The sequence below is a fragment of the Caloenas nicobarica genome, chromosome 2 (genome assembly GCF_036013445.1).
Source record: "Caloenas nicobarica isolate bCalNic1 chromosome 2, bCalNic1.hap1, whole genome shotgun sequence".
NCBI classification, from domain to species: domain Eukaryota; kingdom Metazoa; phylum Chordata; class Aves; order Columbiformes; family Columbidae; genus Caloenas; species Caloenas nicobarica.
In genome coordinates this window covers 144,521,194-144,580,631 of record NC_088246.1, presented here as the reverse complement: position 1 = coordinate 144,580,631, position 59,438 = coordinate 144,521,194, and the positions used below count along the sequence as shown (strand labels likewise).

The following is a 59,438-nucleotide window of genomic DNA, read 5'->3' as shown; positions in this document are numbered from 1 at the left end:
CTAACAAATAACAATGGTTTCTTAGGCAAATATAAGGACAAAAGAATAACCTTGTTTGAAGGAATAAGAAAAAGATCCCTGAAATAAGGACACGTAGATAACACCAGGGACAGATATCTGAGTCAAGAGGTGGTGTTACAGAGGTAAGGCAGAATAATTAGCAGAATTACATTCGTACCTTTGCAACCAAAAAGTTGTGCATCTAAAGGTATGCCAGAAGAAATGCAGAAATAATTTTTAGTTGCATCTCCAGGTCTAGAAAATGAAGCAAGAATGGCTGGGAAAATTTATTGATTTAAACCTGTTGTCTTTCCTATGGTCAGTTAAGAAGCACCTTCGGCAACTACAGTTAGAGGAGGTGGTTCTGGAGCATCAGATGAGAAACAATAGCAAGAGCAATATACAGGATAGTGAGGAAGGTCATAGACAGATACCTTAATTCTGCAGTGGTATGGCAAGGGATAGAGGTGTTTGGTTTTGCTTTCTGTTGCCTGGTATATTGGGCAGCAGTTATAACTCTGACTTCACACTCCTTCAAAAGAGAAATGTTGAGTTTGAGAATCAGCCAAAAGAACATAAATAATATTATGCAGTGGTGTTGGTTGGTTGGTTGGGGGTTTGGTTTGGTTTGGTTTTGGTTTTTTTGGTTGTTGTTTTTGTGGTTTTGTTTGTTTGTTTTTTCCAGATAATGCATTAGTAAAAATACCAGTTTCCAAAAGAAGCTAATTTCTGTGCTTTTGTGGTTATGTTTCTTGGAATTTAAAAAATCCTGCCTATGAACTAGCTTTCTTTGGCTGAGATTATCCACCAGGAAGCAACAGACACATCTGATCAGCCTCTTTCCCAGAATGTCCTAACACCTAGAACTTCAATGCCTGAGCTGAGCTGCCTTTGTGGTCTCATGGATTTTTAGAAGGTGGCTGTTTTGTTGGATGCTTAGTAAGAGAAGTGAATACTGAAAAGAGCATGATATTACAGTTCCTTAGACGCTGCTTTGCTGGGTTCCTGATCTTTTCTCTTCCTTGGTTGTGCTGCCTGTGATCCGTTTGTGTTGACCAAGTTCAAGGAGCAAGAAGCACTTAGTCTTATGAAAATGAGGCAGAACAGTCACTACCTGTTGTTGCTTTTAGAAAGTAGTATGGTCTTCAGCACATACAACAGTTTTGGCTGCTTTTCTTCATGTCACAGATGTGGAGTCCACAGCTGGATGCTAATGAGCTGCAGCATCACTTCCAATATATCTGGGGAAAGATTGGCACCTGGAGCTTCGATGTGACCCAGTACTTACACTAAGAGAGTGTATTTATCATTGTACAGATGATGTGGAACTACAGGAATCAACTCAATTCACAATCTTTTTTTTAGTCTGGTTTTATTATAGAAAACCAATAGGATGTACTTGCTTGGAAAGCATTTGCAACTGAAGAAGCCTTTCGAGATTAGATTTTAAAACATCGCCACCTGTTTGTGTCTGCAAATCTGTCTCATGAAAGTAGTCAGCACCAGATTGTTCAGAAAACTATTATAATTATGAAGTTTTGATGAGGGGCACCTGTCTCTCAATTGTGAGGTAGAATTCCATGTAGACCATCTGATTTTATTGAATGAGTGTTAAATTCCCACTGCAGAAATGAGGGGTGTGAAAGTAAATGCCAGGTAAACTGATGTTATGGGTTCTATATAAGAATTGCAGAGAAATGCCTACTGAGTATTCCAAGCCCTTCTGACTTTCTGAATATGAGAAAAGATAATCACTCATTCCCTTCTGCAAATCCAGAGTTCACCTCAAACTGACACATCTTTACACTGAGTGTCTAAATGAAAGTGCTTTCTCCAGCATTACTGAAAGTCAGTGTCACCCTTTCTGTTCATTTTCTTGAGTTGAAAATCCAGTTCATGATCCAGTCTTTCTTCCTTGGAGGAAAGTTATCAAAACTGGAAAATACGATTAATAACACATCTTCATTAGCTGAGCTTTCTCCCCACTGCTCATCATCAGCCTCTAGTTTCCTTCACAAAACATCCTTTATTGTTTGTCCAAAAGCCTGTTTGTCTGCATCTCCTGCATTTTGAGATATTTATCTGCTTCACCAACTTTTATTTGAAACTTAATGTCAGTAAGAATCTTTGGATTAAGAAAAAGCTGAAGACTGATGATAGAAGGGCTTTTCAGAAATAGGATATGGTAGGAAGGATGTTAAAATGGAAGAAAAGGCAGCATAAGACTAAGATGGGATAATTACAGGATAACATTTTATGCTGGGAGGTAGCAGTTAAAGGTTCCAGGGGGAGGTGGGTGAGCATGTACGTGTCTCAGAAGATTTAAACTGATTGTGTCTTCATTATAATGACTTTTAGAAGGTGTCTTCAACATTTTCTGAGTGTTCCAAACTTCATTCATCCATTTCTTGAAAATCCATTCATTAATTTGCTGAATTATTTTATTTGGGTAAGAAATAGATGTGGATTGGGTTTTATTCAGGGTTCTTCATCTTAAAATTAAATCCATTAAGTTAATCATTAGATTACTGACAGTTCTCTTTGGTCATACCTCTGTGATACCTACACTAAACAAGACATTCCAAAGTTTAGATTTCCAGGATTACTTGCTTTGCTGCAGACCACAAAAGCAGCGTAAGATTCAAGTTGCAACTGATGACTTTCTCCAATGTCTCTCAAATCATGGAACTACTATGTAATATTTTAGTATGATTACATATTTCTTAACAGGAAACTTCTCTGCACAGAAGTTATTTAACCCCAGCCGGGAGCTAAACTGAAACTGGTACAGGGTCTCCCTTTGGTCAGTTGGAGTCAGCTGTCCTGGCTGTGTCCCCTCCCAACTTCTTGTGCACCCCCAGCCTACTTGCTGGTGGGGTGGTGTGAGAAGCAGAAAAGGCCTTGATGCCGTATAAGTGCTGCTAAGCAATAGCTAAAACATCCATGTGTTATGAATACTGTTTCCAGCACAAATCCAAAACATGGCCTCATGCAAGCTGCTATAAATAAACTCTATCCCAGCCCAAACTGGTACAACAGTGCAGAGTCAGCCACTGATCACAGAGCAAAGATTTGTTTTAAACTATGCAAAAAGTATAAAAGAGGATAAAAAAGGAGGATAAAAAGAGTAAAAAGTTTTGTGTGTAAATGAAGTTTACAAAGCCAATTAGGAGCCAAGTTCTTGTTGCAAGAGCAACACACATATTCAGTTATTACCCAGAATATGAGACCTGTTGTCTTCTCACAATATTATAAGGATTATTTCTGTCCCACATGTGGTGTTTCAGGCCATTCTTTCCAGGGACAGCTGAGCTGTTGAAATATCAAATGTTTGCCAAATGCATGTAAGTGCAGCTGATGTGAGATTATCTTCTTTGTTCAAATGGACTGAATAAAAGGACTGCTTGGATAGAATGTCATTATCTGCCAATAAACTTCTTAATGTGTTCAAAAGCACCTGTGGGATAGATTCAGTTATCCTAGGCACAGCATTATAAGGTCAGACACCTCCAAGTACCTCCACTTACCTTGTTGGTTTGTGGGACCTACAGCTCTGAGTTGGGCATGAAGTTCCAGGTAGGAATGTTTGTAGACACTTAAGGATAGGATCCACAAAGTCTAGATTAGCCAGGAGGAAATCAGAGGAGGAGAAGCAGAGCTCAAGCCCAATGCTATTCAGAAACAGAGGTAAAAGGGATTTTGAGCTGTGTTACTCTTCATCCATTCAGCTGTCAAAGTCATGTCAGCTCTTTCCCATGCAAGAAGCAAACAAAGGAACGGGATCCCCTGGTGTTTACCACAGCCTGCTGTGCTGCAGCAGACCAGCCTTCAAATCACCCTCTGCCCGGTTTGGGGGAAGGATTTGAGCAGGACTAGTTTACCACTGCTACTAGCCTAACAGCATACTTGGAGACTGTCATGGAGAAACTCATAGAAATTACTAAATATTCATTGGCCAGGAAGAAATAGAATAAAGTTACTATTTTAGGTTGGTAGTTTCAGCAGTCAGCTGGGAGATTCAGGGTGAAGCCTCTTTGCCAATGAATACTGAATAATTTGTTGATGCTGTTCTACATGAAGTCATTAAATACCCATTGGGACAGCTATATGAACTTGACTGCTGCACCCCACGTGAATTCACATGATCGAATGAACCTCTGTCTTTGCTACTCCTCCTCTCCTCACTTAACAAAGGTTCTTTCATTTATACCGAGTGAAACTTTTTGCACCTGAGGCACACTCATTTCAGACCCCCCGCAGTCCAGCCATTCAGGTGCCCATCTGCCTGGTGGAAGAAATGGGCTCACTGCCTCAGCAGCAACAGAAATTCAAAGTTACCCCATTTCAGTGCCCACTTGGACCTTTTCTGTCCTCACTCTAATGTTCACAACTCATCTTAGAGTACCATAGTTTGTTTTCCCTCCTGCATTTTTATTCCCCAGCTCTTCATCTGAATAATGATATTGCAGAAACTCAACTGTTCCTGGCTTATCAATACCATTTTAATTAGAGAGCCAGAGTTCCTGCCTGAATTCCCATCACAGTACCTTGACCCTTGTCTTTTTCCAGCTTTAAATGCAGCAGATGTGGTAGGTGCAGGTTCAGCACCACACAGCTGCCCTGGGAGCCCTGGGGCATTTCACTTTGCTGTTCTCATTCTCTGTCCTGCTTTTCCAAATGAAGTTTTCACCTTTTCTGTCACTGTGTGGTGTGATGAATCCCGGTGAGTGTCTGTCCCACTGCACAAAGGTGGGGCATAAGACGAGCCAATTTGGGATCAGCAGATACAAAAGCAAACGCCTGGTACTGCTCTCCTACCCACTGGGACAGAAGGAACAAAGGTGCCATGCTAATGGGAAGGCAAGTGTTTTCCAAATCCAGAGTGATTTGCCCAAGTGTCTTTTTGGGAGCATAAACATGCACCTTTTCACAGCCCTCAGAGACAATACTCTGTCTTCTGAAGCTTTTTTTGCTGATCTGGAAGAGGTCAATGGCATGAAGATGCTGGTGCTCAGCAGATTCTGGGACACACTTGAGCAGCATCACTGCTGAGTATGCAAACCCTGGGTTACCAGAGGAGAGAAGTGGGGAATGTCCATATAGTAGGTGTCTCTGGGATGGTCTTTCCTCTTCTTCTGCTCCAAGCTTTTACCTCATTTTCTAGCCATCTTAATTTTAACTTTCCCTCCTCTTCTTCCAGGTCTATATTCTGAAACTCGCAAGCCGCCACCTCTCCCCGTACGAAACCTGCCGTGGAAGTCCCGACCTTCCCTTCCCCCCCGGGCCTCCCTGGCCGGCGGGGGGCTCGGGGAAGGGGCCGCTCTGGGGCGGGGTGCGGCGGGGACGGCGTTTGCTGCGGGCCGGGCCGGGAGGCGGTGGCACGGACATGGCGGGGGGTGTGGGGATAGTGGGGGACAGCTGAGCGCAGCACGGCCACTGCTGCCAAAAGGTGGTTTTCACCTGGTCCTTCAGCAGCAGCTGCAGCAGCAGCAGCCTGCTGGAGCCTTCTGCAGACAGGAGAGGAGAGGCCTTGGCAGCCCCCAGAGATGTTTGAGGGGATTCTCCACCTAGGCCAGCGTGTCCAAGTAGTGGCATTGGGGGGTGGAGAGCTGTGTTTGGGTCTTCAGGGTTGTGTGTCCCAAATCATCTTCTGAGAAACAGTTCGGGAGCAGTTCCTGGTCACTGGTGTCCTCTGGCGGTGGCTCAGTCCCATGGTGACAAAGTGGACCCCACCATATCAGCCTGCAGAGGCTTTGCTGGGATGAGTGTGACGCTTGGACCACCACTGCCCTGCTTCCTCCTGGCCCCTCTACACAGGCCCTCACTTGTAAATGCCCTCATGGGCCCCTCGGACACTGCTGCAGGGAGCACGGGCCACCCTTGGGCTCCCCGGCCACCTCTGTGGGGAGCTCATGTCACCCTTGGTTTCCGCAAACCCTGTTGCAAAGCACTCGGGTCACCTTTGGGTGTCATAAGCCGGTGAATGACCACATTTTCAAAATAGCCCAGCATATTTCAAACCGTGAGATGTACAGGGCAGACTGGAGTGAGCACCATGAGAACCCAGCGAGACCCTCCTCAAAGCCTGGCCTGCGTTCTCCAGGCAAAGAGCCCGGAGCAGGACAGGCCTGAGGCGAGCTCTGCCGCCAGCTCTGCCGCCAGCCCCGGCACCGGACAGGCCTGAGGCCAGCTCTGCCGCCAGCTCTGCCGCCAGCTCTGCCGCCAGCCCCGGCACCGGACAGGCCTGAGGCCAGCTCTGCCTCCAGCTCTGCCGCCAGCTCTGCTGCCAGCTCTGCCGCCAGCCCCGGCACCGGACGGGCCTGAGGCCAGCTCTGCCGCCAGCTCTGCCGCCAGCTCTGCCGCCAGCTCTGCCGCCAGCCCCGGCACCGGACAGGCCTGAGGCCAGCTCTGCCGCCAGCTCTGCTGCCAGCTCTGCCGCCAGCCCCGGGGCCGGCCCGCTGTGCTCGCTGCGCACTGGTGCTGCTCTGGATGTGGCAGGTGGAGCTGCCAAGGGCAGAGGGGGCAGTTCCTCTGGGTCTGTTTAAAGAGCACTGTGCGGTGTGTTTAGAGCCATTCGGAGATAGCTGCTGCTCTGAGAGAAGGGTGGGCAGTGAAACACTCAGCAAGAGCAACGTTCTGGGCTGAGGCCTCGCTCTCACCCCATGCTGCCCCAAAACCTGGCTCGGCAGAGACTTTTGATCAAGGGGGGAAAGGTCGTGAACGACGACCACTCTGTGGTGGCGGATGTGTATGTGGAAGATGGAGTGGTGAGGCAGATGGGACCGAACCTAAACCCTCAGCCAACAACTGGCCTCGTTGTGCTGGATGCGACCGACAAACTGGTGGTCCCTGGAGGCATCGATACTCATACACACATGCAGTTCCCTTTTATGGGTAGCAGGTCAAAAGACGACTTCTATACAGGAACAAAGGTGAGTGCACATATGCATGTCTGTGCGTCCATCTGAGGTTTCTTGGAGAGAGATGTCTGCTGGTTATTCAATATTACTTCTAAAAGAGAGAAAAGAGTGTGAAACAAGCACCAGCAATTGTTACTGTCCCTTGGCTGGGACACTGTAACAAGCAGTTAGGGTATTCAGAGGTCCACCTTCAACCAGCACGTTATCTGGGTTCCTTCAGAGACTTCTGGCTGAGGGTGGGAAGTGCTAGTGCAGTTATTTGCCTTGGCTGTCCTCATGCTGATTACAAACTTGCCTTGGTAAATGCAACAAGCTTCCTACATTTCTGAGCAAAGGTTAACTAAAGCAACAGTGTAACTCCCCAGTGTGTTGGGAGCACTTCTGTGGTCATCTGATCTTTTGCCTCTGTTAGCATGTGGGGAAGCAAGCTTTTATTTCGTCATTCACTTCCGTACTTACTGTGTCTCTCCGTGAAAGTCCAGTTCAAATACACTTTCTAAAAGTATCTAATTTCTCCCCCAGATCAGGATGTCCAGATAGTCACTTTGGTGAGCCTAAAGGAAGACTCTAGATCCAGCCCAGTGATCAGACACCCAAGAGTTAGATATTGTGGACCTGTTTAACCCCAGTCAAAGTGTGAAAAGTGTTTGGAGATATTTACTCAAGGTCGTCATCCTGCAAATATTTTGGCAAGAGAATCAAGGACACAAAGTTGTGTTCCAACTATTGCAAAATATGCTTCAATGATTAGCTAAGATTTACCCATTCAGTTTAACAAATAAAGGCACTGAAATACCTCTCTAGACAAAGAGGGGTGAAAAAAGATATTAGAGGAAGAAAGAGACTTTGTGTGGAGTTGTGGAACTCATGACATTTTTTTTTTCCTGAGGTTTATAAATTTTCTTTAACTCTAAAGCCTATTTAACAAATAAGAAGTCCATCCATCTTGTTGAAAAAAATATTGAGAGTTTGAACAACTTCTCTTGCAGTAAATGTTTTGCTGAATTCGTCACAGATTCACAAATGTTTACATCACTCTCCAGACTTCTTCATTTTGCAAAATATACTGACATATTTACAATTTTGCTTCTGATTGCTAAGTGAAGAGAAGAATGAGACTGATCTAGAAACAGAAAGAGTAATATAGCATGAACTTGAACTGTGTATATTTTGATCTGAATTAGTTGTAACTGTTGTGCAAAGGGTTCTCATTCAGAGCAATAGAGAGGATTCCTCTGGTGAATTTGGGAGACTGCAACAATTACAGTAAAAGAATGTCTGTATTGGATCAATTTCTGTTAGTTGACGGTATGTTTTCTGGGAGTGACTAACAAAGATCCTTCAAAGGAAAAAAATAAAGTAGTAATTCAATTGTCCATAAAGGAAAATGAAAATTATTGAATAAAAACTCAATTTTTGATCTCCATAACATACATAAAATAAGATTAGTTTTTATTTCTTTACTTGCAAATATTTATATAGAGGCTGTAAATACCTCATTCTATTTAAAGACCTGCTATGCAGTTTTACTAAATGATACTCTGCCAGTAACAAAAATAATTTTTAAACACTTTAAAAATCCTTTTGGCATTAGACAAGAATTTGGGGATTTTCACATTGGATTTTCAAAATGAGTCTGTTTCTTTCATCGTGTGTCTGCACCTTGATACGTTCCTGTCACACAGGATTGTTTTTTCAACTACGTAGACTCAGGGGAAGCATTTCTCAAGATGACTATGATCTTCTGGTGCTCTTCTTTCTGGGTGATCCTACCTGCTTAAGGAAACTCACTGGTGCATGAATGGTGCAGATTCAGCTCCAAATCTTTGATAAGATTTTGTATACGTGTGCAAACTTCTCCTGAGAATTTCCCTGTGATTCTTCTGCATACCTGTTTGAGAATATCCTTCTCAAAGGAGGTGAAATTAATTTCTGCAATCATTTTGCAAGTTCATACTTTACTCAGGGAAACCCTTCAGTGGCTTTTGGCTTTTCAGTGTATCTAGATTAATTGTTGCACTGGGAATCAGAGACGGTGGGAGGAAACGTGCATTCTCTCTGATTGCTAAATATTAACTTTCTTGCTTTCAGGCTGCTATAGCAGGAGGAACCACTATGATCATCGACTTTGCCATTCCTCAGAAAGGCTGCTCTCTTATTGAAGCCTTTGATACATGGAAAAGCTGGGCAGACCCTAAGGTCTGCTGTGATTATGCACTGCACGTGGCAGTTACATGGTGGAGCAACCAGGTAGACACAACAGCTGATTTTCCATTCCATGAATTGGTACCACACCTGCTTTGAATTAGTTCTCACTTGTTAAATATATCTTGCTGGCAGTGTTATAGTTGATATATTTTTGTGTGTAAAAACTACTTTTCAAATAATCCACGCACTTCTAAAAGTACATGTATTTCACAAAATAATAAAAGCCTGGAGATAACCTACATCTTTGGATAATATTGCACAAATTTAGAGGAAAAAAAGCAGTTTTGCAAGACTGAGACCAGGCAGAACAGAGGGGACAAGATGTGTTTGCATACATTTTGCCTTTTGCTACTTCACCAGTTCTTAATCTATGCTCTTGTTGAATTTTGTGGGGATTTTGGGGGGTTTGGTTTGATTTTTGTGTGTGTATGTATGGTTTTGGTTAGTTGGTTGTTTGTTTGGTTTGGTTTGGTTTGTTTTTTTGATTTGGGGGTTGGTTTTTTTCGGTTTTGTTTGTTGGTTTGGGGTTTTTTTGGTATTGTTTGTTTGTTTGTTTCTTTTTAATAAGGGTATATATGAAAAATGTGGGATTTAACTTCATTTGTAAAGGAAGAATTTTATTCCTAAGTGACTGCAGTAACATCTCCCTAAAGAAAACCAGGACTGGAGTCAATAATTACTTGAATGTGAGATTATCTAAAGATCCTTTTTGGAATTTACAAATGGGACAATCATCCTTATTGCGTGAATGTTTGCTGATAACCTGAAGGCTTTACTGAATAATTTAACCTTTCAGATGCTTGACATTTATCTGAACCTAACCTTACAATACCACTTTGGATCCTCTGAGAACTTGCATCAGTGCAAAGATATAATAAGTAAATTCAATGTTTAAATATGAAATATGAGTACTTCCTCTAATTTTTAGCTTTCAAGATATATAAACCAAAGCATTCACTCTGCAAACACCTAATCTTTGGTATTCTGTGCACTGAACACTAAATAGACTGAGCCCAACTTCTAGCTCAAAGCAAAGACATGCAATAAATTCTCCAGTAAAGTTTGAGAAATGTGCACTTGAAACAGCCTTAGTAGAGAGCAGTGGAATTGTACTGAAAAATCGAATAAAACTAGGGAGGCATAAATCAATGGAATGTTCTGGTTTATGTTAAGAAGTTAACTGTTTTTAAAGGCCAAGTCTGAAAGAAATAGAAAGGTCTGATATTTGTATCTGTAAAAGACTTGGGTAAAGAATACTTTGATATTTCATGCCTTTCTACTTCGCTATAATCTCCTCAGGATTTAAAGTATGGATTAAAAACATGCATTCTTTCCAATGCCTTCCCTTGGTCACAGTAATTAGTGAACAAGTAAATAAGACATGCCTCTTTATTTGTGCCAGCGCAGGGCCTTAGGTCAGGTTTTTATTTGTTTAGTAATTGTAAGAGCATCACAGACAAACATCAATTACTGTCACCATTTTACTGGGAAGTGAGAGCCAAGGTTAGGGAATGGATAGTCCTAGCTAACAAGCTGTGCAAGAAACCTTTGTGCTAAAATCTGCATCTTTCTTTCTTTCTTTGGGACTTACTGTTTTGCTGGGCTTCACAGGCTTTAGCAGAAACAGGGAATTCTATCAAGGAGCGCATAAAGGAAAAAAAAAAGCCACACAAGCTTGGGCTTGCATCTAGAGTCTTAGAGTCATTTTGTTTGACCACAAAATATTTCAAAAACCTCTGTGTTGTTTGGAGACAGGACAAAGCTCTAGGAGATCTTTTCTGTCACTCTGTTTTTTGCCCAAAGATGAAACCTATTATGATCTAATTTTGAAAATAAATTTTGCAAAAATCTCTATATAAGTTGGGTACATTGATTGTAATATTTAACAGGGTGTTTTCAACATCAGGAGGTTTATTTGGAATAAAATTCTACTTCACTATCTCTTGCAAAAAGCATTCCCTTCCTGCAATTATCTTGTGCTTCCAATATCTGCACTACAGTGGTACTGGTCTATATACTTTGAGAATCAATTTGATACAAGAAGATTAGCATAAGTCAGTCTTTAAATATGTGACTTGGCCTCTTTGGACTGAAAATATGTTTGATGAGTGAGGAAGGGATCACCCTTCATGCTACTAATTTTTTTATACAAAATTATTAACAGGTAAAATATGAATTGCTGGTTTTTGAAAATTGTTGACTGTGTTTCAGGTGAAGGAAGAAATGAAAAGTCTTGTTGAAAACAAAGGCGTCAACTCCTTCAAGATGTTTATGGCCTATAAAGGTCTATACATGGTCAATGACGAGGAGTTATATGAAGCCTTTTCCTGCTGTAAGGAACTTGGAGCAGTTGCTCAAGTCCATGCAGAGAACGGGGATCTAATTGCACTGGTAGGCATTTGACATTTTGTCCATCAAAGTCGGGAATATAAATGATCCTGTTATCTAAGCACTTCAATAGATGTATTAGTGCCACCATTGTATTATTGTGAAAGGCTTTTCTACCCTATTTTATTTGCAGGGAACTGAAGACAAACATCTTGTCCAAGATCCTAAAGGGTGCTGGCAGTGGGCTAAGAAATTGTAACCTGGAGTCCTGGGTTCAGAGTAGACAGGAGGCAAATGATCCTGTTATAATGAGAGCTATACTTGCAGTGTAATACACTTACTTGCAGTGGAACACACTTGCAGTGTAATATGTATCCTTGGCACAGAAACCATCAATCAGAACCTGACAGTCAACCAAGTCAAAGGGGGAACTCTTGGCCAGGTATTTAGATGTCAGGTGTGTGATGCCTAACCCTAGATCTCCAAACATAGCCAGCTCATGTAACAGGAATAAATCCAGAAATACGGAGAAAGCTTCACTGACCGGGCACAAAAGTCTCAGTGTCCATCTGTGCATAGTTCGCCTCACTTCACACTTGCCTCGGCCATCTTAGCGCTGTGTGGAGGCACTGGGAGTGTAACTGCACTGATGTCTTTGAGTTTCTTCAGCTATTTTAGTCAATAGTCCTTTGAGTCTGTCTCAGGTCTCATAACAGAAATGAATTTATTGCTAAATAACCTCAAATCGGCAACACATAAGTTCCCCAAATTTAGTAGGGACAAAATGTTATGCTTCTTAAAACCCTGGAGTCTCACTCAAGGCTCTGGATGTGTATCTTTGTTCCTAGTAAGGATCTTTCAGTTCTTTTTTCCAATGAGGGGTTAGTATTGTCATCTCAGTTACTGACAGCAATCATTTCAGAGTATGTGTTGAGAGAGCAGCAGGGTTTTCAAAAGTGGTGATTTATCCCTGCAAGCCAGTGGAGCGTGTTCTCTGAAGTCACTTAAGTATTCTGAGACCTGTGTTTATTGAGAGACTGAATTTCAGACAACACAACAATAACTTCTCTTGAAAAAAAAACATAACTGCCTTTTTCTTTTTTTTTTTCTCAAAGTAGCTGCAGTGTCTGGTTTAGGATCTGTTTGGCTGGCAGCATGTTCGTGACACCATGGTTGCACTTTAACTCACTCTTATGTGTTTTTGTGTGGCATTCAGGGTGAAAAGAAGATGCTGGCAATGGGAATAACTGGCCCTGAGGGGCATGAGATGTGTCGTCCTGAAGAAGTGGAAGCTGAAGCTACGCAGAGAGCAATCACCATAGCAAATGCTGTAAACTGCCCCCTTTTTGTAGTCCATGTAATGAGTAAATCTGCAGCAAGGGTGATAAGTAATGCACGAAGAGAAGGTAAAATCCTAATTCTTTTATGCTTCTACAATGGCATTGGAGGAAGGGTCATGGAAAACCAATCATAGCATCAATATCCTACTTCTCATGAGTGCCATAACCCCCAGAACATGGGTGAATTTCTTGGAGTGGGATGTCTGAACTGTGTGTGTGTATTGTGGAGCGCAAGGGGAGCTAAGCACTGTGGAAGAACAGCAACTGGGATTGAGACTTTCCCTTCTCCCCAGAGCAAACTTTTTTCTCCTTCATACTGTACCTCCAAGGTCGAAGTGGTGGCCAGGACAGTATTATTGCATTAAAAATTATGAGACCAGTAAGAAAATACATTCTCTGCTATTCCTTTCCATTGAGTTATAGTCTGCAAGCCTCTACCAGCTATTTAGATGAGAAATTCTACAACAGTGACCACAGCATGTTTTTACAGACAGTGCCATGACATGTTGAAGACTCCTATTCACTGAACACCTAGAAATCATGGTGATGATGACAGTGTCTGAAAGCCTTGATTCCCTCCAGGGAAACCTTTCTCAGGTCATGCACTGTAGGGTTCATAAATAGTTCTGGTCAGCCAAGGAAACCTGACCCTCCTGACCATCTTTTGAGCAGGCTAGAAGTAGCCTGGAGGCTGCAGATGTCTGTAAGTTTGTCCAGACCAGTCTGTGGAATCACAGTGCTGTGAGAAGACATTATATGGGTGGAAGGAGCAGGACAGAGGCCTGTGATTTGGAGGGCCTAAAACTCTATGGAATATCATCTCAGCTTGTGTTCATCTGACCTAACATGAATCACGGAATGGTAGAATGTCCTGGGTTGGAAGGGACCCACAAGGATCATCGAGTCCAACTCCTGTCCCTGCATGTCACAACCCCACAGTTCACACCATGTGTCTGAGGGCCTTGTCCAGTCTCTTCTTGAACACTGTCAGGCTTGGGGCTGTGACACCTCCCTGGGGAGCCTGTTCCAGTGTCCAGCACCCTCTGGGGGAAGAACCTTTTCCTAATGTCCAACCTGAACCTCCCCTGGCACATCTTCCTGCCATTCCCTTGGGTTCTGTCACTGGTCACCAGAGAGAAGAGATCCCTTCTCCTCCCCTTGTGAGGAAGCTGTAGCTGTGACGAGGTCTCCTCTTAGTCTCCTCTTCTCCAGGCTGAACAAACCAAGTGACTTTAGCCATTCCTCATATGGCTTCCCCTCCAAACCCTTCACCAGCTTCATGACCCTCCTCTGGGCATTCTCCAGTAGCTTTATATCCTTTTTATCCTGTGGCATCCAGAACTGCACCCAGTGCTCCGGGTGAGGCCGCCCCAGCGCAGAGCAGAGCGGGACAATCCCCTCCCTGCCCGGCTGGCCGTGCTGTGCTGGATGCACCCAGGACACGGTTGGGCCTTCTTGGCTGCCAGGACACACTGTTGGCTCATGTTCAACTTGCTGTCAGCCAGAACCCCCGGATCGCTCTCCGTGGAGCTGCTTTCCAGGATCTCGTCCCCCAGTTTGTATGTACAGCCAGGGTTGCTCTGTCCCAGGTGCAAAATCCAGCACTTGCTTTATTTCTTGACTTTAGATAATTCTTACACAGAGGGCGTAGATTATTAATATCAAAATGCAGAGTATGAGAGCTTGATGAAATTGCATGATATCATTGTAATAATATAGATGGATGTGTTCATGTGGAATAAATATTGATAATGAATTCTAGTAAGATTTAGCAATAATTCAAGTTTATAAAAGAATCTACCAGAATATTTTCCACTAGCACATCTTTTGGTACTGTGCTATGTTAGATTCCTCCACTAGATGACAGTGCTGCTGATAATATGGATTATTTCCATCAGTGTATTGTTATTTGTACATTCACAGGTGTGGTGTCAACATTAAATACAAGAAGCTGTAACAACAGTTAAAATACCCAGATTAAAGATAAAAAACTGTCTCTGAACATAAAAGAGCTAAAATAGGAGATGGTGTTTTATAACACACTGTTCAAGTGCAGAGTTCTATGCTGACAGTAAATACTGTAAAATATTGTTAGGCATATGGTGTTGTAAAAATAGTCTGCAGTGCCAGTATTATAACTGATTTGATAACACTATGTTTCTTTGATGTGTAAAAAAGAAGAAATTGTTACAACTTATGCTTATTGTGGTGCAAACTGGATTGTGTAGCTTCCTGAGTTCGTGCAGTCAGAATCAATACTTGCTTTTGTGCACAGCAACGTATAACATCTCTCCATAATTAACTTATATTTGCATGGAAGCATGCTGTTTAGGAAACAGAAATCTAGCTTTGATTAAGAAGTTTTGAAAGATAGCTAGAATACCACTAAGACAGGTACAGCAATTCCAGTTTTCAATGAGACAGATCTGTATAAATTCTGGCAATTAGAAATTCATTGTTGTTAGTTTCAGTAAAAGTTTCTTTCTGTTCTTCAATTAAAAGTGGTAATACAAAACAAGGAGTTCCAGACAAAAGGACCAAATTCTCAAAGTATTGTATGAATGACATAACTAAAGCCCAAGTATGTTGCTGAAAGGTATTCAACTTGGAGAGGTTAAAACCACTCTAACGTGAAAGCTGTGTAAACTCTTTAATAGTGGCTCTCAAGCATTTGAGATATTCACTGTAATGCGGTTTATTCATCTCTTCAAGATTATTTCTCCATCTTGTGATGATAGCTTCCTTCTATTTATAATTCTGTATTTTTTCATGTTCCTTTCCAAGCACTTAGCATGAAGTAAAGTGTGTGAGTGCATATTCCTCCCTGCCCGTGTCAGAGGAAGATTAATATCCCTTCCTATTCCATCACTGACCTCAAAAGGGGTGTGACTGATCTTCGTCGAGTGTAATCCATTTTATGGGTGACATTGTGATGCCAGAGTTGAAGCACTGCATGAGAATCTATGGGATAGTGTTTTACCTGATAAAAAATATGTCAGAGCTCAGTTCTTCTTTGTCCCTCATACAAAGTGAACAATAATATTAGAGCTAGAGACCAAAGGCCTGATCCAGTTTGCTGAAGACAGTAGGTGTAATTCTGCTATCTTCAGTGAGCTATGGCTCAAACCTTGATGACCGAAATCAGTCATACAGGCTGTAAAGGGATACTTCGAGGGGAATCACATGAGTGACAGTCTTCCCTTCTCCCCTCCATGCCAAAGGCCACCATCTATGTCTGCTCTGATCTCCAGCAACTCCAGTCGCCACAGGAAATCTCCAGATAGTAGCAGGGTGTTTTTCATGTACATCAGCAACAGCTACAGTGCTGCAGAATATTCAACAGAAAATCCAAGATTTCCACATTGTGACTGTGCTGGAGGGAGGGAGAGGTCAACTCATGCCACTCTCCTGTTCTTTTTGGGCCCTACCAGCCTGTTTGCCAAAAGCAAAAGTTCACCATTTCGCCATTTGAGAGGGACAAAGACAGCACCTCTCTGTGAGAGCTGTTCTTGTTCATCTCAGTGGGTTCTTTCTTCATCCCTGTGCAGAACAGGGTCTTGAATCTTGCTAGAATAGGAAGAAGGGCAGAGGAACTCTCTGCTTCCACAGAAGAGCAGTCTGATATCTCTGTGTGCTCAGTCTCATTCCCCTGAGGATCCTCTTTCTGCTATTGTGTAAAGTTTTCCCTGCGATGAAAGGACAAAGCTGTGGAGCACTGGTGGCAGGCAGTGCAGCTCCCTCTCCTTGTCAGGATTACCTGATGTGAACTTCCTGGGGAAAACAAATGTGACCCTGTCACCCATTCCTCCGGACATTAACACCTACGGGAAAGCAAGGCTCATAAAATAGAATGTAGGGATATATGACTAATTCTGCCTTCCGCTTAGAAATGTTTTCTTTCTAAGTGTACAAAAGACTAGAGATCACATTCCTTTGCCCATTTAACTGTGCTGTTACAGCTGAGGAAATAGGACTTTCTAGTGCAGATCAGAACTATAGAGCACCATCTTACTAAAAAGTCAGTTTTTAAAAGGTTTCTCCCTTTAAAAAAATGCATACAAAAGATATGTGTTTGGTCAGATTACAAGCAGCTTACTTAGACTTATAAAGTCGGTACCTCCCACCATCAGTCACAGGGTAGGTCTGCTCTTAGTGAGAGGAAGGACATGTACATAGCTGTGGACACACAGACTCAAACCAATTCTGAGTACAAAAGTGCAACTAAAAATGCCAACTTTTTAGCTGGCTGATGCAGGACAGATCAAGTCCTGACTATAGATAACATAACTGATGCAATGTTGGGCCTGAGCCAATAAACCCTGCCTTGCAGTTCTGCTTCCTTCAGATCACAGCTGGTCAGTATCTTTGCCCCTATGACCTCAAGTTCTTCTAAAACTTTTACTAGAATAAGCACACAGGTACCAGTTTTTCAAGCCTGTAAATGTCAGTTCATGTTTCTCAAGATTGTAATTCTTTTTGAGTTCTGATAGGTGGTAAAATAAATTGCAATTGTGTATTGTTCTTTGTTATAAAGCAATTTATGTGAAAATAGCTGTAGCCAGCCAGTTTGGGCATCTGGTGAAGAAGTCACCAAATCCACAGCTTTTTCCCGGCAGCTCAAAGATGTCAAAAAGACAAAGCAGCAGAACGCTTTCTGCTTACTATTTTTATTGAATGCAGGAAAACATAACCAATAAAAAGACTTGATTTATTACCGTATTACTCCACTTTTATGCGTATAGGCAGAAGCAAATCAAGCTAGAAGAACCTTAAAGCAGAATTTCCTTGTTGCCAATTGAGCTAAAAGAGCCTCAATGCAGAATTTCCTTGTTATTTAGATTAAAGCAGAATCTTGATGTTATTGCACCCTTCAGTCTGGGTAGTCACAAACCAAATGAAATGCAAGAAATTGCACAGCCAGCAGAAGTGTCCAGATGTAGTCCATTGAAGCTGCAGTGTTCAGATTCAAAATCACTTGAAGAAATGGCTTGTACTCTTTACCACTTGTGGGAACAAGGGGAGCTGCTCAGGTCGAATTCTGATTGTGGAAATACTGTCATCAGCTATGGTACATGAGTTAGAATCAACTCAGCATATACAGCTGTGAGCTTGGAAGCTTCTTTTCATTTTTATGTTGTGAAACTGAGAGAAGAAAATTATGGAAACTAAACATTTACTCCTTTCCTACCATTTTAACTTTTATTGTTTATAGTTATGTCCTAATGATCTATAGTTCAGGTTTCCTTTGGATGGAAGTTTCTTTAGCTTGTTTAGATGCAGCAGGAAAGACACGCAACACACCATACTTCCCCCGGCTCCCGCTTTCTACTGATTTTAGTTGTGAAAAGTCTGTCAAAAGCCTAATAAGTAAATATAGGAGACAGCTTATATATGCAGGACTTTTTCTCTATATATCTAGGTTTGTGGCAGCCTACCCTCAAATACTGTGTTTGGAGGTTCCCAGGGAAGACCAAGATCCCCCCTGCCTCCTGCAGCAGCTCTGAATTAGGAAAAGACTAATCTGACTCAAATCTCCTCATTCACTGAGTGTTCATATCACTTCCATGGATAGCATCATATTCAGTGCTTTAAATTTTGAAAATAAGATGCAAAAAACAGGAAACAACTGATTAAGTCATAATTTCAAGTCCAAAAAATGGTGATGGTCTCCCTCAGAGCCTAAGTGTAAATCTATACAGATAAGTTGGACTGAAAGCTTAGAATGCTCCAAGCCAAAGCATCAATATGAGACAAGCATGTTCAGCAAGTCAGAGCATGCCCAGGTGGTTATGGCAGATTGATAGTGCTAAAAGGGAGTTTTTAGTTTGTGGAAGAAGTTACACTATGTAGTACTTCGAGTAAATGTACAGTACAGTAATGTCAGAGCAGGTCTAGAAACCTTGCAGAAATAACTGTAGGACTATGGGTTTTAAACGATATGAGGCATTTTTGCAAGTGTAACACGTAATATTTAAGGAATGGCACCATGCGGTGGGAAACATAGTTTGAAAAATTGAGCTCCTGAGTAGCTACTTATGGTAGTGTAGCAGTTATAATACAGTAGCTCATGGAAGTGCTAGAATCTAATGTACAGAAATATCTACAAAAGTTTGCCTTGCTGTTTCCTGACAGTACAGTGAATGCATGATTTACACACAGAAAGCCAGAAAAACGTAACTGTCTTTTATCACCGAGCAATTACCAACTGAGCCTTTGCTGGAGTAATGCAGTGGTAGTTCTAATAAAAATTGTGCCTGGAGTGAGATCTGGGATCCATAGCAAGATACCCACAGTGTGTAGGGAGAGGGGAGGGAGAAAGCCGTTGCTGGGAGGCAGCAGAGGCTGCCTTTAGCCAGCACCGAGCAGCCTGTGAGTGGGTGTGTGAGATCCCAGCTTGCTCTTGTTCTGTGGTGACCATCACATTCAGGGGCATTACCACCTGTCACCTACAGAACTGCAAAGTGGCTGGGCCACCGTCTTGTTCTGATGAGTTTCAAACCTGTGTTTCCTAGGAGGAAAAATAGTTTAAATGTGTAAGGTATGCCCAAGGCTAACAGCCGGGCTGGGTTGTTGTCCTTTTCTGAAGAATCTAGAATACTGTGCAGCAGAGAATTAAAGATTAAAATTTGGAAGATAATTTTTAAAATTAAATTATTTATAGTTTCTGATTTGTGGAATGTTTTTACACTCTTTAAAATTATGTCTGGTGCCATATTGTTCTTCCTGGAACAATTATAGTCTGACAATTAAAAGTACCACCTTGTAAACTCTATATGCTGTATGTATTAACTTACATTGTTACATAGTTAGTAATTTCAGAGCACCAAACAGGTGCTACCAAGAAATATATGGATCTTGAACATGATTAATGCAACAGAGGACTGTGTTCCTTTTGAAATCTCAATCACATGCCTGGTAAACAATGTGTAAAACCCATTATAATATATCTGTCAAAAATTTAATTAAAAACTTGCCCAAGTTATGTTCTTAGGAGGAAATATATTGGGAGATCGCCAGCAGAATATTCAGAACAGATATGTTGTGTTACAGCTTAGTTTATGATGTCCTTGCATACCTGGTGTTTAATTTGAAACACTCATTCAAATTTGAATCCATTGCCAGCAAAAGGATCTGGAACAGAGAAAATACAAGATATGCATTTTTATGTTGTTTGATGATGATACTATTGCCTTACATTTTTCAGGAAAGGTGGTTTATGGGGAGCCTATTGCTGCTGGTCTTGGCACTGATGGCACCAACTACTGGAATAAGGACTGGGGTCATGCTGCAGCATATGTCATGGGACCTCCACTGAGACCAGATCCATCTACTCCTGGTTTCCTCATGAACTTACTGGCTAAGTAAGCAGATGAACAAAGAGCGACAGCTGATGCCCAGATACACAACAAATTCTGTCTGGAGTATATAATAACAGGTTGATGCCCTGGAGATTTTCTAAGTACAGAATGTTACATTATCAGGACAGAGAAACAGAAGGTGAAACCTTAGATGAAGAACGTTTTTTGTAATAGAAATTAGAAAGCGTTCAGATTTTGTGTCTCTGAACTCTTGTGGCCTTCTGTTCCCATTTTATTTTAATCAATAAGCCTTGCCTTGCTAATACTGCAGCAAAAACTGAAATATAAGCAGAGGGGACAGTAAGGCTGTAAGTGAATAGGAAATGTGGAAAAAGTGGGGTCACAGCTAGAGGTTCTGGGTTTTCTTGTCAACTGCCTTTTTCACTTAAAATTTGGATGCTGCATAAAAACTGAGCTTGCTGAGCTCTGAAGGCAGATGTATAACATCTCCTTGAGAAGGAAATAGGAATAAAAGTATCCTTCAGATACTTGCAGTTAAAAAAAAAATGTGTGGTTTGCTGGTATTTTGTTACCAATAAAGCTTAACTCCATAAAAGGGTTGAATTTGACTGAAGAGTCTGCGAAGGTATGCCTGAACACTGGCTGATGGTTGTGCAGATCCATAGTAATTTCACAAAGTATATGAAGTCACACAGTCTAAAATTGATCTAAGTGAGGATAGAACCAAGCCCCTTGCTCTGGAGAAAGTGGGACATTCCTCCATTTGTGGGACATCTTTGACACATCCAAAGTAAAAGTGTTATTTTTGGTGCTTGGTTTCTTCTGAGGGGTTTCTGAAGAGGAAACTGCTTCACAGGGAAACTGACTGTTACTGTGGAGCTACTCCTGGAGGATGGGACTGAAGACAGGTTGGCAGGGCATATCAGTTTTTCCTTGCAGGAGGGATGGCTGGATACACCCAGTCTTCCAACAGATTTTTGTATGTGGCATTGCCTGGTACGTGCTTTGATTCATAATGAACTTTGTTTCCCCATAGTGATGACTTATCTGTGACAGGGACTGACAATTGCACCTTTGACATATGCCAGAAAGCTCTGGGGAAGGATGATTTCACAAAAATCCCTAATGGAGTGAATGGTGTGGAAGACAGGATGTCAGTCATATGGGAAAAAGGAGTTGTAAGTATGTCAAGGTGTCTGAACATGAAGGTAGTTGATTTCTCCAACAAAATCTAACCTCTGAGCAGTATCAACTCTCCACTTTTATCAAGTGTATTTATCACAGGTTAACTCTTTGATCGAATACCATAACAGAGTCCTTACTTCATGGTCCTGGGAGATAGAAAAGATTCTTAGTGTTTAAAAAATAGCACTAGAGAATAATTTCCATTATTTAGAAGCAAAGGACTGCTATTATTTCAGCAGTATTGCATAGTACATTTAGTTGAAGCATTTTTTTCAAACGTTGAAAGGAATATAGAAGGAAAGAGGTGCCCACAGTTTCAACTTGGTCAGTTCTGTATTTTTTCCTCTTTGCTCTGTCAAACTTAGCTGTTGGAGGATCTTCCACACTGGGTGTGTGCCTGTTGACTTCTGGTTTGTGTTTTCAGCCAGAGGAAACAAGCTAGAGATAAGAAATGCTTCTCTAATGTACGGCTCAGTCCTGTGATGTGATGAGATGAGCACCTTTAAGTCCTATTGACTTCAGATTCTCAATGCCACCACAAGAATGCTCAGTGCTTCTTGGGACAACATCCTTCAGCCTCTAAACAAATAAATATGATAACTAGTGGCCAGGCTTCTTGGATATTATAGACCAGAAGAATAGAATAGATTGGGTTAGAAGGGACCTTCAAAGGTCATCTAGTCCAACTCCCCTGCAATGAGCAGGGACATCTGCAACCAGATCAGGTTGGTCAAAGCCCCATCCAGCCTGGCCTTGAATGTCTCCAGGGATGGGGCATCTACCACCTCTCTGGGCAACCTGGGCCAGTGTTTCACCACCCTCATGGTAAAAAATGTCTTCCTCATGAGGCAGTTTGATGAGGCGCTGGTGAGGCAATCTGGTGAAGAATCTGCTGCTAATACAGTTAAGTTCCAAAGGCTCCAGGTCAACTTTCTAGTTAATATTAAGTTCTCTTACAGTAGTGAAGTCTTGTTGATAATGCGCTCTGAAGCATATTTATTTGTCACCGTAGAATTATCTACTTCACACACTTAGTAAGGATGTGGTTCAGAATCTGTCTTCTTTATTTGTATTTGGGATTCAGCTCCAGCTAGTCTGTACAAAGCAGACTTCTGCCTATATTCACCTGTGACATACCCTATTTCCCTGAAAATAAGACCTACCCCAAAAATAAAAGTCCTAGCATGATTTTTCAGGATTTTTGAAGATGCTTGGAATATAAGCTCTACTCTGAAAATAAGCCCTAGTTACAGTTCATAAAAAAGTCAATTTAAATAGTGTCCAGGCAGCTATATATATAAAAAAATAATAAGTTTTGGAGCAAAAACTAATATAAGAGCCTGTCTTGTTTTCGGGGAAACAGGGTAACTCTAGTGTGATTATTTGGAGTCTAAGCTGTAATATAATGTAGCTTGTGGTTAGTATGACAGTGAAACATGAATATGTACATCAGTGTTGCTTTTGAACGTTATATTGGGCAAGATATTTTTTCAAAAAGTTCTTCATTCCTCCCTTTTATTATTTGTAAAATATTACAGAGCTGTGAGTGTTTGTCTGGAAAACTTCTCTCCCTTCCCACGCACCATTATTTAGAATTCACCACTTTCGTTATGCTTTTCTTCTCAGATGATTGCTCACAGACTACCATATAAACATGTTTTTTAAGACATTCTGATTCCTAGAATGACCAATGCACAATGTTACTGCCAGTGTAGCTGGCTTTCTGAGCAAACAGTCACGGAGGCTGGATTAGGTTAGTTATGTGGCAGTTGACAGGCCCAAGACACATGTATCCATTATTGTTTGTGATTTTGCTGATGTGTCACATCAGCAAATCTGTTTTTTATAATACTTGTCCTCAAATATTTATTGAAAGTACTATCCTCTGTGCTATTGCTGAAGAGATTTGCAAATCACCTTTCCTTTATTACACATTGTGCCTTGCCTCTCCTTTGTCATATTCTAGGCTTTTGTGTCCACTACAACAGTCTGATGTCCACGTCTCCTTAATACTGTCTCTCACCATTTTCCAAAACCTAGATACTTGAGAGATGCTATGTCTACTGAGGAAACTGTTGAGCAGGAATGCAGATTCAAAGCCAGCTAAAAAATTCAATTTCAGTTGACTTGGGAATAGGTCCACAGAGCATTTGGTTTTAAAGTTGTCTTTTTTTTCCTTTTGCTGTGGGATAAAGTAAGATAAAGTTATTGTGTTCAGTGAATGAACATTGCAGTATGTGCATCTGAGACAGCTATTTTTATTTCTTTGAAACTCTTCAGTATGACTTTTCAAAAAAATATTGATGGGATTTTGGCAGAGAGCTGTTGCTCATCCTAGCCTTTCAAAAACAGGAACATTTTTTTCATTCCTTGTTTAAAAAAGTAATGAGTTTTCTTTTGTGTACTCTTCTGCAGTACAGTGGAAAAATGGATGAAAACAGATTTGTAGCTGTTACCAGCACAAATGCAGCAAAAATCTTTAATCTTTACCCGAAGAAGGGGAGAATTGCTGTGGGTTCTGATGCTGACATCGTAATTTGGGATCCCAGTGCTACAAGGTACGTGTGGGCAGTTATTTCCTCCCAGCCAGCCTCTCTGCAAGAAAAAATCTCACAAAGCCTCTGTGCAGTTATAAGCCTTTGGGGTGAGGTTATGGCATTTTTCAGCAGCACTTCACATGTATTATTTACAGGTTATGTATCTCCTACAGCAGTGTATATAAAGAGATCTTTGATCTCTAGATGGACTTGAAAAAATTCTCCTAGATTGCTGACCAAATGCAAAAATAGAAAGGTCTGTACATTATGCTACCAGGGCTTTGTATCCTAAGAGTAAAAATAACCACTTTGGGGTCTTAGAGTAACTTTCTTAAGTGCTAGAGTATGTTTAGCTTTCCTCCTACTGCAAAGAGCAGGGACAGGAGCCTGTGTTCCTGCAGGATGACCCATTGCAAGCTTGTGTTTTGACCATCTTCAAGGGTGGTCAGGATGGATAGTGAAAGTGTGGGGTCTTACTCTCCTAATGTCTTCTCCACAGTTGATAGAGCAAATATAGTGGTAGCATCAGGAGTGAACATAGTTCCGAAGCTCAGGCTGTTCATGCTTATGCTTTTATTTAAGGAATTTTCTAATTTTGTGTGCAGTAAGTCTGCTAGAATAGAACTTGTTGCACCAACAACAGATGCCCAAAAGGTGTGCTGATATCTCACCCTTCATGACTTGATGTCCTGCTGCATTTTTGCTACAAAGGGCATTCAGTGCCTTTCTGTGAGCCTCAACTCACACAGCATTCTGTGCGTTACAGCTGATTCCTGTCTTCAGGTATATTCACACCACCAGCCAGCTCCATATTCAATTCACTATCAACATCCCAAGAATTATACAACTTGCTCTGGCTCTTGTGGCCCACCTAGTCTTGTCTAATGTGCTTGGCAATGGTCTGGCAGCAGGCTGCCACAGAGCCAGCCCACCAGGGAGGTGTCTCTCCCAACTGAGATGCCCATGGGCTGTGTGAGTGTATCTCTGCTGTCAGCTGCTGAGCAGGTTAGCTTAAATCTTCAGGCACTTTAACAGTCAAGTCTTGCATCTGAGCACAACCAGCCCTGCACATAGCAGCAGCAGCAGGTCAGGTGTGCTGAGATGGTGCTTTTGTCTTGGGCTCAGCTCCTGTGAGCAGTGTTAGCATATGACTGCCCTGAAGGCACACACTGACCTCTTGAAATCAATGTCACCCAAATAGTCAGTAAATCCATAGAAGATAGCAATCACTAACCCTTGATGAGCTTTGTGGGTTGTTGTGTGTGATGACAGTATGGTTAGCATTTGGTGTTCCTAAAGCCTGAGCTGTTGTAACTCATAGATGGCATTAGATTTTCAGCCTTCACTTAAAAAAAAACCCCAAACAAACAGAGTTGAAGACTCCCCTGATGGTAGAGGAAGGTTTTGAAACTTAACTGAGCAAGTCTGATTTTGAAAACCAAATTGAGGAAAAATGCCCTAATACTACATTTACCTTACACAAACAACTTTTTTTGAACAATCTTCGGGTTTTTGAATTTTTGTTAATGCAGTTCTCACACTCATTTCAGTATATTAATGAGTACCAAAAACATGTGAGAGAGGAAAAGCATTCTGCGTTTTAGGCTGCAAAACTCGAGGACATGAGGTTGCTATTCAGAAGTCCCAAAAAAACTGGCAGCACCAGCAAAAGAAGTTTCAGGAGTGTCAACCCCAATAAACATAGAGGCCTGCCCAGTGCTGGGTCAGAGAGATTTTCATGTGCATTATGCCTTCTGGCATGTTGAGCAAGCATATTCTGAGATACTTAGCAATGAGCTATTTCAGGACAGTGGAGCTATGAACTCTGATTAAAAAAAAAACATGAAGGATTCTTTTCTGAGCTCACTTCTGCTCTGCCTGGGGACAAATGAATCTAGAAGGACAACAGAGTTCTGACATTGTTCTCAAGGTACCTTGTCAGCTCCTGAAATTATTTATCTTTTTGCCTCCCAAACATTCTTTCCCCCTCCCTTCCCTCTCTCCTGAGAGTTCTAATTGCCTTTTTGCTCACTGCCGCTGTGAAGGTGCAGTTTTTCTTCAAATATTTTTTTCAAATGTTAAACTGTATTTTCTTACGGAGCAAGCTGATTTTAAGTTGAGTTGGTACTTTTTTTTTTTTTCCCTGATCTGGTCCTGTTCCCATTGTTTATCCCCTTGGCTTTGCTTGGAACAAATCTCTCTGCAGGTACAATTGTGTGAACTACATGAATAAGGATAAAAAAATCGCCCTAGTGCTTGTCTATTCATTTCACTATAAATCCTGAAGAGGGCACAAAGAGCCCGGCAGAAAAAAGGGATCTAGCTGATGGACTTCAGCCATTTAAGATATTACACAAGGTGCAGCCTCATTTGCTTTGTTGACTCTGGGGAATGATTTCACAATAGGCTTGTTCCTCTTTCTTGCTAAGTCCTTCCTCTTTTGAGCATGACTTCTTTCTTGTTTGTAAATCTTAATCTTGTAAGAGAGGAAAACACAGTTTTCCAGTTCTGATTTGATGCTGCATTGCTGTAGTCTTAAAATACTGGCTGATATTAGCCTAAAGAGTTAGACAGTTGCTGAAGTATTGCTGTGAGGAACTGATTATCACAACCTGTCAGAGGAATTCTATAGTGAAGACTGTGAAGTCATGCTGAAAGGTAGTGAAGCTCTTCAAAATACAAAAACTTATGTCCCGACAAAATCAACTGTATTTCCTCTCCCATATCATTGCACAATAGCAAAACGTTGGGTGGTATCTGGGTATTTGGGATTTTCTCTTTCTAGGTTGCAAAAACCTAGTGAATTCAACATGACATGTCTGCAGGCTGGAAGCAATCGCAATTCAAGGTCCCACTTGCAGCATTCTGTCACTTAAGCTCAAGCTTTCTTTCTACAGGTCAACTTCATTGACTGGCGTATTTTTGTAGCATTTTCTGGTAATTTCTGCACAAAATATTATATGAACAGTAATCAGATTTTCTACTGTATTTAAAGGCTTCCAAATATTGGTTTTAGCGGGCCTGCATGAAAGCAAGCAGTATTGGGAAGAAACACATTAACTGTGTAAATGTAGAAACTGCATCAGAAAAGATGAGTTGTGAGTTCTGCCAGATTAGGTCTATTTCTTAGCTTCCTTACACTCATCGCATATTCATAAAAGAGCACACAACTACCAAAGGGAGCTGTTGGTTCATTGCAGCCACATGCTACCAAACATCATCTTGCAAACCTTGACACCCTCAGCATCCCAAGTACAGCCTGTGCACACAGGACTGTTTTGTGAGAACTCCTTGGAAAAACATAGGTAGGCAGCAAATGTGTGCTCACCGTACCATCTCATTTTAACCTGTGCTTTGACAAAGAATGTTCACTGACTTCTTTCAGCTGCACACAAATAATATAACAGCCCCAAGTTTGTGAAACAAAAGCAACTGTAAAGACTGTTCCAGAAGGAGAGGGCAGAGTAAACAAGGAAAAGGGAATGTCACTTGTCAGCAAGCCAGTGTCCTCTATAGCTGATGCCTTTAGCTATTTTAAAGCAAGCAAAATACTAAATCTCCAGGGCTTGTTTCAGAAATGCTCAGCAAGGAATCTAAATACTTCACTATGCAGTTCAGGCCTGGAAAGAGCTGAGCATTTCTTTTAAAATAGGGGCAGAAGGTGCTAAAGGTCTCGTAAGAGACATTCAGCTCATGGGAGATATTAGGGCTCAATAAACTCACTGTAGCCTGTCGGAGTCTTGCAAACGAGTACTGGATCAGGCCCCAAAGGCAAGATCAAACACCTGTAGGGATAAAAAACCCATTTCAAATGGAATTTAACTTTCTAAGTCCAGCCACGTCATTATAACAGCATGCAGTCTGATAAGCTTCACTCATGAGTATTTTCCACTCACCAAATATAGCCTAAAAGTTAGCTACTACTGAATGCAGAGGCAGAGCTGGCTGTGCAGGTGGCAATCTCTCACCCCAGCCTCCTTGGGCTCCGCTTTGGCAGGCCCAGCCTGTGCCTCATGCGTGCCAATGGAGCTGGGCTCAGCCCTGCGCACAGCAGGGATGGCTGCACCCCCAGCTGCACAGCTGCTACAGCAGCATCCCGGATTAGCGGGGAATGCAGGACTCCTGAGGTGGTGAGGAGGACATGTTTCTTTGTAATCTACCTGCTATGACGTGACTAGGAAAGATGTGGTTTCTGGTCCCTGTTTATGGTGTTTATGCATGTTAGAGGAGACTGTCACTGGAAGTGAATCAGTAAGAAGTCAGAGTGCCCCAGTCTGCTGGTGTATGTTCCCTCAATGACTTTGCTTGCATGTAGATACGTACATGGATAAATCTTTTGCATTTGTTAGAAACAAAATCTGAAGCCTATGTCCTTCTCATTTGTAGTCAAGTCTTAAGCCTCAGAGGCTCAAGTGGGGACAAGTTACAACATTTAAGCACTCTTTGCCAAGCAATCGCCTGTAATTTTTCATGACATGAAAGAGGAAGAAACCAAGATGTTAGCAGATGATTAGAATAAATAATGCTGCAACTGTCTTACTCTTTTGATGAATGAGGATAATTTTGAATACTGAGTATATGGATAACTGCATCGAGACACAATGAGGCAAAATGAAATAATGTGGCATACAGATATATGTGCATAGGACAAGTGTGTTCTGGCATTTTCAATAGCCTCATAGTCTTTTGCACAAGTGCAAACGTGTGCATGCATGAATGTGCACTAATTCACTAGAATCAGACTTCCTGTCGAAGGCCTGTTATCTCAGATTAAGGGAACACAGAGAAAGAAACCATAGGCACAAATTAAAATACAGGAAATTCCATTTAAACATAAGAAATAACTTTTTTTGCTGTGAGGGTGATCAAACACTGGCACAGGTTGCCCAAAGAAATTGTGGAGCCTCTTTGGAGGTGCTTAAAACCCAACTGGACATGGCTCTGAGAAACCTACTTTGATCAGAGCAGAGGGCTTAGAATAGATGATGTCCAGAGATGCTTTCCAACCTCCATGACTCTGTGGTTCTGTGAACTGTAACAAAATAAGCTTCTCTGAGAAAGCATGATGTACGTTTCCCTAGTAACTTGTTCTCACAAAATGTCAGCTGCTCACTTCTGAGACCTGAATCTTAGAAACCTTAAAAAACATCTTCCTTATTTTCTTCTTTCATATCGTTACCTTTTTCTCCCTGGTAATCACTTCCAGATATTCTTTGGTCATTGAATAGACTAATTATATTTTCCTCTCTTTTTGTACTTTTCTGCAAGCTTAATTTCTCATTAGCGTTTCCCTCATGCCCATTATGCCGTTAGACAATTTTCACTTCCATCCTGTATCATCTTGGAGTGACTGATAGGACCAGACTGATGGTATTGATGAAAAATGAGTTGCCATAATTAGAAAAATAATTTTGTTGTCCTTCTCTACCTATCTTAAAATTATGAATTTTGGGAGATATGATTGCATGAAATAAACATACCATCCCTCACATAAGTCTCTTTGACTTGGAGATCCCAAACATTAACTTCCTACCACTTCTTACATCTGTTATTTTATCCACAAATCTCCTCATGTCATATGGCTATTCAAATGCAATGTTTATTTAAAGATTTTTTTCAGAGGCTAGGAATACAACTTTATAAATAGTTGCCTGCATATATTTTCATGTGCAGTTATTGCAATTCTTTAATATAAAATAGGCAATGGGATTTTTAATCTACATTATAGTCATATAGCTACCATTTTTGTACATAGATTTTAAGACTTTATCTTCTTCTTTTTCCTCCCTTTTTTCTCCTCCTTTGTTTTTCTTTTTTGATAAAACTGACTCTTTAACATTAACGAAGTTCAACTTAATTATCATTATAAATAGTGGTGGCTCAGGACAACACAGAAAAGTGAATGATCTTGTGATATTTTTCTAGATTTCAGAAAAGCAGGTTAACAATATGGAGAGTTCAAAGGCATCTGAAAATGATGTGAAGAGGCAACCAACAAAGACAAACCTGGCATTTCTTACCTACCCCCAGCTCTAAAAAGCTTAGAGATACTGCTCTATAAGCACTGGGAGAAGTTGCTTACAGCAGAGATACTCACTTTTACATAAGTTGGTTTTCTATGGCAGCTGTTAACAACATTCTTTTATCTTCAAGAATGGACTTGGGTCATTTTAGCTGCCTTTATTACAATGTTTTAAATTAATTAAGTAATTTTAAAATTGATGTCCCCCCTTTACTGAGATGTTGAGCAGCTATTCTCGCCTAAGGGCTGTGGATTACAGAATTCCTTCATATTCCTGTACCTGTTTTTTTTTTTTTAAACTGTGTGAGGTATGCATTAAATTTCCATTGAAAGTAATTAAATTCTCCATTTCTTATGCCTGCCTTGAAAATTAATGTGATAATCCTCACAGCAATCAAAGTTTAGGTTCTAGAGCTCACTTTAGTCTGACAGATCCGCCTTCACTGTGCTGATGTATCTTCATGTCCTACACGTTATGGGGGGTAGAAGATTAAGGTCTAATGTTTTCCCTTCATCCAGTCCCCCCTCCTGCCTGACTGTAACTCACTATTTAGTATTTCAGGCTCTGACTGAGGCATAGACATGTTCATGATGCTCCTGGGCTGTGTTTCACTTTAAATGAAAATTGGTATCTGTAACTTCTTAACAAAACTTGAGGGCATAACTTTTGAACTGGACACCTGCACAGTTTTGAATTTCACCCTGCAGCTTGTTGTGTTAGTCTGATCCGATGCTTTTTTCTAAATTTCAAGCTTCAGTTTGTAGTTTATTTAGATATAATATTCTAGGACTGGCAGTAAAGCCCTTTCTCACATAAAGCATAAATAAATACAGATTATTAGTCACTGAATCCTCACAGAGTCAGAGAAAATCTGGTAGTTTTTCTTGAACTAATATAATTGCTGTTTGCCTGTAAATTAGTTGGACAGGTGCACTGAATTGAAAAAAAGACAATTTCAGAAGCATGCCTTCCTTTTTGGTACTAGAGAAATATCGATTTTTATATTGATAGCCTAAAATCTCTTTGCAAGACAGGTGTATCAAAAGCAACTGAAGTGAATTACATAGAAACACTGATAAAGTAGGAATAAAACAGGGCCTGATGTCTTTGCAGTATGCTCTTTGTAGAGGACAATATTCTTTTAAATGCTGAAGTAATCATTCTGATCTCAGTCTCCATTTGAGAAAGAGTTGCCTGAAAAAAAAAGCCACTAATTTATAAACAGAATTAGAGGATTTTACAAATTCCATTAAAAAATTCCAATTCAGGTTTTTGAAGCCTGGAGTCAGAGTCTGTTTTGTCATGTTGGATAATCTTATGTCTGACATCCCTTAGGATGCTGGAGACATCTGTTACATTATACTTCATTTTGGTGGCAGTCTTGCTTTCTTGGATTACAAGTAGTTTACAGCTGTTTTTGCCATTAATTGACCGGTCAGTAGTGTTCAGTCATTCGAAGTGAACATTGGAGTTTCACTAAGATTCCCAGCAAACTGCCTGCTACTGAAATGGCTGGTACAGCAGCAAACAGTCTGTTGCATAAGGTTGCTAAGTTGTGAGCTTCAGACCCGAGCATACTGTCTAGTTCTGTTTTACTTGGTTGCTCACTTACTACCTGAAACTTTCACTGCCATTGGTAATGTCAAAGAGTTAAATCACAGACAAATTTTGGTCATCTCCATCAAGGAGAATGTGCTTTACCTTCAGAAAGGGCAGCGTGATTTAAAGCTTGTTTCAAAAAAGAATTATAAATGAGTTCTATTCAGTTTGTTGTTGAGACAAGGTCCGGGAGAAGTGTTTTGTCAGACTTTAAGGTTTATGTGTATAAGTGGATATTTCTTTTAAATGTGTGAACTCCCAATCATTTTGTATCTTTTTATGAAAGACGTGCTTACCTTTGAGGCGTGTTGACTCTAGTGATCCTGCTCTAGCACATTTAAACAGCTCACATGTTGAGTTGAAGGACCATGCTCATTTTTCTGTTCATTTGCTCAGATTACCTTTTTCATTTTTCTTTTGGTCTCCCAGTGCTATTGCGCAAATAGATATAATGTATACCCAGAGAATGCTAAAGATAATTATATCACAATTGTTTTTACTTAATGTTCTAGAAATTGGACCCATAAGGGTAATGCAATAAGCTAGAGGAGTATTTTCACGAAATCTTTGTAGGGCTATTAGAACACTCATGGATTAAGTTGTTCGACAGTATTCACAGGACCAGTGAATTTAAGAGAGGTCTGACTTCTATTGCTCGCTCTTTCCACTGTGAATCTAAAGATGATGCTGATACTGGTGAGCAGGCATGCGTAAGCTTTCTGTCCAAGATGTGCTGAATAAGGAAAAGTTTTTATTCCTATGGGCAGATTGGCCATAGACAGTACTTCTACATATGCAGCCTTTGAAAGCTCAGTTGCCACCAAGATTTAAATGTAGCCCTTAGAAGAACCAATTACTCCTAGTTCAACAGAACAATATGAAAGGAAAACTAAATATCCTTCCACAAATTGCTTTTTCCTCTGTATCAGTAATAATTTGAAATATTTTACATGTCATTATTTTTGAAAATGGCTACACTTCATGAAAGATAGAGATTTTGTTGTTGTTTTCTCATTTTGACAAGGATGTTAACTAAAATTTTAGAAAATTCTTCTCCAAATAGATCGATATTTTAATCTATGAATATCTCTTAGTAGTTTTTACTTTGATAATTCTTTTGCAAAAGATGTAGTCTCTGGAATAATGTTCATGATATATATGCATGATAGGTTTTTGATTGTGTGAGCATCCATTCTGGAAAACGATGACTGCTAGCCAAAAGCATGAAGCATCCTTCTTTAAGAAATTACAGATTATAATAAAAATATAAACTCTCCAAATTGTTAAAAAAAATCTGTAGATTGGAAACAGGAAGTTAATAAAACCATTAACTAAAATTCAAAATCTTGTGACCCATTGTAGACACAGTAAAGAATAAGTAGCTCAAAAGGGAAAACAGATAATAACATATACACAGCCCGCACTTCCAGATACTAATGTCAGTTCTAGCATGAGCTCTGCCTTTACTGTAGCCAGATAGGGCTGGAGACATTGGCTAGAACAATGGTGATCATAAAGCATGAGGTTTGTGCATAAGCAAAGCAATGATACCATAGCTCAAATGAGTACTGTTGATGTCTTAATTAAAATTTGTGTAATACCCTTGGAGGAAAGGTATGTAGAAGTGTGATGTTGTCATTATTATTTAGCAGCATCAAGACATTTGGGCTGTCAGTCACTGGATCAATCCAACTCACATGAAGAGTTACCAAAATCCATTACCATCTACTGACTTTCCAGTGAAATAGTCTTTGCGTTATTCACGGGCCTCAGTCTTTGAAACATTACAGCCATGCTTTTCAAACCTGAAATTGCAAGTCATTTTAGCTAAAAGGTCAGAGCTTTTTCTGATCTTATTGTGCACAGATATTTGCTTGACAAGGCAGAATGAAATCATGTTATCCAAATAAAATATTACAACCTGATTTTTTCCCACTAATCTCTTTCTAGTGGAAAATTTTGTTTCAAGGCTGCAAAGTTCTGTCCTTTTGACTCCCCCTTCATTCTTTCGAAATGCAATTACTGTTCAATGAAATGTTAATGTTCTATCCTATTTTTACAGCTGTTCCATGATGTACTGTACAATGTCATAGTTTAATAATGCTGCTAAACTTTCTTCCTTTATAAATTTCTCAAAATATTATAATGAAGAAAAATGCAAGGATCATTGTAATTTTGGGTGTTATTTTGTTTCGTAAACACAGGACAATATCTGCAAAGACACATCACCAGGCCAACGACTTCAATATATTTGAAGGAATGGTCTGCCATGGAGTCTCAGTTGCGACAGTTTCAAGAGGCAAAGTTGTTTATGAAGGTGGAGCTTTCAATGTCACAGCAGGAGAAGGCAAATATGTCTCCCGTCCACCATTCCCTCCATATGTCTACAAACGAGTCAGGCAGCGGGAGCAGGTTAATTAAACTAATAAATCTCTGTAATGCTTTGTACAACATGAGGATAACTAGCTCTTGGGAAGAGAGGTTTGGGGATTCAGCGGTAATTTCACTTACTAATCAAAATCTGCCAAGGTGGGAGGAAATGAAACTAAGGACTCAATTTTTATTGTTCTTTGTCTTATAGAAAAATGTCATACACTGATTCCTGCTCTTAGAGTAGTCTGTACAGCTCTTAGGCTAAGTCTGGGTACTTTTTTAAAAAAACATGTCCCACCTGCAATAAAAGTGGACAGAGTTTTGTTCATGGGTAATCTGACTAACTGATTTCGCTGAAAATTGGAAGTGCTTAACATCATATGCAGGAAGAAAGCTTGCACTGTGGAAGAGATCAATAATTTTGTAACTCTTTAGTGGATCAGATATTTGCAGCTAAACCCTGCAGAGTGGTGAACACTTGGCTCTCTTCCAGTAAGAACGTGTTAAAAGCTGACCATGTTCAAAGTGCACTCCTGGACCACACAAGATAGCTCTGTTCAAGCTCTTGTATATTTTTTTTAAGAACAAATATTGCAAAATATATGAAGATTGAATTTTCAGTGCCTATTTACCATGCAAGCATTTATGAAGAATGATTTTGAGTCCTTAGTGTTACTTGTTGTGGGTAGGATTTTCAAAAGCACTCAGACTCTATATATTTGACAATCACAACCTGAATCAGTGGGATTCACTGCATGATCTAAAAAGTGAATCAAACTGGCATCCACATGAGATATAGCCCATTGAAATGTTTCCAAGATAATTCTGCATATTTCTTCCTGCTCTTGTCTTGATGGACTGAGAAAGGCATGTAAAGGTGGCTGAGTGAGGCTTTCCTCCAAAGACCACACTTTTACAGGATCTGGTGGGCTGTCTGCAAGTTGATACACATAACACAGTGGATAGACAGGGAAGTCCTGTCATGAGCCCACAATTTTTCCCTGGGAACTAAGAAGAGAAAACAGATAATGCATTTTTGGGTTTTCCAAACATAAAGGAACTTTTTATTCTTTTTTGTACCAGTATGAGTCAGTGTAAATTAGATAAACTAGAGATATTTTCAGTTGCGTTATGCTAGCATCTAACTGTGATGTTTCTACTTTTTATTTTAAAACCAGATTCCTCATTTAAATCTGTCTGCAAATTTTATATTTTCTGCTAAACTTTTCAGTGTGAATGAAGGTCAATGTTTCTGGAGGAAAGGAAGTGCAAAGAAAATAATCTGTGCCTGACCTTCCCAAACCTAGTAGATAAGTGAACCAGTAGTCCTAACTGTGAATTTGTCCAGAGAAAAGATTTCCCCTTTCCACTGAACATTTAACTGAATTGAAACAATTGTTCCAAAGGTCATGCAATTCCGTGGCCAGCTGCAAATACGATTGTCTCACAGGCTAAAGAGTGAGAACTGCTCACCTGCAGTAGACTCGTTCTGCATTTTTAATCTAGATAGATTCTCTTTGCAGTGTTCCTCTTAGAAATCATAGTCCCTTGGATCTTCAGTGGGGTATGTATCAAGCACAAAGTTGTATGTGCCTGTGAGTCTATTTAATCCACTGGACATTGAAGATATTTGGAATTTTGCTAATGAGGGCTGCTTATTATTATAGCATTTTCTTTGTTGTGCAGTATTGATCCCTTTGACTTTTAATGCAATTTAAATGCCATGTAATGGCAATAGAGACTAGCTATTGAATCCAGATTTGTACTGGCATTACACCAGCAAAACTTGTGGCATTACTTTTCATGTAAGAGAACATGCTGCAGTTATTAAATGATTAATTAGGTTCTTCCTCAAGCATAGCTGAGTTTTAGTGACTCTAGATCCTGGCATCTCTGCTAAAGCCTTAAATCCCACGTTAGAAGAAGATGAGTACCAAAACTAAACTGAAATTTAAGATAAATTTGATAATTATAAAATTCTGAAAGACTTCTGTGAATGTGGTAGTTTCAATTTCCCATCAAAGCCAGAATTTTCCATTAACCAAAACATCAAGTGCAAAATGTCTTTAGAAGTGATTTTTCAACCACTTCAACCTCCTCTGGCCAGAAGCTGGGATGGTAGATGGTAGATAATACTCACACAAAGCAGGATTTGCTTTGTTTCACTGATATTCATTAACCTCTCTTACCTGTATTAAGAGCATCACTGGAAAATGTGATTAGTGAAGAACAAGCTTATAGCTTGAATGCACAGTGAGTCAGCTGTTCTGGAGAGCTGCTCAGGTGTGTGTTCTCTGTACATGTTTATTCCTGGCTATCCTGAAGTAGCTGAACCAAGATTAAAAATGTATACATTAACAACCAGATTAACTGATTTATGATCATGTTTTAGTATATCCTAATTATTTATGTGCCATAATCTCTGGGGTTTTGCCACTCCAAGATCTGTTTGGACTAAGGAAGGGAGAAGCATCAATGCAATGAGATGGAACATGGTCAGTTGTTTCTTTAAAAAATAGGTCTAGAATTGCTTTGTTACAGTGCTGAACAGATAGAGCAACCCAGCTCCTTAGTAAAACTGAGAACTGGACTGTTTAATCCCAGTGTGAGGGATCTTTTCAAGCAAGAGGTTTGATGAAAGTGTTGAGATTCATAACATACAGAGCTGGGTTATCATAGGACTGCTTTTTTTCATTGTGTCTAATTAGCAGTTGCAAGAAGAAGACAAATAATAATGAAAGATTTGAAATATTTTGTTGCAGGTCTGCCAGCCTGTTCCTGTTAAGAGAGCACCATATACGGATCTGGTCTCAGTAACATCCATCATACCAAAATAATAAGCTCACCCCTCAGTTTTGGCTCTTGCAGGTAACTAGCTCTTTTGATTAGTGAAAATTACTTAATGCTTCTCTGAAACTTCAAGAAACCAAAAGTGCAGCTCGTGACAGGCTTGCCTGAAATAAGCCCTCTTGGAAACTGAATTGTCTTGGCATCTTTGAATTTGATGAAAATATGTGGCAGTCCAGGTATGGAGGAACTGATTGCAGAGTCATTTAAAAAGTTCAGTTGAGAGAAGCAAATGGATTTTAACTGCTAGACTGAGACATGAGTGTGAAGGCTCATAGTAAACCCAACTTTGCCTAGCACCAGAAGTACAAACAAAGCTTAAATATTTGACTTGTAAATTTACAGAAACAACAACAAAAAAGCTTGATGTGAAAAATGAAATTCTCTAGTGTCCCTGTATTACAGACAATATCTCTCCACCAGTCGTGCTGTTTGGGTTAAGCTGGAAGGTATGTTTTGCAAGGACAACAACTATCTTGATGCAGTAGAGGTGCTGCAGTCAATGCCAGCAGTGGTCTAATGGATGGTTGAGCTGTGGTAAGGCTCAGTTCTGCTAAAAGGGAAATAACACCTGATATCTCCCCTTCCCATCGCTTCAGTGTCTGCAGTGCATAGCTTGGTTATTGGAACTCCCTCACCTGTGTACACCCTGGTGCTCAGTAGATCTTTCTGACCTGATTGATTTACTAAGCCTCCAGAAAACTTTGAGCTTCCTTTACTGTTGGCTTAGCGAGTTGAACTGTCCCTCAGAAGAACCTAGCCAGGATGAGTGCAATGCAACATATGAGTGGGATAGGGCAGCTGGGGAGAAGGACTAGGAGACACCACCTCACTCTTTAATTGTTTAGCAAGCAGAAGAAATGCCTCAGGAAAACGTAGAAGAACTAGGTAAGACCTTCAGCAAGCACAATTGAGACATGGTGCCGTTGTATGCCAACTGCAGCTAAAATGTTGTCTGCTAGAGCAAGGGAGTTGATTAATACAGGCTGAGGGCACAGTGGGAGGCAGTAAGCATGAGAAAACACAGGCTGAGCTTTTGGGTGCATATGTGTACCAACAATGAGATCAGCTAGTTTGAGAAATGATTTCCCAATAGATGGATGTAAAGCCGCAGTTCGCACCTCACATAGAATGGGTCTGTTCTTAGTGCTAATTAATATGAGGACAAGAACAAATCTGCAATGGTGGGAGGGCGAAGTTAGATTTTCCACATTTTATTGTATAATTCTTTTAAAGTTCCCTCACAGTGAACCTCATCGAGGGCATCAGTAGCGGCAACAAAGGGCAGGATGCTATTTGTTTTCCTCTGTCATAAGGGAGAAAGCTTTTGTAATAAAGAAGACTAAAGGCTAAAGCTGCAATAGACTGAGGGAGCAATAACCATTTTTTCTAGCTCCTAGCACTCTTTCTCTATTATTACCTCTCTGAGTGACAAATTGCAAAGCCGAGATTTTCTTTCGAAAGATTATATCATATTGTCTTTTTCTTCTCTGTAGATAAAAGCAAATGAAAACGACCCTGCTGTACCTGTCAAAGCAGTGCATTCTGGATCCACAATCAATCCACAATCAACTTCTCAAGTGCCAACATGGAACAACAGTAGCCAATAAACATTACACTGCGCTTTCTGCATGAATGTTGTTGTTGCAATTTCTCCTTAAAAAGGATTTTTTAATAAGAAATATAAAATTCTTTTTAGAAAATGGAGTAGTAATAAAATAATAACTACAGTTAGAACGTGGCAGCAGCTCTGTAGGTGCTTAAGAGTAGGTAAGTTCGGGGATGGTATTTCTTAATATTTCTCTTTAGAAGGTATCAGCTAACTTATAAAGTAAAAGCAATGAGTGGTGGCCCTTAAGCACATTTTCTACATTCTTGCTCTGTTAGGTCACAGGAGGTGAATCCTAATTCTCTAATTTCATGTGCTAGGAAGATCTCTGCTGTGCTTAGCAATGCAGAGAATTCTGATTGCAGATGCTGAATTTGATTTTTTGTTTTTCCCTGCCTGGAAGGGGTCAGGTACAGAAAAATGCTTGTTCAGGGGAACTGTCACTATTTTAGATCTGCTGCTACAACTCCCTGTCTTTAAAGGAGTTTATACGTTTTGTCCTTGCCAGCTGCACAGCCAAGCATTTATTGGTGTGTTCAAGTGTTTCCTTTGTTACATCATAGGCAAACCTATGATGAACCACACTGATGAATTCACCTACAATACTGTTTTGTGTTCTTGCTTTATGGTGGCACATACTCCCATAATTTGAAGGCTTATGAAGTGGGATCACCAGAGTAAGAGCATAGCGTGCTTATTGAAAAAAACCCTTATTTTACTGAAAATGCAATTTTTTTCCTGATGTAACTAATGCCTTGGGTTTTTTTGGTAGTATAGGATTCCTAATTTAAAAAAAAATCTGATTTCCTCAATTTATCTGATTTCCCATTTGAAAGGTAATTGTATTCTTAGAAGTACGACTCTGTTACCGTGTCTAGACAGGTTTTGCCTCGGAAACCTAGAATGTTGTTTAAAGTTGCATTTTTACATGTGATAGCCCTTCTTTTTAAACAACTGTCACTGAGGAATATTTAAGAGAGAAACGAGGCTAACACAAAAACACCTGTACAGTGAGTTTATTGTCATGTAGAAACAGTATAATGTGTACTTCTGTGCAACTCATGGGCCAAACAGACACAGAAAGACATTCATATTTTAAGACAGACACAGAAAGCATATAATAATTACTGTTATTTTTAATTTGATAGTGGAAGGCAGACTTGTAGTTCCTGCTATATTCATAGGCATACAGTGATGTATGAGCATGTAGGAGAAAAAAACTCCTACTAGATCTGTGGTTCTTGTGTCTCTAAATATCAAAGGATAATTTTCTTTGTAAGGTGATGGAAGATAATGTGGGGATGTTCATGAAGAGCTAGCACAGATTCACATTTTTCAGGTTGTCTTTGGGGTGGCAGAACAGCAGAATCAGGCATTCAGCACTATTACCATGACTGTTACAAGGGAACAGGGTTCACTGTTCAGTGTAGACTTCTATACTGAAATGGTCTGCATCTGAGTTTGTTGTCTAATCTCCCTCTGTAATCAAGAGAGAAAAGGATGCTTCTGGAACACCCTTCATCTCGGCACCAAGAGCTAAAACAGGCGAGATGAAACTGTCCAGAGCTGTTCTCCTTTGGGATGAGATGAGTAATTTTCTTGCAATGTCAGTTTGTCTCCCTTGACTACAAAGCGAACACAGTGTGATTAATTATGGTGCAGATGTCTTCTCTGCAGCCACCTTCCATCTAGCCCATCTTTGCCTTTCAGACCTGGAACTTTCTGGTATGAGGGATGCCTGTCTTTTCTTATGTTTTGTCTCAGTAAGAGTGCATGTCAACCATGAATCTATTCTTTTTAATTAATCCTTTGCTATCTTGAAAGAGGAACAGAAATTTGGGAAGAATAAGTGAAAAATCAGTGGGGAGAAAGGACTTACTTCTACTTTTAATAATAACTTATATTTGTGTGGAGTCTTTCATCTGAGGCTTCAGGTTTTAACAATTATTGGAGCCTTGCAATTGCATGATATGCCTGTGAGACAAGTAAATATAATTAGAATAAGTTTACATTTGTGAAAACTACGGATGCTCAAAGCTCTGAAATCACCGAAGTAACTGAATATATGTAGTTCCCTGGTGTTTAACATCCAATGTTGGCTTAAGTGAGTTGCTCAAGGCCAAAATGACTCAATTATGACAGAAACGAAGCCCAGGAGTAAACGCTGCCAGTCCATTGGATACCGTGAACGTGCCCAGGACTTTCAAATGTCCTTTGGGCTCTTGGGACACCTACCGAGATCAAAATGATACAGAAGACTGCAGACCATGAAAGCCCAAAGGAACAAAGTTAGTGATTTTTTCTAAAAACAAATGTTTTCACAGTGTGATAACAGCAAGTAGTTTTATGAGTTATATAAATAGCCATTTTGTGAACCGAGCTCTCCAAACCATGGAAGTGTATTATCTGGGGAAAAAAATGTATAATCTTTTAAAGTTTCCTACAGATTTTGATTAGATTAGAAATGAGGATGCTTCTCCCTGTACAATTAACAAAGAGTTCTTGATCCCTCTGTTGGTATTTACTGCTCTGTACCATTAATTATACTCCTCACAGAGGATATTCTTTGGATTTTGTTCTTAACAAGTGCTTACTTTTTATTTCCAATTACTGTTTTAATTATTGTGTGCAGATGTCATAGAAAAAACTACCTGCATATTGTGGATTGCAATTTACACCAAAGCATCTGCTGTATTTTTATATCCTTGAACGCAACAAGTTATTGAGCCTGCCAGGTTTGTGAAATTTATTTCTTTTGCCATGACACATGCAGGCTCTAGAACCTGAATCTTGCCTCTAGCCACAAGGTGCCAGGTAATAGCCCTTGAGAAACCATATGACATCAAAAACATTTCAGCTGTGCTGTTCAGACACTACTACTAAAGCTGAGACTGTCAAGCTCCAAATCCCTGCAGTCCTTGTTCTTTTTCCACTTATGTGGAGCACACTATGGTGGTGGGATCTTCACAGGAATATAATTTTGGAACTGCCCAGGTCCCTATTCCAAACCACCAGCAATGAGTGATATCAGAGCCAAATACAGTAGGATGTTTTTTCTAGTAGGCATGTAGTTAATTTGGGATGAAATGGGATTGTAAAACACATTTATGTCAGTGCAGATCCTGAACTGGAGAACTGGAAGGAGCACTGAGCTGCCTCTCAGTCCTGCCTCAGTTTCTAGACCCTGACAAGGCTTCTGAATTCATCCTACCATGTCATTCCTGCTTTTGCTTGCTTATTACATTCTCACAAAGTCGTTGGTGGTGCTGTAGTCTAAGTGTTGTCCTAAAACAACAGATGCCCCACACTAGGTTGGAAAGCTGGTTTAGAGATTACTTTTGCAGCACAGTTTCCTTGAGCCTTTCACAAGGAAGTAAGCAAATAATTATTTTCCCAAATCACAGAATCGCAGAAATGTTAGGGATTGGAAGGGACCTCGAAAGATCACCTAGTCCAATTCCTCTGCTGGAACAGGAACACCTGGATGAGGTTACACAGCATGTTTGAATCCTACCTCATTTAACCACACTCCTCCAGATTCCTTACTTCTCGCCCACTGAGAAAAATGTTTGCTTTATTTAATTCTTCTTTCTGCCCGTCGGTCACTCAATAAGAGATGACTATCTCAGATTGAGAGGTGGCATCGCTGCGTTGAAACCCTTTTTCTCGGAAGCAATGTATCTCAGTACAGAGGATCTGAGGATCTGTTTTGTCAAGGGTGAAACACAGAACAGACTTTCCTTGCTTTGCACTTCTCATTGGGATTTGACTGGTTTCCCCTCTGCTCTTGTATGGAAAGGTGAAGACTCAAATACATTTTTACAGGAAGGAAAAACCTCTGTTAACCATATTTTTATCGCTTTCCCCAGCCAGCCAGAAATTTGGGATCTTTAGTACCCCATTTTCCCTGGTGAGGTGCATTCCAGGAGCAGGAGCAGAGTAGGAGACCTGATCCTGGCATTCCTAACATTGCCTTCATCTCCATCATTTGCCAGAGAAATCCTCATATGGGCAGCGTGTGTTAATTGCCCGGTTGTGTGTTGGCTGTCATTGCGCTGCCTGTGAAGAGCTCACGGCTGCGGTGCAAACACCTGCACCTGCAGCGCTCATCTCTCCAGCCTCAAGTACCAGGGGACCTGTGCAGAGCAGCAGTGCTGGGACATGCAGCTTCCCTGGGCCACTGGAGGGCAGGGCTGCTATTGCGGATCAGGAGGGAGAGGAGAAGGAAGTCACTCTCGCGTGCAGCAGCACCCGCGGAGCACGTTCGCGTATTTTGAATTCTGTGCCCGTAAAGTTGGCAATAACATTTTCAGACTTTATTTCATCATCAGCAGAGAGTGGTCCTTTGATTTTTAGTTTCCACTTTTATGATGTAAAACAGAATGAGAGGAAAGGCTTTGCCTGTTCATTTCTTCTTCAATTGCAAGCATCTCTGGGCTATTTAAACTGTGATGAAAACTCAGTGAGTCAGTGTGACAATATTGACAGAGCAGGGATCAGGGTGAAACCATTCACAAATCCAGTGTTCTCTGACTTTGCACACTCAGCTACCCACATGAAATGCTGCAACAGAACTAGCACAGATTAAAAAAAAAAGCCTTTAGGTTAGCTATGAAGCAAGACAAATTCTGGGGTATGGGGTGTTGGTGAAGAGAGGTCTACAAACACAAATATTAAAAGGAAGTGGACTAATTTATATTGAGCTTCAGGAGGGTCAGGAGCACTTAGCACATCCCTGCATTATCCTCACCAGACAATGAGGTCACCCTTTCATTAATTTTGCAAAACAGATTGGAACGAATTGGGGGATATTTCACAGTAAATCAAACACCTTCTACACTACTGAAGGATGTTTAAAAAGGAAGTTGAGCTCTGCTGTGAGCTGGGGGAAGGAAAGGGATGAATGAGTCAAAAGCCAAAGACAGACTTCTCCTCAGACTCTTGTTCTGTGTGCTGGTGGTATATGAATACATTTCTGACAAGCCCTAAAGAGGCAGTTAGAGACAATGTCCAGTAACATGAAAGATATTAAAAATTTCCACTAGGCCAATAAATGAATAAATAAACCCCTTCATCTAAACTGTACCTGTAGTTCACTTGTGCTCAGCAAAAAGAAAATATGCATGCTTTTATGAATGGGGAAGAATGATATATTTGAGCAGAAGAAAACATACTAAAAGAAGAAAGAAGAATTTGAATGGCAAAGACTGGGGAAAAGAGCCAAAATAAAATGTAGGAAATGTGAGGAGAGGGTTGGCAAGATGAGGAACAGAAGTAATTGTAGATGCAATACTTTTTTTTAAAAATTATTGTACTTGTAGGCTTTAAAAAAAAGGAGAACAATGTAATCATGTGGTTGAGGGTTATGGTAAACAGAGAGGCCAAGGGAATAGCTGAACAACTTGCAGAGGAGACAGCTGAAGATAAACAACCCTCCAGACTTCCCCAGCACGCAGGACAGAAAAAAATGGAAAAAAACAAGCCAAGTACAGCCTGCAGAGAATGAGAGGTATGTCCCTGTGTAATGCCAGGGGAGAGACAGATCTGCATTTTCATCTGTACAACTAAAGAGGACAGTTTAGTGGGTATTTCTTCCGCTCTTTTCTCAACCACAGGTCAGTTGAAGGAATAGAGCTAATACTGCAGATGGGGGTAAGAGCTATTCTACCACTGAGACAAACCTCACAGTCTTTGAGGCACTGAAGGTGAATTTGTTTTAGAATTAAAAAAAAAAATAAGTTGCAGAATATGCCATTTTCCCTGGTACCCCAGGTTTAGGAAGATAGGGAAGAGCAAACTTGTCTCCTTTGCCTGCCCTCCAGCTCACCTCCAGCACACAGGTATGTGTGTGTATGGTCACAGAAGCAAACAGTGCATTAGCCCACTTGAGTTGGGTTTTGAGTATCTCCAAGGATGGAGATTCCATAACCCCTTGGGTATCCTGTTCCAGTGTTTGACCAACCTCACAAGTAAAAAGTAAAAGAGATTTTCTTATGTTTAACTGATATCCCAGTCAGGTTCCTGGCCTTTGTGTTTGGAAATGGCTTCCAGAAGAAATTGCACCATCACCTTCTCACAGACTGAGGTGAGGCTGACAAACCTGTAGTTTCACAGATCCTCCTTCTCGCCCTTCTTGAAGATGGGAGTGGCATTCACTTTCTTCCAGTCCTCAGAAACCTCTGCTGATCACCATGACCTTTCAAAGATAATCAAGAGTTGTCCCACAATGACACTACTCAGCACCCTCAGCACCCATAGGTGCTTCCCATCATGTCCTATGGATGTAAGTATGTCCAGTGTGTTTCAATGCTTTCTAAACATGTAATACTTCATGAGGGGTAAGTCTTTCTTGCTCCATATTTTCCCTTTGATCTGAGGGACCTCATATGGCTGAAGGTCAGTCTTACCAAGGCAAAGAAGTACCTTGGGCTTTTCCATGACATTTGCAACCAGGAATGGGGTCAAGTATTTACGTAAAATATTTACCAGAGCTGAGCAATTTGTACAGGATTGCCTCTTTTCACTATGTCTTGGGTTCGCATGGCAAGGTTTTGATAGTGGGGGGGGGCGGTGCTATAGAGTGGCTTCTGTGAGAAGCTGCTAGAAGCTTCCCACATGTCTGATAGAGCCAGTGCCAGCTGGCTCCAAGATGGACCCACCTCTGGCCAAGGCCAAGTCCATCAGCGATGGTGGTAGCACCTCTGGGATAACATATTTGAGAAGTGGGAAAGAAACTGTACATCAACCTGCAGCCAGAAAGCAGAGTGAGAATATGTGAGAGAAACAGCCCTGCAGACACCAAGGTCAGAGAAGAAGGAGGGCAGGAGGTGCTCCAGGCACCGGAGCAGAGATTCCGCTGCAGCCCGTGGTGCAGACCATGGTGAGGCTGGCTGTCCCCCTGCAGCCCATGGAGGTCACGGTGGAGCAGAGGTCTACCTTCAGCGTGGGGAGGATCCCACGCTGGAGCAGGTGGATGCCCAAAGGAGGCTGTGACCCTGTGGAGAGCCCACGCTGGAGCAGGCTCCTGGCAGGACCTGTGGCCCTGTGGAGAGGAGCCCACACTGGAGCAAGTTCGCTGGCAGGACTTGTGACCCCATGGACGACCACGCTGGAGCAGTTCACTACAGCCTTTGGGAAGGGCTCACACTGGAGAAGTTTGTGGAGGACCGTCTGCCACGGGAGGGACCCTACACTGGGGCAGAGGCAGAGTGTGATGAGTCCTCCCCTTGAGGAGGAAGGAGCAGCAGAGACGACGTGTGATGAAGTGACCGCAACCCCCACTCCCCATCCCCCTGCACCGCTCAGAGGGGAGACAGCAGAGAATTCGGGAGTGAAGCTGAGCCTGGGAAGAAGGGAGGGGTGGGGATAAAGTGTTTTGTGATTTTATTTTTCATTACCCTACTCTGATCTGATTTGCAATAAATTAAGCTAATTTCCCCAAGTCAAGTCTGTTATGCTCATGATGGTAATTAGTGAATGATCTCTCTCTGTTCTTATCTCGACCCACGAGCCTTCCATTATATATTCTCTCCCCTGTCCAGCTGAGGAGGAGAGTGACAGAGCGGCTTTGGGGGGCGCCTGGCTTTCAGACAGGGTCAACCCACCACGCACTGCCATGCCTCTTGCCAACTTGCGAAAGCAAGCTAAGCAATACACAGTAGGCTGCCCTGCCGGTTAGTGGTGGGAGTCCCAGCATTCAGGTACAACGCTGTTCTGTAAACCCTGCAAAGTCTCACGTATCTTACCGAGGACTAATGGCTCTTTTGCACAATCAGTCATTCCCACTAGACTTAATTTCCTTAAGTAAATGCAAAGTACAGACATGGCATTGTCCTGAGAGTGTACTCCCACACTCAGAATCCTAATGTATATAGGTATTAGGTGTCTGTCCCAACCACTGACGCCCATCTGAGTCATTTGGATGAACCATTCCCAAGTACTGCAAGGCTTTTGCTTGCTGCTGGCAGAACAACAAAGAGAAAAGGTTTCCTGGGTGGCTACACACCATCAAACAGGAAAGGCAATAAACTCCAAGGCAAATTTTGCCTCCTGATGCCAAGTGAAGTGCACAGTGTTTTGTTGTAGTGCTGTCAGTCAGACCTACCCCTGCCTTTGGGTACTGTCATCAGTAGGAGATCAAGACTCCTCATCACCTTGTCCTTTGGGACTGAAAGGAGCACATTCAACTCCTACTAGCAATGAATCCTACCAGCAATGAACTTGTCAGAACTCAGCCAAAAATGCTCAGCTCTTGCTGACATTTAACTCCTTTTCCCCTTTCATCTGCAATAATAACGAGTGAAGGAACATATCCTCTTGTCAGTAGTACTGGACATATAGTCTGTTTTGTGAAAACAAAATTTTTAGAGGACCATTCATTTTTCTTCTTTTCACCAGAAAGCTTTTTGCTACTGGTCCTTGAAAGTAGTACCTGGGATGCAAATGTTGTTCTGCTACGATCCAAGGCTGTCCCACTTTAACAAAAGAAGACATAGCCAGGACACTCAGACATTCAGCACAACCCTCAATACTGCACGGTATTAATCTAGCACTCCATTTTCTAGAGACAAATTGTTGGCACACCAGCAACCTGAACCACCTTGGTCCATTGAGGAGTGAGGCTTCGTTTGGAAGACCCAGAGAAAAAAAGGCTTGGTTTTTTTCAGTGTTTTGGGTAGAAAATGACTTCTGACGCTTGCTAATGGAAGGTTTTAAATAAGTCTTTATTCATTCACATAACAGAGACATTGATCAATGACTCTCCTGGGACCATGCACATGTGATAGAGGAACAGAGTAGAGTTTTCTATTATTATGCAACCTAAAGAAAGAAGTTGGCTCTGGCTGAAAATCAAGAATATACTGCCTGTTGGGTGATTTTTAGCCCTACACTATTGCCATATTCGTCAAGCCACTCCTATGTCTTTCTGCTCTTAGCATTTGTTCTTCTGTCATATAAAGGTCACATCAACCATGTTGTACAGGTGAAGCACTTAGTAATGGCTCAATTTTGTTTCATTGAAGTCAATGGTAGCTTTAACAACATAATTAAGCCCATTTTTGCCATTTCTGCAAGCTCTCTTGGACTGCAAGATTCGAAGCACTGTTCACCTCTGCTCATGTGTCCCTCCACCTCAAAACCAGCTTTTTTGCACCCGGAACACCTGATTCCTCTGTATTCTAGCTCTCATGAGCATTCTTACTTTTTCTTGTGCTATATTACCTCTCTCATGATCGTCAAAGATATGGGACAGTCTGCACCAGTTGTACAGTCTATGGGCATGTGACAGTGGGAGACTAAGACCAAGTGAGGAATTCCAGGGTTAGTAACTTCTGAAAGACAAATCAGCAAAAGCAAGTAGCAGAGCCATGGTGGGAGGGAGAATTCAGCTGGGCTAGAAGATTGACAGGGCAGATAGAGCACTGGCCCTGCAGAAGAGATGGCTACAGAGGCAGGAAGAGGTATATGAGTCTAGGAATGGGAAAGAACCAGGCTGAAGTGTTTGGGGCAGTTGAAGGTTGAGAAATAGACATAAATATCTAGAAACATCTAGCCCTCTAATTAGGTTCTTGGCCAACCCAGAAGCCAATGGACAGCCTCTGCTGTGTCTTCTGTCTTATGTGTCTGGCAAATGTGAAGAAGACAAAACTGATGCTGCCATTATGTCCTCTGTTAGCTCAGCCCAAAGAGGTTTGTGCTATAGTCCTAAAAGCTCCAAGCTGTTTGATTGCTCTTACACAGAGTAACAGACCCTCCATGGATTTCTAACGTACCAGACGATGCACACCTCAAGTTGAAAAACAAGTATTAATGCAACCTGAAGTTCTCTGTGGTGGATAGCATACTATCTCCCATGGCTTCTTTTCCACACTTTTTTGAAATACTGATGATCAGCCTTTGATCCTGTTTTTTGTATTTTAAAATTGAAATTCCATAGGAAAAATCAGTGTAAAACACAGGTCCCTGTGGAGAAAGAGCACCTCAGCTTTATCCAAAGATTCACTTAGTCTCTTTCACACCATGTTGTCATTTGCCACACTCCTTTCTTTCTTCCTCACTGCCTCTCTTGCCTTGAATATTGGAAACCAGAAGCTGACCTGGAAAGACAGAAATACAATGCTCTGATCATAGTATGACTGAGGTAGAGATCACCCGGACACTAACATACTGTACAATCAGTATTGAAGGCTGCTTAAAAAAAAACCAAACCAAAACAAATGATATGTGTCTGCAGCTATCTGGATTCACCATAAATATATGCATGTGTGTTTGTTATTTCCATTAGTGTGTATATACTTATATACAGGGTAAATATTTTTGCAAGCAAAAGGTTGTTTGCTAACGGTATTAGCAGTTGCGCTACCACTGTGTTTTAAAACAGAAATATATCACCTTCCTTTTTGCTAAGCAACAACTGTACATCCTTCTAACAAGAGAGAAGCTGCTCACAAATGCCTAATATTTGCTGTCTAGATTGCAGGAATACTCTTTGTGCTGGAGGCGCTTTTCATATGTTCATGAAAACCAAGTTTCTTCTCTGGAGAACTCTAAGACTGAGGGGTATTTTCTTGCCAGGACATAGTCATTTGGATGTACCCATGTCATGTCTGATGCACATATGTTGAAGGACAGAACAAAACAATTTTATGATCTATTCTCACCAACAGGCAGCTTGTCTCTGGCTCCTGTGCAGGAGAGCACTCGTGAAAGTCTATTAGAACATAACTGAAGTTAAGAAGTGTTTAAGCATTTCCTGGGTCTGGCTACCACCCTGAGAGAGGGAGATTTTTTGTTCTCTACAGCTGATGGCTTACCGTTCTAGCAAACATGTTCTTCACAGTTTTCGCTTGTAGCTTTGCTCTTTTCTTGAGTAATTTTGCATGTAAATAACGTATCCGTTTCATCTCAGTGTCAGGATAAAATGAAGTTGACACAAGTATCTTAAGTTGGGTCAGGAGGCCAGAGAATAACCCAAAAATGATTAAGAAGAAGATGATGACTCCAAGCTGGATCCATGTTGTGGAGAGAGTGAGCTCTGGCTGAGGGATGCAGTCATGCTTAAACAGAGAGATCTTGAAAACATCGGTCTTTGCAATATGCTCTCTCCTATCAATGATAAAGCTCTTCTCATTCCTCTGCACAAGAAAAGGGGAAAAAGAGAGCTGATTGTAGTACTGATTCCCTCCTTTCTTAATATTTCTTCCATTGGACATTCAGATTTACAAAGGACCATAAGTCATCTAGTCTATCTAGTGTCTATATATGCCATACTCATAACAATATATTTCTTGGATATTTATAAATGTTTCCAACTGCATTTTCACCATTTCTCTTGGGAGACTGTCACACAATTTTGACTTCTAAGAACCTACCTTCTGAGTGGCTCTGGCAGACAAATATTTGGCTAATCTGGCTATAATGGTTTAATATATTCCCACTCCCATGAATCTGCTCAGATCCTCTGTTGGAGCGTCCCTCCTTTAGAGTGAAACAGCAGAGCAGAGTGTGTCCATCCCTTTGGTTGTGGCTCAGGACTTGATCAGCAGTGCTTCCACACCCAGCTCAGCAGGTGCTCTGACCACAGCCTTGTCACACAGACAAAGCCACCTCTCCTCCTCTAATAGGTGCCCGTGCTTAGCAGAGCTGATGTCTTGTGCTGCTTGTGAACTGAAATGCTGAATGAGAGGGGCTAAATTAGACATACTGCTAGGACCAGTATTTCATACTGGCAGACAACTTTCTGCTCGCCATGTAGGAACACTGTAGGATGACTGAGTCACCCATCCCTTTTTTCTGACTGCCAGGGGGATATGTAACTCTTCTTTGTGGCTTTTATAACCACCTTATTCATCCATGCTGGCCTCCTGCTGCCTTTGCTTGGTTTAGTTGGGACGAATAACCCCAGAGCTTGGAGAAGGTGATTTTGAATATCAACCAGCTCTCCTGAACCCCTTTTCTTTCAAGTAACATAGTCCGAGGGACAAGGACCATTTCACATGCTGGTTTGGTGATGCTACATCACAGCTACTGTGCAGCAGCAGGGTTTATATGAGGTGTAAAGACCCTTTAGCATGTGTAGCAATCTGTATCTCCAACATATCTCACATTAGACTGACTGACCAGCTGATGAAAGCCTCTTTGCATTTGCACAGGAATCTGACCTCTCCAGGATTGGTCTGACTTGCTTTTCACAGAATCACAGAATCACAGAATGTTAGGGATTGGAAGGGACCTCAAAAGATCATCTAGTCCAATCCCCCTGCCGGAGCAGGAACACCCAGATGAGGTTACACAGGAAGGTGTCCAGGCGGGTTTTGAATGTCTCCAGAGAAGGAGACTCCACAACCTCCCTGGGCAGCCTGTTCCAGGCTCTGTCACCCTCACTGAGAAGCTTCTTCTCATATTTAAGTGGAACCTCCTTTGTTCCAGTTTGCACCCATTACCCCTTGTCCTATCATTGGTTGTCACCAAGAAGAGCCTGGCTCCATCCTCGTGACACTCACCCTTTACATATTTATAAATATTAATGAGGTCACCCCTCAGTCTCCTCCTAGGTAAAGAGACCCAGCTCCCTCAGCCTTTCCACATTTCATGTGCTGATTGCACAGTTACAGTGCATGTAATGTCTTTTGCCCCTATCCTCCTGAAAGAAAGTTCAGGTAATGATTAGAAAGGTAACATTAGAAGTTGGCAGCCTCCATCCTCTAGAAAAGTGATTTTCCACTGACACAATGTGGTAACCCTTGTCTTATGTCTGCCATACAGATATTGAATTTTTCTACTCTTAGGATAAAACTAGACAATAATTCTATTTTTATCCCATGGAAGAGTTTGATATGTTGATATACAATACAAAAGATCATCATCTGAAGTGTGACAGAACTTGAGCAGCAAGTTGAATTCATTTCAGCTAATTTCATTAGTAGTCCACATTCATCTAAAGTGCTCCCATTCCTCAAGGATGCTGTGCACTGTGTCTCCCTTCTTCTCTTTGTTTCAGTCCCAACCAGATGAACATCCAGTGACACATCAGGAGAACAAGTCTGCCACAACACTGTCTAAGCTGAACTTGCAATGGTTCGTAGAAAATGTGGCCTGGCTGAAGAAGCCAACTCAGAGTTCAATATGTCATTTATGGAAAAGTGAGAATGAGAAACTCCCTGCCAAAGATTGTATGTCCTGTTCTGTTTGCTTGTAATTTCAAGCAATGTACTTATTGCAGTGCTCACTCTAATAGTCTTACTCTGTGGAATTGCTTTTATTATATGAATTTTTGGGGATGGGAGAAATGGGGATGAATTCGCTTTATTATGATCTCTAGAAGGAGCAATAGAAAATGCTGAGTAAGAAAAAATGGATAGAATAAAAAGCATATGTCATATTGTACTAACAGTCAAGCATCACTTTGAAATCTTCTTATCTTGAAAGTCTCAAAGGGTTATATGCTTTTGGGAAATGTTTTAAGCCTGATCTTGCAAGCTATCAAAGTGGACAGCTCTCCTGTGCCTGCACAGCATCAAATGGGTCACACACTCCAGTGGTGAAATCTCCAGCTTTAGAAGCATTCACAGACAAGACCCTAAGCAATCTGATCTGACTCTGAAGTTGGCCCTGTTTTCAGCATGAGGTTGGTCTAGCTGGCCTCCAGATGTCCCTTCCAGCCCAATTACTCTATGGTTCTCTATGCTGCTGTCGCTCCTGCTAGAAGAACCTTGAGGTTTTGGCAATGTGTTATTATTTCATGTGTATGCAGTCATGCTTTTTAAAACTATGAGCTCCTCACAATACCCAGCCAAAGAAAGGTGGGCACCTCTTACGTCAGTGTTACAGTGCCATTTTTACTGTAAAAGTGGTGCTTCACAAATGTCAGCATTGTGACATTCCAATTTTAAGCTTCTGGTCTTCTCCACATATATAAATGGAGGAATAGAAGTCCTTCTTCCTATATTTACCATCCTCTAGAACTATGATGACACTTTGAAAAATACAGAGAACTGTCTGGTTCCATTCAACATAAACAGCTGTGAAGTTAATGGCTTTTTTTTCCATGGACAAAGTGTGAACTTATCAATGTTTATAAATATCTGAAGGGTGGATGTCAAGAGGATGGAACCAGACTCTTTTGAGTGGTGCCCAATGATGGGATGAGGGGCAATGGGCACAGACTGAAGCACAGGAGGTTCCATCTGAATACGAGGGAAAACTTACTTACCTTGAGAGTGACAGAGCACTGGAGCAGGCTGCCCAGAGAGGTTTCTTCCTTCTTTAGAGACATTCAAAACCCGCCTGGACACATTCCTGTGCAATCTACTCTATGTGAACCTGCTTTAGCAAGTGGGTTGGACTAGATGATTTCCAGAGGTTCCTTCCCCCCTAACCATTCTGTGATTCTGTGATAATGTCATGATAGGACTGATGGCTCATTGGCTGTATATCAGCAGGTGCTGAAGATGAAGGGAATTTTTTCAACACTAAATTAAGAAATATAAAGTACTTATAAGTACTTACTTGCTGAACAAGGCTGAGTTGAATCTCTGGATCTGGTACTTCTTGGAGATGTTTATTCACAGAAATAATTAACCAATAAAACAAATAATCTACTGCAGCAAACAGAAGCCAGATGAAAAGATGAATAAATACAGGGAGAAAAAAATACTGCATGTTTTTTCTGTCCTTCTTTGTGAGGCAGAAAGATGGGATTGTCACATAATCTTTTCTTTCTTTTCTGTTAAGTGGCAGAAGACAGGGTCTTTGCCGTTGCTTTTGGTGCTCATCAAATGCGATGAACTGTTTTGTGATATAAGTGTTCTTAAATTTGTTACTGTGGGAGCCCACAAATTTTTTCATAAAGAGGCCAGTTCCAAAAGAAGCTAGAAAAATCCCCACTATAGGCAATGCTTTCTGCCCTATATAGGGCAATATAGTCAGCATAAAAGAGATCTGGTTAGCAACTCTCTGGATTTCTTGCTTTGTGTCATTTAGCTCTTGTTTTAATGCATCATCTGAAATGGAATAAGATGGTGTGAATTCATGTCTGAGGAACACGACATGTTTAGATAGTTCAGTGGAAACATTGACCATCTCGTAAATCCATTTTACTGCCTCGACATAATATTTTATCAAGGCAAACTGCTCAAACTCTAAATGACAGGTTATACTGTCTGCCAGAACCCTTAGGTTGTGAAAAATATTTTGCATGTGTCCGGCCACCACGACACCTGTGCCAGCAGTAATAAGAGCATTCCTGCCATTTTGAAGTCCACAAGAAAGAAGGAACAGGACACAAAAACAGCGCAGATGCCTGAAACAGGACAGTGCAATAGAAAGTGAGATCCAGATGAATCCAGAAATCAGTAAGGGAACCAAGGGGTGGTGTACCAGTGAGAAGTGCATGCCAAGGAATAATAGAAAGCTTGAGAGGAAGCCAACTGCAGAGCAAACTGCAAAAAGCTGCATCAGATTTTTCCAGCCAGCCTTCCTTTCGGATATAAAAATTTCCCAGGCATTCTGGGCTATTGAAACAAATGTTCGCATTTTCTTCTGATTGCTGCTGACACTGCGATAGCTCAAACTAAAAGGAAAAGAAAACAAAAATACTGTTAGTTACAGGGTCATGCTATTGACAATGGTGTGCTCTTAAATACCTCTTCACATTGCAAAAAATGCAGGTCTGACTCACATGGGGTCTGCACTGCACCACATGAGACCCAAAGCGTCATCCCAATATCACTTATGTAAACATGGAAGGCATGACTCTAAAAGGTGTTATATCTTTTTTCAAGGATTTTTGTCCTTCTACTTTTGTGCACTTTGATTTCTCATTTGCTATATAGAAAGAATGGTTCATATGTACATATACGTGTGTATGTATGAGGAGAGAATGAAAGGGACACAAGCCTCCCTGAGCACCCAGTGCTTCCCCACAGATGCCAGCTTTGCCTTGCAAGGGCACCAGGAACAGAAAAAGGGGAGCACAGAAACTTCCCATTGGTGCCCTGATGCAGGGGAGGGTGGCTCGACTCATGGAGACATGGACTGCTAGGAAGGGAGGAATGGGTGGATCTGCCTGTGTGCGCTGCCCTGGGATGGGGAATGAAGCTCTCCTTCTTCATAGAATCATAGAATAGTTTGGGTTGGAAGGTCATTGGTTTTAAAGGTCATCTAGTCCAACGTCCCTGCAATGAGCAGGGACATCTGCAACTAGGTCAGGTTGCTCAGAGCCCCGTCCAGCCTGGCCTTGAATGTCTCCAGGGATGGGGCATCTACCACCTCTCTGGGCAACCTGGACCAGTGTTTCACCACCCTCATGGTAAAAAGTGTCTTCCTCATGTCTAAACTGAATTTCCCCTCATTTAGTTTAAAACCATCACCCCTTATCCTATCGTAACTGGCCCTGCTAAAAAGTCTGTCCTCGTCTTTCTTATAAGCCCCCTCTAAGTACTGAAATGCCACAATAAAGCCTCCCTGGAGCCTTCTCTTCTCCAGGCTGAACAGCCCCAACTGTCACAGCCTCGCTGGAGGCAGGTCAGTATGAAAGGAAGAAAGTGTGTCTCAGAGGCATCAATCCTTCTTTGGGTCTCTCCTGGGGTAGCACAGCTACAAATTGGCCCATATACACTCTGAATCCTAGTTGCTTGTACTGGTCACCATCTCTCCTGCCTACCAGCATGCCTGTACTGTAAATTACAGAGTATTCTGTGAGATTCAATTCAGTTTGATGTGAGACAGTCTAGTGATCACGTCTTTCCTTCTTTCACAATATAATATTTATAGTGCAACTTGTCCAAAGATGGAAGATCAATTTATATGCATATTAGCCTTTTAACATACTGGAACAAATGAGATACTAATTAAATAAAATAAATTGTTGCAATTTTATCTTACAATACAGAACAGTTTTCTTCGCAAATACATCCTGAAGATATTACTTTGTCTTTAGTTTAGCTTGAACACAGCAGGTAGCCAGGAACTAAACTATTCTTTTGTACACATACTGTATTTTACTGGCATTTGATTTTATGAATTCTGCTAGTGTTCACTGCACTATTTTCCACTTCCTCTCATAATTAGTTATTAGTTATGTCGTTATTAGCTTTTCATGCGACAGGAGCTGAGGGTGATGGGAGCAGGCGTCTGCCCCCAGCTGGGACCTTCTTGGACTGCTGTGCTTGGTGTGCTGCTTTTCCTCGGCCTCACTTGGGCCTGATCCTTTCTAGTGCTGAAGACTATCCTGAAGGATGCTGAGTTTTTTGGGTGCTTAAGTGCTTCAGCAGGGGTTAAGGGTGCCCCTGGCACCATCATTCTGCTTGGGAATTGCTTTCCTCCAGGGCCTCAGTGAACTCAGCTGTAAACAGTGTATAACAGCAATTAGCAGCTCCTTTACAGGAACAAAATTAGTTAATTAATGTCCCCAAAGTATGCAGAAGTCGCCACCTGTTTGGGAAAGTGGTGCATGAAAAATTGGAGGGGGAGTTAGCACACAAGCCACTGGAGTCCAGCTTTGCCATGAGCAGAGCTGTCCTCTGCTGAGGTGGACGGTCTGCTTTGCCCTCTCCCTACTGAACTAGAAATTAACAAGGCATTTTCAGGAAACATATTTAAAAAGGAGATATTCAGAATCCTGGAGTCAAGCAGAACCAGACCTAACAATCAGCAAACCCTGCACTGAATCCTGAACTGGATCCTTAAACAGTATGTGCTGCCACAGCTTCATTGTAGATCTAAAAAAAAAATACTACGTACAGTGAATAGATGTGGAGTTCTGGTTTTGATTTAAGAAGCCATAAAAAATCAAATGCAAAAAAGCTAGCATTTATGTAATATCACACAAAAACATCAGTGTGAGAAAATAACCCATTTTCAGTTTTCTTTTGCAGTGCTAACTTCACAGCTGTTCTCAAGTGTAGTTTCTGCATGTTTTCGTGTGTTTATATATATGGGTATGGTGCATTCCTGGTAATGTTTACAAGCATTTGGTAAATGGCTGCAATATGTGACTGGGAGTTTGGCATGACTGCATCTAAGAACTGGAGAGAGAGTCAAGAATGAAGCCTTAGAACTAACAAAAGCCATATTTCTGGACCAGGAGGCTGGAGACTTGCGAAATGTGGACAGAACTTGAAAATAATCAAAAAGTCTCCTTTAGTGGGCAGATTTAATGCTGTGACATGAGATCACTGCACTACTCAGCAGATACATGGCAGGTTTGCCTCTAACCTCCATGAGTGTGGAGTTTTAAGGCAGAAAAGACATTGTAAAGAGCCACTGAATTTTGGAGCCTGTGTCACGGATGCTCAGATGTCTCTCCATCATCACTGAGGGTTGGGAAGGGAGCATCCCTGTCCCCTGCAGAGCTGTCACTGAGCTCAGCCACCACTGGGTCAGTCAGGCTCACAGTTTGTATCTCCGTGGCTTGTCTGACACCTCCATTTTCCCCCATAAAATACAAGCAACAGACGTAGATATTCAGCACAGGAGAATCACGCAAAGGATGAAAACTCAAAACTTATTATAAAAAAAATGCGGAGCTGAAAATCCTTGCATCAGCAGGCACTTAAACAGCTGTGAATGCCTGGGAAGGGAAAATAGCACTCTATTTCAGAGGTAGAAATAAATCTAGGCTAATTCAGTGCTTAAAGAAATAGTAAACTTTGAGATCTTTCTGGAACGATCCTTCTAGAAAACATGAATCACAAAAACTCTCCTGAAGTTGTTAGGTGCAGATACAAACTCTAACAGGAGGCTGACAAGAACAAAACCTTCATTTCAACTGCAGCCTGAAGTGAAGTATTTTTGCTTCTGTCCTAATGTGTCAATTTCTTTGTCATGGTGAATGCCACAGAGGGGAGCTGGAAACTCTTATGCTCTAGTTCTGCTTTTGAACCTGATTTTTCTGTACGGTTCAAGGGGAACCACTCTATGCCTTAGTTCCCTTCTCTAGGAAATACTTGCTCAGATCTGGAAGTGTGATATTCACCTACCATATGGCATGCTGGCTGGCAGGAGTAATTATAAGAACAAATTCTCAAAATGAACCTCTCCAGCAAAGAGTTTGAGCCATACTTCTTAAGGCTTGTGATGTACTGAAATTAATTCAATATAATTAAGGAGTATTATTCTACTTTCATTTTAAAATAAAAGAGGAAAACTTAAAAGAGTTTTTAAGATCCTGCTTGTCATATTTCAGTTACTGGCTACAGTTTTTAAGTAAGCAGAGCATAAGTACATGACATCAAGTGTGCCTAGAAAATGTCTTTCCAGCTCAACCACGAGCCCTGTACTAGAACTATATCATTTCTATTAACTGTTCACACTGTGTGTGATTTCTTCGCTGCCTGCTACAAGACTCCTCCATATCAATTGTCTGACAAGTTGTGGCCACCTTCACTACCAACTTGGTCCTGTCCTAGTCCCTTGCTCACCCCCTATCTGATGATAGCTTGCTACGGTTAGGATTAGAGGACAGGACAGTTCAGTTGGAAGTAACCTACAACGATCATATAGTCCAACTGCGATAGATTGGAACTCCTTACATTTACAGGCAGTATTTCTAAAACCTTCTCTACCCAGGCTATTTCTTGCTTAGAGGTGATCACCAGGCCTACATTTCTGGTATATGGTTCAACCACTTTTGCAAAATCTTTGCCAATTTTTAATATAATGGAAAAAGCAAGAATGGGATTCACTAAATAATTAGGTTTTCGAGTAGAGACACAGCTGGTTTGGCACGGCATGACAAACAGAGTCAGATCTTTAAGTCTAGTTTCTGTTTTGACACAGACCTAACTGAGACAAAGCCTGGGGACTATCAGTTTCCTTGAGTTAGGACTGATTAGTGCCACCCAGTTTTTGCACTCTCACACAAAGTCTGACACAACTTTTCTCTGTGCAGCACTGTTGTTTGAATTTGTGTCAGGAGGAGCACGGCAGGTTGGCAGGCCCTTTGCCCTGCGCAGTGCACAGGATCCTCATACATAAAAATAAAGTCTTATTAAGAGAGACATTAGGTTAAATGGGAAACTTATATCCTTTCGATGCTAAAGCTTCAGCTATACAGTGATCTTTGCCTCATAAATCCTGTTTGGATTTTGTACAGGAATTAAGGAAGAGAAAGCACATCATAAGAATGTAAACACAAATATTTCCTTTTTTGGCAGTTTCAGCAGCCTTCTTTCCCAGCCTGGATCAGTTGCATTGAAATGTAAGAGAATTACTTCCCTTTTTTGGATACCATAAAAAATACAATGCTGAACTATGGTTTAGTAAGAGATTTAGTAAGAGACAAAAATACAAGAGGGAGTCCCACATTATGTCCTTTGGTCAATGCAGGGCATTGAGGAAAGAAATAAAAGCTCAAACAAAAATCCAGCAACATTACTATAACTATCCCCAGGGCTTTATTGAGACCACTGTCATTTCTCATGTTCACATTCTTTGCTTTAAACTGGAGGGGGAAGGAGAGTAAACGGTACTAAACACAACAAACACAGGCAAGGACTAAAATACCTAACCAAATGTGTGCAAATGGGAACTTGAAATACTAAAAAACACAGCAATGTAAATAAAACAGCAGTTTATATACATGCAAAACCAAACAAAGAAAAATAACAACTGATGTCTCTTTTTTTTTTCATGTGTTTAAAATATGTGGCTCGGGAAAATTCTGAACACTGCAAAATATTATCAAGCCTTTAGGATACTACAAATTGGCTAAATGTCATCTAACATCAGATGTCTACGGCTTAATGTCCACATCTGAGCTATCTGTCTTTATGTCAATGAGGAGAAAAGGGCAGTTAACCAGAGTTATACTTCAGACCTGTTTTAGAAGTCCACCCTTGCATGAGATGGATTGCATCCTATCAGAACTTTTTCTCTATTTGTCTTGACTATGGAGAGCCTGGATTACTCAGACAAAGCTTTCCAAAGTCAGGTGAGATGAACTTTTCCTTATGTTTCTCCATTGCAAGCACAGGTTTTATTTGACTAAGCCTGGCACTCAGAGCAGAGCACAGAAAATGTGTCATGGGCAGCTGGAGACCTATGGAAGGAACATGGAACAAGAAATCAAGTTTTCTCACTTATACTGATATGGGTCATGTTGCATTTGGAAGCACTGATGCAGGAGACCCACAGACAGACAATTCCCTT

The 59,438-nt window shown here is 41.2% G+C and overlaps 2 protein-coding genes across 2 annotated transcripts; one reads left to right on the top strand and one right to left on the bottom strand.

Annotated features, from left to right (window-relative positions):
• The first annotated feature begins 6,662 nt into the window (after positions 1-6,662).
• DPYS (dihydropyrimidinase) lies at positions 6,663-38,259 on the top strand. The gene is made up of 10 exons (XM_065628185.1): positions 6,663-6,932; positions 9,012-9,170; positions 11,340-11,519; positions 12,673-12,862; positions 20,001-20,157; positions 21,152-21,293; positions 23,716-23,858; positions 33,664-33,871; positions 36,595-36,700; positions 38,176-38,259. Exons 1-9 carry the CDS (start codon positions 6,663-6,665, stop codon positions 36,667-36,669), a joined length of 1,524 nt encoding a protein of 507 aa, XP_065484257.1. The 3' UTR covers positions 36,670-36,700; positions 38,176-38,259.
• A 10,042-nt stretch (positions 38,260-48,301) lies between these two features.
• Positions 48,302-53,840, bottom strand: DCSTAMP (dendrocyte expressed seven transmembrane protein). Its single transcript, XM_065629907.1, has 3 exons — positions 52,797-53,840; positions 49,103-49,423; positions 48,302-48,385 (listed from the first exon to the last, which is right to left on the bottom strand). The coding sequence occupies exons 1-3, from the start codon at positions 53,820-53,822 to the stop codon at positions 48,302-48,304; spliced, it is 1,431 nt and encodes a 476-aa protein (XP_065485979.1). The 5' UTR covers positions 53,823-53,840.
• Between the last annotated feature and the right edge of the window lie 5,598 nt (positions 53,841-59,438).

Coding starts and splice junctions, on each gene's coding strand:
- DPYS (XM_065628185.1), top strand. CDS start 6,663: ATGCTGCCCCAAAACCTGGCTCGGCAGAGACTTTTGATCAAGGGGGGA. Junction 12,863..20,000: donor AAGTAATGCACGAAGAGAAG/GTAAAATCCTAA, acceptor TACATTTTTCAG/GAAAGGTGGTTTATGGGGAG. Junction 21,294..23,715: donor TCATATGGGAAAAAGGAGTT/GTAAGTATGTCA, acceptor ACTCTTCTGCAG/TACAGTGGAAAAATGGATGA.
- DCSTAMP (XM_065629907.1), bottom strand. CDS start 53,822: ATGCGAACATTTGTTTCAATAGCCCAGAATGCCTGGGAAATTTTTATA. Junction 49,424..52,796: donor AACTCAGCCTTGTTCAGCAA/GTAAGTACTTAT, acceptor TTTCTTGTGCAG/AGGAATGAGAAGAGCTTTAT. Junction 48,386..49,102: donor AGAACATGTTTGCTAGAACG/GTAAGCCATCAG, acceptor CTGTCTTTCCAG/GTCAGCTTCTGGTTTCCAAT.